The sequence below is a fragment of the Megascapheus bottae genome, chromosome X (assembly GCF_031878675.1).
Source record: "Megascapheus bottae isolate mThoBot1 chromosome X, mThoBot2.hap1, whole genome shotgun sequence".
In the NCBI taxonomy this organism is placed as follows: Eukaryota; Metazoa; Chordata; class Mammalia; order Rodentia; family Geomyidae; genus Megascapheus; species Megascapheus bottae.
Genome location: NC_143547.1, coordinates 99,661,022 through 99,733,110, shown reverse-complemented (window position 1 = coordinate 99,733,110; position 72,089 = coordinate 99,661,022). Strand labels below are relative to the sequence as shown.

Genomic DNA, 72,089 nt, shown 5'->3' with positions numbered 1-72,089 from the left:
AATCTTAAAACATAATGCAAACAGAGAAACATGAGAAAATATTAGGCAAAATTTATGAATTTATATAAATTTGAGTTCATTCCAGGAGGCATTTAAAAATTATAGAAGTTATGGAGATTGGGATATATTTCATTAAGATTAATAAATTATTTTTTTCTAGACAGTGTGGCATTTTATAGGAGTGACTTTAAGGGAAAAAATAATAATGTAGAATCACTGCATTGATGTCTCTAATCACATATTTTCACTCTAAAAGCCATCTTAATAAGATTCATGCTAATTTTTCTTTAAAATATCTTCCCGAATACCTACCTTTGTATTTATCACATTTTTATCAATTGTAGTTGTTATCACTGTGCCAAAAGAGATCAATAAGAGGAGAATCTATTTAAAAAACTGTTTTTTATATACAAATATGTCTCTCAAATATGAGGTGGTTTCTAGGAACTATCTCCAAGGTAATTCAGGCCAGTTTCTGCAAAACGTAAAATTTCATTGTATTGATTTTTCTGGTAGATCACCTCAGCCCACTATTTTCTATTTTGGTCTAATGGATTAAAGTAAGAACTCAGATCTCTAATCAAAGAATGAACATCTTAGCTTACCATACAGCTTTTCAGAGACTAAATTGTGAAAAGCATTTTTCCTGAAATCCATTTATAAATATAGGTATATAATTATATTCTACTGGGTTTTAAAAATCATACTTTGCACCAGTGCTTATTAATCCACATAATCTGGATTTAAGTAATTTTGAATTGAAAAGCTGTCAAATGAATTATTAAAAGTATCAGACAATATACTATTAGTCATTTTAAAGCTATAAAAGTAAGTTATCAGGATCCACTTCAATCTCCACATGACAATAAAGGATTATTATGTGAAGTAACCTATTTATGAAAAGGAAACAGTGTGCTGCTTTCAGACGCCATCACTTTCTTTAATAAGGAATTGAAAAGCTGGACTACTTTATATGCAGATCACCCTCCCAGTTGCATAAGGATTTACAATAGACAAAACAAAACTACTTTTTGTTGTAAAGAAGGGCTGTTTGTTTAAATCACACAATAATGTTTGCATCTAAAAATTATTTACAGGCAATAAGGCTTCATATCTGTTATGCAGACTTGATTAATTACAATCCTCTTAATGCTAAAACCAAAATGAAAGACTTGCTCAAACTGACTAGGAGATCTTCAAGTAAAACATGCCTGAAGAAGGCAGAAGGAAATGTTTACTGTCTTAGTTTGGATAATTATTAACTAATTTGGAGATGCAAATAGTACATGATTTGATAGCACCCCATTAATGCTTGAATTAAATTTAAGGAACATGTTGCTTTGTCAGAAAATGCAAAATTTGAGAAGAATTTTGAGTCTATTTATCAACCCTAAATGAAATAAAAGGTTACACATAGTATACATTTTTATCTCTGCTGCCTTGAATTTACAGAGAACGTATTTGGGAAGTTTAAATCTCACCTTTGAAGTCTTCCTTCAAGGTATGCAATGGCTCTTATGTCTTGGTTAAATGAGGTGTGTGGCGGCCTCTACTGGTGTATGTTTATAGAAAATGTTTCCATAGGCAGAAAAAATATTAATTTCAATTAAAAAGTTAGAAATACAGACTCTCATTTAAATATACAAAAATATCTAATTTAATGCAGAAAAAATATATTACAAGTTGTATAATGCACTCTTAATTAGGAAAATAATCTAAAACACTGACCATGTTAGTGTAAAATGATGATGTACTGAAGGGCATTAATTGTTCAATTCACTCTGATATTGGATTAAATATATTTTATTAAGGAATTACTAAGCCGAACTGAGATGACTTATTACCTCTAATCCACTGTTAAATCCCCTTGCTTAACTTAAATAAAATCACTTAAAAACATACCCAGAGAAAAGGAAATATTTTACAGTTAAGTTTATAAAGTCCTAAACTAGAATCATTTGATGACAGGCTGGTTTCTATAACCCAAGCAAACTGTATAATGACTTAATATAGCTGACATATCAATCTATTTTACAGCGTTTCCAATTTTAAAAATACAACACATTAAAATATGTTCAGTTTATCAAAGCTAACAGCAACATTTAAGTAATGTACTTAAAGTGCGAAGGCACTTTAACACAAAGAAGTGATGTCCGGTGGCTATACTTGGAACTGAAGCTGGAAATACCATATATCACTATTTACAAAAGAAAGTGTAGACTCAAAAGATCTTTGGAGATCTTCCACAAAATATACTACCGTTTGCATTTGGAAAGTCTGCCTATTCTTCCTTCATTCACTATTATCTCTTTTCACTCCCACACTGGGGAAAAAAAATAAAGAAGAAAAGAGAAACAGAACCTTCAACAACATACGTGAAAACAAATGCATTTTAGAAACTTCCATGTCATTGATGGTTCCTAAGAAGAGAAGGACAAAACAAAGTGAGGGTGGAAGAGAAACTGAGAAATAATTTAAAGGAAAACCTGCAAAAGCAGTATCAGTGTTTTCACCCTAACTCCCAAACATTTTCCATGTCCCGGGTTAGCCCTGGGAAAGGGAGAACACAAACACGAAAGCAAACGCAGTGCTTCCCGCAGTTTAGAGGGGCATCCTTTGCTGCCATAGGGTTGTGAATGATTTCCCTTCACAGCTGACTGATTGCAGTTTGTTTTTCCAGAACTTCGAGGTAGTCTGGTTCTGATTGCGGCTTAGCTTGCAGTAAAGGGTGGTCAGGCTTTGACTGCCCCACAAAGCATTTCCTGGGAGTTCCATATAAAACGGTTTTATTGATTCTGTCTTGGTTTTGGCGTCGAGATTCATAGGAAGGGGCGAACTGCCTTTTAGGTAAGGTACAAAAGTTATAGTGGACTAGGCCTGCACTGGGGAGTTCTTTGACTCGCTCAGCAATATTTTGATACAGCAACTCTGGCTCTCTTTGTGTGGCCTGCTTATCCAGCAACTCAGTGGCACTTATTGTGTAAGCAAGCGTGGCAGGCTCTTCTTTTTTCTCCTCCAGGTTGCCATAGCTGAAGTCTTGCAGGTTTCTATAGTAGGCTACTGGGTCTCCCTCCTTCTGCATGTAAATGGGGTTTTGACACATCTGACCCACAGGTGGGGGGATGTAGTTATAGACATGGCCATCGGTTTTATCATTAGTGTCAGTGTTATAAGAGCCATATTGCAATTGGAAGGAACTTACATCTAAGTTGTTGGCACTCCTGGGAACACTTGGCACTCCCTTTCGACGTTTCAGAACAAAGACAAATAGACCAGCCCCAAAACAGACAGATAGGATAAAAACAACAAGCAGTCCCAAAATTAAGACAGAAAGTGGAACTTCAGTGTGTAGTTCAGGATAGGAACTAGGAGAAACACTAAGTGATCTAGGTATGTCTGTGTTATGATTCATTGAGAGAATGGTTCCATCTGACAAATTGGGACTATTTGGACAAAGAGCCTCCCTTCCCAGAAATTTTAGTATCTCCCCAGCATGCTTAGCGGGAGACTCACAAGTCACTTCATTGATGATGACAGGGGAGTTGGCATGCTCTGTCCAGTCCTTCAGTGCCATGATGTCACAGGTGCAGTCCCATGGATTCTCTTGAAGATCTATCTGGATAAAAGCCGGAAGTTGATCCAGAACCCCCTTCACAGGCAGGTGAGAGAAATGGTTGTTTCTTAGATTCAGCCTGGTGAGTGCTGTGCCCCCGAATATGTTATCAGGTAAGGACCGCAGCAAGTTGTTATTCAGAAACAGAAGCTGTAAGTTAATCAAAGCATCAAAGGTCAGCGGCTTAATTTCCTTAATGACATTATACTCTAAATAAAGATACTGCAAGCTCTGCAGTCCATCAAACATTGAAGGATACAGCACTTCAAGGTAATTGCCATTCAGATATAGTCTGCGCAAACTAGTCAGGTTTGTAAAAGCACCTTCTTGAATGACTGCAATCCTGTTGTTTCCTAAATGTAACAGATCCAAAGAACTGTATTCTAAGAGGTCATTCTTATAGACAGTTTGGAGATAATTCCCTGTTAAGTAGAGTTTCTTTGGACTGGTAGGTTTAGGCTGCAGGTCAGAAATATTTGTGAACTTCCTTTCTTGGCAATTGACGTTCAGACCATTGTCTGAGCTCTGAGAGGTGCAGACACAGCTGGTGGGGCAGGTGATGGGTACAGGGGACTTCGTTTGGTACACCATGATCGGTCCAAAGCTCTGCCTGTCTTTCGACACAGTCACTCTAGGAGTTGGACGATTTCTCATTTTGGGTGGTCGGCTCGCTTTTGGAGCCCTGGTTGGGTTGAGAGCCGGATTCATTGTGGGTGACAGCCTTTGGACATGTGTGTCACTGTGACTGCCTCTCTGATTGGAGTCACTGGCACTTTTTCTAGGACAGAGGTCTTGCCTGGTTAATTGGGTTACGTCTTTCCCGTGCAACCTGAAGGGAGTTTCACAGACAATCTCGCCCACAAAGACAGTAATGGTGTCCAACCAAGCCTTGAGAGGAAGCAAGTCACAAGTGCAATTCCATGGGTTTTCCTCAAGCTGAATCTCCATGATGCCTCCAATGTGTTCAAGGACTCCAGCAAAAGGCATTACTTTCAACCTATTCCCTCTTAGGTCTAAGTGGGTCAGCAGGACAAAGCGAAACACATTGCTTGGCAGTGACAGGAGAAGGTTGTCATTCAGGATGAGCACTTTAAGCTTATTCAGCTTGCTGAATGCCCCTGCCTCGATGGCACTGATGTAATTGTAGTCAGCCTGGAGGTACTCCAGGCTCTCCAGGCCCAGGAAAGTGTCCTCCCTCAAAACCTCGAGCTTGTTGTTATTGAGGTGTAGTCTCTTCAGGGTTTTTAGGCCACTGAATGCTCCTGTTCGGATTTCCTGCAGCCCATTGTTTCCTAGGTGGAGAGTCACTGCGTTGGAGTAGTTGACGAATTCGTTTGGGTACAGTCTGGTGAGGAGGTTTCCATTGAGAAAAAGCTGATAGATTCGATACTGGGGTGGCTGAAGCAAGCTGACAGTTGTAAATCCTTTGTTTTCACAGTTAATATTCAGTACGTTTTCTTTCTCTTCACACAGGCAGCGGATCTTGCAAATGTCTTTGGCAGTTTTGCGACTCTCCGTCTGTAAGATCCCGGCCACTGTTAACACACTGAGGAACCAAACGCCGCTCAGCATCTTTAGGCACCTTCGATGTCAGCTCAGGTACCTATAGGCAAACCTTGAGTGGAGGACAGAAGGAGGAATCGGGATGCGAGCAGGACGCCGGGGGGGGGGAGGGGGGGGCGGGGAGAGACAAGGAAGCCCAATTAACAAGGCAGAAGCAAAGAGGGAAGTGGGAGGGAGGGAAGGAAGGAGGGAGCATGAGAGGGGTGGGTAGCGCGCAGAATGAAATCATTGCATTTTTCCAAGCGGCTTCTTCTCTCCTGTCCCCCTCCCCGCTAGGCCACCCCCACACGCGTCCCACAAAACACATGCTTTGTACCTGATTTCCCATGGGGTCACAGCCAGCCATGGTGTCATTAGTAATTGTCCTAGTAATTCCACCCCGACCTCTCCTCAGCCCCCGGGGTGTCTCTGAGACATTTCTGGCGGCTCTTCCGTGTAAGGCTAAAAGCAGAAACTGCTTTACTTTTCCCCCGTGCTTAGGCAAAAAGCGGTGGGAGAAACAGGGATGAGAATGCAAAGGGGTCCAAGCGTCTGGAGTGGAAATGGGACAGAAAAGATACGTCGGAGTTGGGGGGTACTCACACATCAGGAGAAGAAGGGACTCTTCTCCTCTGCCTCCTCGGCGATCCACCAGTAGTTTAGCATCTTTGGGAAGAAAGGAAGAGCAAGGTAAAAAAAAAAAAGAAAATAAAAAAGACGCCACTTCCAGGGGGTGGACGGCGGGGGAGGGTTTGCTCGGCTTTGGTTGCTGGATTGAATTTGAGAAGTGGGGGTGGAGGATGCGCCAAGAAATTAAAAATACGCCAAGCGTGGAAGAAGAAGAGGAGTGGGATTCTGGAGCTGAGGGAATCTGCGCTGCCCAGATTAGGGGTGCGATTGTGTAGAGGTCGGGGCACCTTGCAGACTCGGTCCGCAGGCGGCTTCCACCAGCAGAGCTAGGGCGCGCGCTTCCAAGCCAGAGGCGGTGGCAGCAGTGCGTCTAGCAGTTCGAATTTGATCTTCTTTGCAGGCTCCCCGGGACAGGGCTAGGGTGACGTCACGGGGGGGTGGAGGCACAGGAAGGAGGGCGCGCGGTGGGGGAGGGTGGGGCAGTTGCTTCCCTTCCCTACGAAAGGCTTCGCCAAGCTCAATTCGCAGCTGTGTCAGTTGCTTCTCAACTACTCCTCCTCCAACCCGGCTGGTGGCAGGAAAATCACAGCCGGCTCAGGGGTTTCTCAAGCAAGCGCCGCGCTAAGGTGCTGGCCTGGTCAGAACTCTTCCACCAGTCCAAGCCAGTGGTCTTTTGCACCTGTGCAACGGTCACCTACACATTGCATTAGCACAATGACCTGGCCGTTCTACAAGGTTGTCTTGCAACATTCTCAAGCATGTGTCCTTACCCACTAGAATCCTGTGGGGTGTGTGGGGGGGGGAGGGGTGTATTTGCTACAGGACTGATGTGGCCAGAGAGCCTCTTAGCTGAGATTCTCTTCGTGCAGAGTCAGGTGTTCATGACACCAGTTATTGTGTAGGAGGGCGAACAGTTCTCCCACAAGATGTATGCTATGTATGCTGAGCTGTTTCAGTTTTGTGAGAATTGATTTGTGAGTGGTAACCTGCAAAACAGATATGATGAGTGCCCCCTGAAAGCTACTTCACCATTAGCCTTTACACCAAAATTAAACAAAAATGAAATACTCCCCCCTTGAGGTTTTCACTTAGGCAGATAATGAGGTTTCAATGTGTGTTTCCTGCCTTACAGAAAGGAGAACTGTGAGTGTGAGAAAGATACTGCCAAGCTGACTTTCACCACGACTAGGGTTCCTGGCTAGATGGCCGAGGCCTCCAGGCTGTATGGGGCAAATGGAGGCAAGTGGAAAGAGGAGTGCAGTGCCAGAACACCGACTCCTAAAAAAGCAAGCAGAAATAAAAGAAATCATGAGCTGAGACCTACCATCCCTACTTTCTGAGGTCTGCTTTCACCTAATGTCATCACCTTCCCGACCTTCTGGTTTTATTTCTTAGCCCTCTCAGCCCTGACATACACTTTGGGCTCAGATAACTTTCCCACACCATCACTGGTGGCCAGGTGTCAATTTTCTCTTCATTGTTTTTTTTAATCCTTAAATATCTTACAGCTCCCTGGATCCAAGGCTCCCTTAGTCTTGTTAAATGGAATGGACATAGACTGCATTTGGTGGAGAGTGGAAGATAAGTCAGGCTAAGGAATAGAATGAGCTAGGAAAAGAATTGACCTGTTTATGCTTCTTCCCAGAAAAACACTTAGACTCTAATCCCCTGACTTTAATGCCCCAGGCAGGCTGCAGAACTACAGCACACAGGGTTACATTGACTAGACAACTGCAGTTTAGGGAATCATATGTGGGAACACAGCCATAGGAGAATGGAAACTTCCCCTAGTCTCTCTTAGTCTTTTCTCATAAGCCCAGGACATAGAATTCTAGGGTTTATATTAGTTCCTTCTTCCCCTGAAAATGTTGAGTTGTTTTAAAACTTTACCAATAAGGCAACCTGTGGCTCTGACTATTTTCCATGCATTTTTTTCCTGATTTTCTCCTGTTCACCCTCCTCCCTGTAAGACACGGTTTATATGATGTTTCAGGAGCCCCCTTCACCTGAGTAATTCTTCCTTTTTTTCAGTAACATTCTATCCTTTGCAAGCTTCCATTTTTTTAAATCATTTTCTGTTTTGTAGGACAGCTTTGAAATGGGCAGTGGTGACAGACACGTGCCCAAGTAGATGGCCTACTGTACTGTAGCTTATCAATACTAGATGTAAGAGAATGTGACATTTTGAGCATAATTAGGCTTACTTTCATAAGAAATTTCTAAATAGCATCGAAAAGTACATTGTTACCAGAGGTATGATTTAGTTATTCAGTCATTCAATGAACATTTGCTAAACAAGTTAATATTTTACTAAACTAGAAAGCAAAAGAACAGTTCATGAAGACCTTAGAAATGAGGTTTATATTACAGATGATGACATTTGTCAAACAAGGGAAGTACTGATTTCCTGAAATTCAAGAAACTGTAATGAGAAACAACAACATAGGGGTTGTGAATTGCAGGTTTTCAAAGAGGTGATCATTGATTCATGTGAATTATGCAAATGTCTAAGCAAACTTAAAAAATGATACTATTGTACATGAGAGCAGGCTTTAAAATTTAGGTGAAATATCTGAGTACTAATTCTCAAATACTATTGGCTGTATTTGTCTGCAATTTTTTTTCATGCTTAAACACACACATAATCTTTCCAGAAATGAAAGAGGAGGGGAAGAGACATGAGAATTTGGTGTTCTTGAAATTTTGGACAGTTAATAAAATAAAGGAATTGCGTTGTAAGGTGGAGGGGGGGGGGCGTGATGGCGAGGTGGCAGGACCGGTCTGCCTATTGGAATTCTTCCCCGTCTCCTCCATGTCTGAACGACCTCAGCTACTTTCTAAAGCGTAATTACTGGGATCAAATCACTTTCAAGCCCGATGAATAGTTTTAAGTAAGTTTCTTTGGGCCGCGTGTCACAGGAGAAGAGCAGGCGTTTAAGAAGGTGAAAAGGTTCAGGGTGAAGTGGGAAGCCAAGAGTGGCAGGGGCGGGAGCTAAAATAAGGAAAATGCTCACTTTCCTCCCCAAGGCGAGGGAGGATTAAATGCGGACGCCGTCACCTCAGCCTCCCTCGCCTCTGTGTAGGATCATATCGCTCAGGGCTTCAAAGAACGATGGTACCAGTGAGAGAACATCCATCCCAGCCCCTTCCATCAGTCTGCGTTGGGTTAGGACCCACTCCCCAGGCTGAAGAGGGAGGCATTACGGTGTGGGAAGCCCCCATGTGCCCCTCTCTCTCATCATCTTAGCCACCGCAGGCGAATCCCGTTTGCGAAGGACTATTTTGGGAGATCAGGGGTGTCCAGGAAATGGGGAAGTGGACGGTAGCCCAGTCCTGCCTTCGGCCCCTTAGGCACAGGATACTTGATGCCCGGCCAATGACCCCACAGCCGAGGCGGCCACGCTTTGTGCTGTCGCCGTGGGGCTTGGGCACCGCGGGCAGATGGAGCTGAAGGCGACTGGTGGCTCTTGCGTGGGCCGCCCCGAACCGAACCCCGCTGGCCCTGCGGCCGCGCGAAAAGAGGGTCCCGACCACGCCCGCTGTGAAGGTCCAGAGAGGAGGTTGTCCTAACGTGGATGGATCACAGAGGGCCGCTGCCTAGGAGCTGCCCTCCGGGGGTTGGGAGTCGCGCTCCTGTTGGCTTCCCTGTGGCCCGCTGGAAGCTGAAAAGAGCCAGCTGCCTGGCCGCGTCGCCACGGCTTCCCCCGTGTTCAGAACTTACCGGCAGAGCTGGCCGCCTGGATGAACTCGCTGAGGCTCCCGCAGCATCTGCGACACAGTCGGACCAGAGCTATGTTACCGCGGGCAGCGCAGGCGGCGCCCCCAGGGCAAGCAGATCCCCACTGGAGAGCTTTGCCACCGGGCAGCGTTGCTGGCAGGAAGGGGGGTGGGGGGAGTCGAGGGGAGGAGGAAAGAAGAATGCGAGGGAGGGGAGGAAAAGGTGGGAGGGAACGAGGGGGAGGGAAAAAGAGAGAGGGCTGGAGGCCCCTCTCCTGCACTTACCAATCATCCCGCAGATCAAAAGTCCCCGATGGGCGCGCGGGTGGGGGACCTAGCAGCCCACAAAGGAGCCGCCGCTCCATTTCTCTGAGCAGCGCGGCTGAAGGAAGCTCACGCCTCTGGGCCCCTTTCGTCTGGAACTCTGCCCAGCGCTTGCAGCTTCTACCACGGGATGCAGCTCAGACCTGGCAAACCAAATAAGGAGGATGGCATTCGGTCTGTACCAAATCCGAGGGGAAACAGCCCACCCAGTGAAAGTTCGGCACAAGTGAAAGAGCAGCCAGTAGTGGGAGTTGAATAGCCACAAGGGCCAAGGCATCCCCAACTGGTAAGCGCCCAATCACTGGAGTTCTCAGCAGACATTTCCAGACCCCCTACAGGGATGGTAAACAAGCACTTTCCATAATACAGATCTCAGAGAGACTTGTGCAAATGTGTTAACAAAGCAAATCTAAGGCGCCCAGTCCCCTCTTTTACTCAAATGATTTTTCTGCTTCCCAACCTTGCCTAGGTCTCCCACACCTTTCCTTTTGCTTTCCCCTCCTCTGATTTCTTGTTTGTCTTCTTAGTAGCCCAGGATGTTATTCTAGTAAAGCAAAACCTTCATTGACTCAACATGGTTCAGGGACATACTGCGGGTTTTCCCTAAAAACATTGAGTTTTCCCTGAAGACCACCGTTTCTGTGGCCTCTCCTCCACTCTCCCAGAAAATTCAGTAAAAAGTAACAATTTTGTTCATGTAAGCCGGGAATACGAAGTTAATGAGGTAGTGCCAAGAATTCCACCTCCCTCAATCCTGGAGGAAGTCATTGCAGCCCATAATAAAAGTCTGTTAATGCCCCGCCCCCCTACTCCCCAATTCTTTACAATACCCAGAAGCTTGGAAAGTGAAGAGCAAAAAAGAACGTAGGAGACAGGTGCAAAATTAGAGCAAACATTACTTTTATTTCTTCTGAATCTACATTAGAATTCGTCTCTTTTTCAAGGTTATTTCCCATACATAAGAACCAGGTTCTCAAAGCACTAACTGCCATATCATTTCTGTCTTTTTCTTTAAGAATCTTCTGTATCCCTTCTTCCCTTCTCTTTTTGGTTTTCTTTTCATCTTGCTTTTCTAAGGAGACTATGCGTGGCCTGTTGAAAGAATACTGCTGATAATCTTATATTGTGAACATATGGCGTTTAATTTAGTCCAAAGAATTGTCTAATTTTATCCATTGCCTTTAAGAACATTATTTTTCCTCTTCATTCTTGAGAGTTTTTGAAATTTCTCTGTTATTCAAATAAGCCATTTGGAAAAGTGTGCTTCTAACATATGCACATGGACAAGCTATTTGCAGCTACATATTCAAAACCATTGTGCTTCTTTGAGAATATTCTTTTTTATGTACAACACTCAATGTGCTGTTTGCTATACACCATTACAGTAGGTCTGTACACATCATGACATTTACTGAGGGAAGTCAATATTATTACCTCTCTGTCTTTGACTCATTTCTGCCTGTGTCATCTGTCCTTGCAGTTATTTAATGGGTGCTATAAACAACTACAAAACAAAGAGCAAAGGGACCATTCAAATGTAGCAATGATGAGACTATGCTCTGAAGAAAGGAGACAGTTTACTAAGAAAAATGTTAGCATTTTTGCAGCCAAAGAACATATGCGCACACACACATACACACACACACAAAGTGTATTATAAGCTAGATGAAGACCATATCAATGATAAAAGTTGATAATTTGTTTGAATCCAGTAAGCTATCCAATAGATGGCATGCATCAATTGTGATTAGCCTTGTAAGCAAGTCTGACATGCTTACCAGCCTTCAGAGAATATTTAGCAGCATGTCTTTCCACATTGATCCACGATGATAGTAAGATAAAATTAAAAAGAACAGGCATTTTGCCAGCACAAAATTTTCAAGTAGGTGGGTAGATTTTTTTAAGGGTGCACTGAGTGCATACAGACACACAAAAAATTGATGAGCAATACAAAACTTTCTGTGAGGGCTGTTACATAGATAATTACAGTAGAAGAGAGCTTGAAGGGTGTGAAAACTTTAAACATACCAGTTAATTTGAAAGCTGCTTTATGCTGACTTTTCTAGAAGCTTTTGTGTAAAGGGAAAGTTTACAAATGTAAGTGAATAATGGAGCTACACATGTGAAGTTGCTTTTGTTAACCAATAAACATCACATTAGTAAATCTGATATAAAAGCATAGTATATAACATGCCTATGGTTTCATAACTGTATATGGATTTCATCTATAATGAATGAAAATGGATGCATATGTTGCCAAGAAGATGAAAATGGTACCCAACTACTCTATGTTGCTTAGTTTAGCTGAGAAAGTTGTAACAATTTTTACACCTATCTATCTAGAGCCAGAATTCCTTTTTTTTTTTTTGCCAGTCCTGGGCTTGAGCACAGGGCCTGAGCATTGTCGTTGGACTTTCTCAAGGCTAGAGCTCTACCACTTGAGCCTCAGCACCACTTCCGGCTTTTTTCTATGTATGTGGTACCGAGGAATCGAACCCGGGTCTTCATGCATGCTAGGCAAGCACTTTAACCACGAGGCCAAACTCCCGGCCCTAGAGCCAGAATTCTTAAAACAGACAAAAAAACAGAAGGTTATGAATTCAATAATTCTCAATAAGTCAATATTTCGTGGGGAAATATGTTCCTTTTACTCAAAGAATATTATCCCTTTGAATCAAAAAAGTTTATAAAAGAATTCCATAGGATAGATTCCTAAATAAAGGAAGAGACACAAAGAGGACATGCCCTAAATACCAGTAATTACAGTTTACGGTTATTGTAGAGTTGGTTCCTGATGCTATTGAAAGTGTAGGTATTTTTAAATTCAATTAAATTATTTTGGTTTACTCTGGCAGGCATTTTGGTTTTGCTGGAATAGTGTGCAAAACTTAAAGCAGTTTGGCTTTTAATCAAATATATTACATATCCAAGCCATTGTAACCCAAAGACTTGGATTCAAACCTAATGCCAGAATTTCTTCCTTATGGATCTACAACAGACTCTGGGCCCCTTTCACTTTCTCCAGCTGTAAAAATGGCTGCTAATACTGAGTCAGGAAAGACACAGGTATGTAGAATTCTTGAATATTTTAAGGTGATACATATATTTGCAGGGAAATCTTGAACTGATAGAGTCCTATACTTTCTGAAGTAATTAAATGTCACAAAATGTAGTGGTATTAATCAGAAAAATATAGCTTTTCTTTTTAGTTGGATAGTAGAGGACTAGAAAATTTATGCCAGTTGTCATTATCCAATATCAAACATTCAAGAAAAAGTTCATTTCACTTGTGAATTGTAAACCTAAAAGGATGATGATGGTAGTCTTTTTTTTTTTTGCCAGTCCTGGGCTTGAGCTCAGGGCCTGAGCACTGTCCTTGGACTTTCTCAAGGCTAGAACTCTACCATTTGAGCCTCAGCACCACTCTGGCTTTTTCTATATATATGTGGTATCAAGGAATCGAACCCGGGTCTTCGTGCATGCTAGGCAAGCACTTTAACCACTAGGCCAAACTCCAGGCCCGATGGTAGTCTTGATAAAGGAAAGGAATGCAAAATGGGGACTATTCAGAAGGAAAAGGTGGGAGGGGGAGAGAGCAAAAGGCTATATATAACAACAGCATAGTCTAACCAACCAAATGTTGTTTGAAAAAGAAAACAGGGTAGGAAGGAATGGGATTATGGTCAGGGGAGATTTTTTAAAAGGGTTCTGTGTACATATATAGAAATACATGAAACTCCATCATATTAAAACTATATGCTAATTGAAATGGAAAGAAAAAGAAAAATATTCAAAACACTCCACTACTTTTTTCAAATAGTTGAATATATATATATGATATTTTAGACCACATGATTACTGTTATTTATTTATTTTTATTGTTGAGGAGATGTATAGAGGGGTTACAGTTACATTCATCGGGTAGTGGGTACATTACTTCTTGAACACTGATACCCCTTCTCATGCTTTTCCCTCACTTGCTCTCTCCCCATCCCCTCAGAATCATCTTGATTTTCCTCTTCCCTTCCTTATTTCAAATAAACAAAGAAATGTATATACAATATACCAAGTACCAAAGTCAGATACAGTGACAACATGATATAAATCATAAGGGGAAAAAGAGTAAAGAAATAACTTCACATAGTACATTGGATGCTGACCTCTGTGTAGCAGTATCCCTGGTAATATGTATGTGTATATGTGTAAAAGATGTATATGTAAATACCTACATAAAATATGTATATATATGAGTATGTAAGTATGCACTTAATTTTGTTCAGTGGCATGTAAGGACAGATGACAGAAAGATTGCATGTGCTCTAATTATTCGCCTTCTTATGTACTACACTCTGAAGAAGTTTTTTTGCTCTGAATTACATCACGCAGGCAGATGATGCATACCATTGCTGCTCCTTGGAGAGAAATTTATTTTAGAGTGTGACCATGGGCGTAGTCATACATTGAAGCAAAAGTTTTGGGAAATATTACAGTATCTTGCTAGGCTGCACAAGCCAGAAATATTCTATTGTAGTTGCCCTCTGAAATTGTTGGCTTTGGACTATTACACTGATTTCAAGAGTAGCTGGTAGAGTCTATCTCATAGTAGATTAGGCAGGAAAAGAAGGAAAATGGAATAGAGAAGAGAAAAGTGACAAGAGACAGAGAGGAAAAAAGAAATAGAAAGAAATGTACATACTGAAGACAATTATGTCAAGTGCAACCTAGAATTGCCCCTGCTTTCCGATAGCTCCAGATCTTTCACCTCTTTGTTGGCTGAGTCTAGTCATTCATCCATAAGAAACATGATTAAGCTTAATGGACTTGGAAATAAATATACATGGCAAGAACTACAGATTATACAGATAAGAATAACGACAGCATCAGGAGGTATTTCATTTATCCTGACACACTCTATCCTATTTATCTAACTACGATTGGAAGTTTTATTTTAGTTTGGACCTACAATCTAATATGTTTGGAAGAAACCAAATCTATTGGATTTGACACTGTACTTTATTGGACTGGTATAATGCAGTTGAGCCTCTGTACCAAGTTCTGTTGCTTTTATTTATGTATTTATGTTTGCCTAGTATAAATATATGGTAAACTGTGTGCTGTGGTGGAGAGTTTAGTGCTGAATCTGCTGGAACATTCAAAGTGTCTGCTTGCATGATGCCTAGTTCTAAAGAGTTACAGCCGTAAGAGCAGCTCCTATGGATTTGCATTAAGTATCTCTGATTTTTTTTTTAGAGGACCCAGACTACTAACACTAAAAAAAATGGCTGTGATGACACATGGCAGATCTACCCTGAAGATGTTATGTGCCCAAAATGAAGCAGGATTTAGCAGAGAAGAAATGAACTGAGTGAAATCTAGCAGGTAAATAAAAATCACTTCCAAGTGGTAGCAGATTGATTGCAATGAAAGGAGAATAGGCTTTCTTTCATCCTGAATCCTGATAACTTATTTATTCAGATGTGATATTATTTGCTTTTACTTCCTTCCATTTTTTCATGTCCTAAGCAGTTTCTATATGACATTACATTGATGCCTAGTACAAAAACTCTATTCACCAATGTATTATAGATGGAATCACCTTTAAGGGAAAAAACAAAAATAGAACCAGGTAAACTGAGGGATTAGGTGGTATTCGGAGAGATGAGGGGAAATCATGAAATGCATGAGTTTGATCAAAAGGCAATGATACTCATAAGCTGACATGTTGAATTAAAACTCCTTACAACCACTTAAAAAGTAAAAAAAACTAAAAGGAACAAGAAGACATGGAAAAGGAAATACAAAAGCATTATGGAAAAAGGACAAATGACTTTTGAATCATGCATGGTCTATCAGCGAAGATAAATAAAGACAAAAAGCTTGAAGTCTGTGACTGCTCATAATCTTTATATTCTGGATAATCTCTTTTAAAAATATCTTTCAGTGTACCTGGATTGGAGGGATTATATGAAGTGTCTGAAAAACATTGCTTTGGGCAACCCCAGGAAGCTCTCACAATACTGAAGGGATAGTCATAACACACCATGATTTCAGCATAACAGTATGATGATCATTTAATTACCTGTTTATAGTTCAAGTTGTCACAGGTCAAGAAATGGCACTGCTTTGCATTGTTTGATCATATTAAATTGTTTTGTTTAATATATTTGTAAAATAGAAACCTGAATAAGGAGATTTATGCATGACTGACTGCTAAATAAAGAAAGCTGACTATTGTTTTCTACAAGGAATGGTAATTGTCAAATGAATGACTTGTTGTTGTGATTATAATTTTAAAATATAATCACTTGACCTAGGGTAACTCCTATCTGTTGAATGAAAATAGATGTTGTGTAACAATTTTGGATTAACCCATATTCCTGCTATAAAGTTGCAATTGGTTGGAATTCAAAAATCAAATACAATTATTTACTCAAGGTTATGAACAGTTCTGCTGTGATTTACAAAGACAACATTTTAGTGTGTTGAATTCTAATATAATTGTTCATTTGCTACCTTTGTTGTGGTCATTAGCCAAATTCATTCATAAGCTGTAGTGATGGTATTGATCATAGGCCACCTTGCTTCATCAAGCTGTGCTTCCTCATTGAGTTTTAAATGAGAATTTTGGCTAAAATAGGGCCTTTGAACATTGATGAGCATACAATTAAATATTTTAACTTTTGTTGCATTTTAGTTCTAATAGGCAATAATAAATAAAATGTAAAAACAACTATGATATGTGAATATGAACAATAGCTATATAGAAAGATTTTGCAATAAAAGAACTAGGGCTAGTGGTTTATCTTTTTCTGAAACTAATCTTCCGGCTGCAAAATTTCAGTGATTATTTTTGGTATATATATATTGAGTGAAAACTCTTGACAGCTTAAGAATTTGTATTTTCTGTGTGTACCAGTTAACCTTTCTGCCCTCTTTTCCTTCCTTGTCTGCTTCCTTTTAAAGTGAATTTGGAACTCATCTATCCATAAGGAGATGTTTTCTCAATGAAATCTATAAACACTACATGTAATTATATCTGAACAAATACTTGAGATAAGTCAATATCAAGTGGGTTTCTACAAAAAAGGTACAATTGTGATGTATTTATTATCTTTTTGTTAGTCGTGGGCCTTGAACTCTGGGCCCGGGCCTTGTTCTTGAACACTTCAACTTAAGGCTAGTGTTTACCACTTTAAGCCACAGCGCCACTTCCGGATTTCTGGTGGTTAATTGGATATAAGAGTCTCAGACACTTCGGTGCTTGGGCTTCCTATGAAGATCTCAGCCTCTTGAATAGCTAGGATGACAATCATGAGCCACCTGCGCCCAGCAAATTTTTATGAAACTGATTTACGGTGTTTGTTAGGAAACAGTTCACATTGGAGTTTGAATATACTTATTAAATTATTGTCCCACAGATGCTAAAAGTCAAATTTAATGGAATATGAAGTAGCTTATTTTAATTCTACTATTATCAATTATGGGATCTAGTGATTAATCTTTAGGGTAGTGCAGGAAGGCCAAAGTTCATAAGATAATTTTTTCTTTTTTTTTTTTTTTGCTTCACTTCAAATTCTTGAATAAAGTTACATAAAGCTCTCAGAATAGGCTTTAGAAGCATGAGAGCTGAGGACACTATCAAGAAGTTCTTTTGACTTATAAGTGTCAACTTCAAGAAAATTCCTGGTATAAACTCTTGAAGATAAAATAGAAGACCTAATTAACATTTAGAAGAGGAAGATATATATCCATTTCAAGTAAGCTGACCTGAATTTCAGCAGTAGGATATCTTTTGGACACATTTGTAACTCATTTTAATTGCTAATAAGTACTGTGTGTACACACCCAATGGAGAATTAGACTTAAACACTCAGACATACAAAGGTGAATTAACTTAAAATTTAAAAAGACAGTTTTGTGAAAAGACATTTTATTTCTATAATCTGATCCTTAAATAAATATGGGTGATTGACAGGCATCACTCAAGAAAGTTGAAACCACTAATGGCATTTTCATGTCTCATTTACGTTATTACACATAGTTTTCGAGAGGAATCTGGTGATTTAATTTGTATAAGTACATGTAGTAAAACATTCCTGGGCTTTAGAACCCAACAGAATTAGGTTTGAATTCTGTTTTGAAAAGGAAAGAACATGAATTTTGACACACACATGATTTTAACTCTAATTATGGATTTCACCTTTTTATAAAAAATGGATTATTATACTGACCTAATGAAAAGTATCATAGAGTTCCATAAAACAGATATATAGTGTTTCTCATTGTGCCTGGCATTTAGTATTCAAAGAAGAAATCATATTCTCTTACTCTCTTCCCATTGTCCTTGTCTTTCATTTCTGCCTCTACTTTCTCCTTGTTTTCTTTCTCCCTACCCCTTTCTCTCTTCCTGTCCCCTCCCTTCCTTCTTTAAGAGGGGTGTGTTCTCTCTCTCTCTCTCTCTCTCTCTCTCTCTCTCTCTCTCTCTCTCTCTCTCTCTCTCTCTCTCTCTCTCTCCCTCTCTCTCTCTCACTTGAGAGAACAATCTGAACAAGCTTATCTCAGTGACTTTCCTGTTTTCTTTTCAGAACTACCCATTCTCAAAAATGTGGCTAGACCTAGCAAAGACATGGTTGCTAAAGTCAATTTGGAAGTCTTCACTGGGAAGTATAATCATTGTCCTGGACCAAACCAAATTATCAAATCCAGTTTTAGCAGTAATGAAGCTCATATTTTCTCTGTTACATTAATTTCCATCTCAGTTACTTGTAAAGTAGTAAATTCAAAAAGTGAGCATGTCCATCTCCAAATATCTAACAATAGGCAATCAATAAGCTATAATTATTGTTACAATGGAAAGTTGACTATACCGGCCCATGCTTTCTGTAATAAATTTATCTACTCAATATACAAAATATCTATAACCTAATGAAATCCTTTGAAGATACTGCTTTAGCCTCTCACCCTTTACTAACCAGGAGGAAAAAAGTCATTAGCATCTTTTATGTGAGTAGCATGATCTACTTCTTAGTTACTGAAAATTGAAATTCTTTTAAATATCTCAAATCACAGGGAAATGATGGGTTTAGCACTTCCCTGAGGTCATATCTGCTTTGTCATACTTTGTATGCCATTTCTAAATTCAGAAAAAGAGTCTAATACATTTAAAATGACCAAAATTAGATATATTATGAAGTAATAATCTATATTAAAACCAGGTTATTCTCTTGTAACTTTTTGGTTTGTTAGAATCTCTCTCTCTCTCTCTCTCTCTCTCTCTCTCTCTCTCTCTCTCTCTCTCTCTCTCTCTCTCTCTCTCTCGCTGTGTGTGTGTGTGTGTGCATGTGTTTGTGTGTGTGTGTGACAGAGAGAGTGAGAGAGAGAGGGAGGGAGGGAAAAATAGAAATAGAGTTTTACATGAATAGAGTCAGTGGCAGAATATAAATGTACAGGCTCAAGTATAAATATTTTCAGCATATTTTTTCTCCAGAGATAATCCAAAAGGTGTTTTAAAATTATTTTATTTTTGTTATTTTAGAATTGAAAGAGTAAAGAAGTAAAGAAGCAGATAAGAGAAACAAAGAAAATCATACCAAATCCCTTTTCCAAAATGACTGGTAGAAGACCTAGTAGAAATATGAACAATATCGTTAATTTAGAAATAAACATATATAGACAAGGGTAAACTTGCTTTTGTATTCTCTCCCTACTTCCAACAACTTCACCTTGGTAAGCACATTAGTGTGTATAGTTCCTGTCCCTTTTGTTTATCTTTGCATACACGTCAGTGGCAACTTACAAGCTTGTTTTGTGACACAACGTATGTATTGTTTTAGCTTGAGATTTCTCATAGCTCTTTTCATGTTGATGCATAGATATCTGACTCATTCTGCATGAATCCTGCATAGTAACTATATAAATACATTAAAATATGCTCATCAATTCCTCTATTAGACTTCTAAATAATTTCTACTATTTTTTACTAATACTACCTATATACTTCTTTTCTTTTTGTTTTGAGTGGAGTTTCTTTTTGTAGCCAAGGCTGGCCTTGAACTTGCAAATCTCTTGCATCAGCCTCTTGAGAGATGGGATTTTAGACATGTGCCACCACATCTGGCTGACATTTTCGTGATAAACAGCTTTTCTTGTATTATTATCTTCGTCGTTCTAAGTGGATACATTTTCTTCTATATTGATGACTCTAGTTTTAACCCTATATTGTTTAATACATTTATTTTATTTTATTTTTACTGCATTTTATTGTTGGGGTAATGTATAGAGGGGTTACAGTTACATTCATCATATAGTGGATGCATTACTTCTTGAAAATTGATTCCTCTTCTCATGCTTTTCCTCCTTAAAATTGTTACATTGTATCCCTGAAAGGTATTTAGAATATATTGGTGTCACAAACAAGGCCACACTAGAGTTACCAGCAAAACTGTATTCATTGCAATATTATTTACCATAGCTAAGATATTCCATCAAGCCATATGCACTTCAGTAGATAAATGATCAAGAAAATGTTGTATATAAACACAAGGAAATTCTATGCTTTCATCAGAAAGAATGACATTGCCTCATTCCTAAGCAAGTAGAAAGACTTGACAAAAATATAAATTGAAGCCAGACCCGAAGAAACATAGGCTGCATGGTTTCCCTCATATGAAATAACTAGAATATATCTAGGCTATTCTTAGCCCAGGATTACAATAGCTTCATAGCTATGTGCATATGACCATACAAAATGATGCTCACAAAATGCACTCCAAGAAATGGAAACATAGGTATTGAATTTTTTTTACTATTTATAATTGTCTTTTTGCTTGATTTTTTAATTTATCTTTGGTTTATTCCCTGTGGTTAGTGTGTTTGATTTCTATGTCCTTTGTCTTGTATATAAGTATATCTGATCTGGGGAAGGGAAGGGGAATGACAGGAATGGTGGGACAAAGGGTGCACCAACATGGTGATGACACAGAGCAGACAGTACTTTGGAACTGAATTTCACAAATTGGGGAGGGAGGGTGTTGGGGCAGAGGGAAGTGGGAGAAAATGAGTGAGGGGGTGACAGTGTTCAAAAGAAAGTACTCATAACTGTAACCCCTCTATACAGTACCTGGACAATAACATTTAAATTAAAAAAAAACACATTGGTCTTAGTGCAGGAATTATTTTATTGGAATTAATCAATGCATATGAAGTTAGTGATAATTGCATATTGTACAGTGATAGTCACATAATGTTAATAAATAAATAAAATAGAGTCACATAATGTTGTTAAATAAATAAAAAAAAATGAGTGACTATTTCCTTAAGGTGAATTCTCTGCCAAGAATCTTTGTACTTTGCACAAGTAGTATTCTGGCAATTTTCCCCACTAGCTTGCTAAAAATAACCAGATATCCTGTAATATGGCTTAGACTTAAAGTTGAATTTTAATACATGATTTGTTTACCATGAAACCAAACCCCACATACATGTATTTTCATGAATTTTAGATTCATAGGTAATAGACGTAACTATCATTTATAAATGTTTTTAGAAAACTGCCTTTAAAATAAGCAAAAGCCACTGATCCCAATATTGCTAGTGGACTTTCAGTGTTTGTTCTTTCTTGCATGTTTAGTCAAAGCCCAATTTCTTTTTATCAGTCCGGGGTCTGGAACTCAGGGCCTGAGCACTGTCCTTGGGTTTTTTCAACCATAGAGCTCTACCACTTGAGACATAGCACCACTTCCAGTTTTTTTTCTATGTATATGGTTCTGAGGAATCGAACTCGGGTCTTCATACATGCTAGGCAAGCACTCTACCATAAGGCCAAACTCCTGGCCCAAAGCTCAATTTGTATTCAATGCATTGCATCCCAGTCTATGATTTCCAAGATTTAATTTTTTCACAGTTGAGTATGACTATGTGATTAGCACCTTTCCAGTAGGAGTAGGTGTGTAATTTTGGAGTTCTGTATATCTTTTTAAAAGGGGAGATGAGTACATTTATTTTGATCCTCATCTTATTCAAGCAGTTATCTTGAACCATAAACATAAGGATTATCTTATCTTCCAGGATACAAAGACAGATTTCTTTTTGTACCAGTACTGGGTCTTGAAACCTGGGCCTCATACTCTTGCTTAGGTTTTTCACTCAAGGTTGTAATTCTGCCAATTGAACCACATGTCCACTCAGAGAAAACAGATTCTTACAAGGTGCTTGAATCGTTCAATTACCAACATCTAGTTATCCTTTCTTTTTATTCGAAAAACATTTATATTCACATGACATCAATATTGTTTAGGGGTCCCAATTTGCTTCCTTAGTTCATTAAAGAATTAAAAGTCAGGAAATATTTTTTAGGCAAAGCAAATAAGTTTATTTGAAAGTGAGAGGAAAACCATAAAAAGAAATAGAGATTTTCCATCTGAGAGGAGCTCCATAGAGAAGCCCCCTGGTTTTTGCATTGATTGCTTTATGGCTTGTGCTTATACTGCCCTGGCTCTTGTCATTGTTTGAACAGGCACTCAGGGAATTGTGGGAATAAAAAATTTGAGCAAGAACCCAAGACCATATAGAAACAAGAAGCACTATGAAGTTGGGTGCTGGTGGCTCATGCCTGTAATTGTAGCTACTCAGGAAGCTGAGATCTGAGGACTATGGTTAAATACAACCCAAACAGGAAAATCCATAAGACTCATCTCCAATTAATTACAAAAAGCCAGAAATGGAACTGTGCCTCAGTTGTAAAGCACTAGACATGAACAAACAAAGCTCAGGACAGTGCCTAGGCCCTGAGTTCAATCTTCAGGACCCGCACCAGAAAACAAGAAGCATCAGGAGGTAGGGTGATAGCCTTGAGCTGAAGAGTTGAGGGACAGCACCAAGTCCTAGAGTTCAAGCCCCATGACTGATACAGAAGCATCATGATGGGACACATTTTACCAACCATGTGCTATGTCTGCTACTGTTTATCCCTTGCTACATAACAACATGAACTAAAAAAGATACACTTAGTAAAAGCAATCTCATCTTAGGAATCTTGCTTCTTGAGAATAAATATCTATACAACGTGGCCCAGGAACTAGATAATGCCTGTGTAAACCTCACCAAGTAACTTTCAGGACTTATTTTTACTTCTGTAACACAACAGGATAAAGCTAAGACCATATAAAATCTTTGTTTGCTAAAGAATTCTGTGACCATATTTAAGGGCAAGCTGAGAGCATGATGGGGGAGGGGGGAATGAAACCTGTCTGCAGTTTGGCAAAAATCTCATTTACTGGATTTTTTTGTGATCACTTGAATGTGGACTTAAGCTGAAATTTATCTTTGTATTATCTAAAAATAATCCCTGAAGAAATTCTGCAGGGTAATTTTTAGCTTATTTTAGGAACCAACTGCTTTCTAATTGAAAATTGGCAGCTCCTATTTGTATAGAAACAGTTAATGCACTAATTTTAAGTGACTTTTAAAAATCCATTTGCAAAATAGTTTGGCAATAACTTAAGTTACGAATGTTATTCATATTGTGGTAAGGTGGTCCAAGACAGAAACTCAATATTTTTGACTCCTTGATGACTGGCTGCCAAGGTAACACTACTTTCAAAAATGGCAGGAAATTTGCTTGCTGTGGCTGCTGGAAGAGTGAAAGTGTATGTTCCTTCAGGAAAATTAGTCTTTCTATTTGTCCTGCAAGGTATTATTAGTTTGCTTTATTGACATGCAGAAGTATGTTAAGCATTTATTCCTTGTCTTCTGTAGTAGGAAGTTAAGAGTGAATAATTCAGGGTGGAGTACTAATTCATTAATTATACAGAAGTTTACCTTTGGTGTGGTATCGTGGGAGGCAGGGAGAGAAAGTAATCCCTGTGTATATCTAAGGTTTCTCTGTCAACTATCCTGCCCAGAGACATTAGAAAAACAGAGCTGGGATTAGGGAGACAGGATTGGTGGGAGAACAAACCTTTGTCATGTAGAGGAAATACAGTACAGAGTGAAGAAGGAAATAAGGTTGACATTTGCTTTTCCTCTTCCGCTTTGGATAGTTCATTTTATGGGAAAACTCTAATAGAGGAGTAGATTATTCCTGGGTTCAAAGACATAATGCAGATGGGGATTTCCAGGAATGGGTCAGGATTTTCTGTTTACTTTAGTGTCCTTACGTGACGTTTTCAGACCTGTCTTCAGGTACATGATGGGACGCTCATTTTTACAAGGTTAATGATATGGAAATGTCATAATAAAGTGGTTTGAGGTGGTCTTTTTCCAATATATGAACAATGATTGATATCTTGCTGTACAACTCTACTACACATTACATCTGACTTTAGTCACCAGAGTTTGCCACTATATTTTTTTCCCAATGCCTATTCTAGCCTTCCTCATTAGAAGATCCTGGGAGAAAAGAAGGAGGAACTCTACTTTGGAATTCAGAAAGTTTTTTTTTTCTGTGTTGTACTGGATGAGTTTAAACTTGAGATGCTTCTGTTTCCACATTTTCAGATTGATAGGATTCTTGACCTCAGACCCCATTCCAGAAAATAGATTTTGAAAGCCAAAATGGCTTGGTTTGATGGTGACTCAATAGAATACATCATGAGTGGTCAGGAAATACTGGAAACAGCAGTTTAAAGACCAAAAGTCGCAAAGAGCATGCAAGTCAATTTTATACACTCCCGCAATTATTTGAAAAGCACAGGTAAAGTTTGTATTACATCTGATCAAGATTCCTAAGATAACACTATTTTTATTTTGTTTTTTCATATATGTTTATTGTAATTAATAGAAGGGTTACATTATATTCACCAGGTAGATGGTGCATTAATTCCAAATACTGATATCGTTTCTCATGTCTTGGTCCCCATTTCCCTCTTGTTTTTTTATTGTTCTAAGTAGATTTACAAAGCAGTTGCCATTCAACAAAGTAGTACAGTGAAAATTGATCAGTGTCACCCATTTCATCATCCTGAAATTGCTATTATTTAGATATTCAAGGATGCTAATTCCTACAAGGCTAAAAATGGGTTACTGGGTTTGCCCAGTGCTACTACTGCCATGTATAATGAATGTCTATTTTAGTTTAGTCTCTATGCAAGACAGTTGGTATATATGATCTCCTTTTTATTCTTAGTTACATATCTGATAGGCAGCATTATTTTCATTACCGAATATGAAAATTATTTAGAGATCTCTTGTTGGTTATTTATGTCATTTTTATTGTGATGAGAACACACATGAGAAATGTATTTCAAGCATAAAAACCAATTCATAGTGGGATTCCTTGTGGTTAGTATAAATGGATGACATATGCATAGTCAGATGATATTACAAGTTTCAGTAATTACTGATCAATTGGGTTAATCTCCAAGAAGAATATGTGAATATTTCAAGAGTTTCAGCATATTCAAAGAATTATTATGGATAAACTACATACATAAAAGAGAGTCCTTACAGCTTAAAATTAAACTGAACATCTTAGTTTCTGTCTTTGGTCTTGACTGAAATCATGATGCAAAATAACAATGAGGATATTGTGTTCAATTTTCTAGCACTAAATGACTAAAAGACAATGATATTTATTAATGAGCCTCATAATTCAAATTTTATTGCTATGCTCTACAACAAGCAGAATGAGGGTTTGTTGCTAATAAAGTATACTGTATACAGATTTACTAATGAAAAATTCAGCAAAAATAAAGTCAGAGAAAATCTTAATGAAGACCAATATTGCAATTGTTGATTGTGCTTTTTTTTTCAAATTTATATTCAAAAATTACTACTGCTTTACTTACTATGGAGGGTTTAATACTTTTTCTTACTTTTCTCCCATAACCAACCAGACAGTTAAAGATTACAAGCAGAAATGCACTCAACTGTAAATGGAAATTCTTGGCAGTTAATTTGTATTGGCTTTTTCTAAAATTAGAAGGAGTTTTTATAGCCATTCACAAAACAGAATTGGTTGGCTGCAAAAGAGAGTCATGTGAATTAAATGAGCTGTTTTAGTAATCTTTTCATTACTTTTCTCCACATACAATGGTTCAGAATTGAGCCAGTCATTTGGTATGGTTTGGGGAGGGATTTACTGTAACCCCTCTGACAATCTTTTGCCCTTAGTACTTAGTGCACTTAAAATTTATTAGAAATTCTGCCATTAAATTCCTTCTTCTGAAGCTTCTGGAATTAGGTGTCTGATGCAAGGCAAATTGTAACCTACCAAAGTGATGTTGATACAAACATCAACATCAAAATTTTGTTGAGAGAGATTGGTTAGGCTGACTAGAGATTAGACACAGGCAGGGCTTAAGCTAATAGTGAGAATAAGAATTGGGGGTGAGGTCAGATGCTCCTCAGTGAAAGATAGGATCAAGAAAATATGGTATATGTATACAATAGAATTTTAATCATCCATTATGAAGAATGACACTGTGCTGTTTGTAAAGAAATTTAAACATTTAAAAAATTGTATTAAGTGAAGTGAGTCATGTCAAGAGAGACAAAGGTTGCAGTTTTCCCTAATATATGGGAGCTAGAAATAAATAGTCTATAAACCTATAAGTCAACATGTTGAGTGGGATTCAAGTTGTAACAAATGTATTAGCTGAAATATCGTAGTTTCAAAGGAGAAGTTAATGTAATTCCTTAGAAAGGTGTACTCAAAAACCATCAAAATTAACAGAAGAAAACCAGGGTACTTGCAAGAGGGAGGGTGGGGCCAAGAAAGAAGTGTAGAGAAAGGAAGGGCAGAAGAGGGAGAATGCAGACAAGAATGCAATATATATTCTACCATATCAAGAAAAATAAGAGAATGAGTTGGTCAGAAGAGAATGAGAATGAATGAGAATATTGAAAGGGGGGGACATGAATCAAGATGCAACATATTCATAAAACTCCTTATTTATTTATTTATTTATTTATTTTTGCCAGTCCTCGGCTTGAGCTCAGGGCCTGAGCACTGTCCTTGGACTTTCTCAAGGCTACATAGAGCTCGACCACTTGAGCCTCAGCACCACTTCTAGCTTTTTGCTACATATGTATGTACATATGTGGTACCGAGGAATTGAACCCGGGTCTTCATGCATGCTAGGCAAGCACTTTAACCACTAGGCCAAACTCCCAGCCCCATAAAATGCCTTTTTAAAATTGCAGCTCCTTTGTAAAACTACTTAAAGACAAGACAAAAAGAGTTGGGACACATTTGGAGTTCAGGGCTTCGTGTACTATACATCTTGGGTCTAATATCACAAAGAAAATAACAATATCAAATGATTTTCAGATGGAGAGTTGGTACATAACCAAAGAGTGTACTTGACAGAAATAGAATCAAAATCTTGCTTCTAATGGCAAATTTAAACAATTTGGCATATAGAGACAGCATTCCAAAGAAAATACTAGGCAGGAACAGTGTTCAAGAAGTGGTTTCACTAACCATGAGGCAGGACTATTCAGAGTCCAGGTACAAAAAAACTTCAATATAGCTTGTTCCTTCTCCAGGAGCTACAGGACAGTTCTCTTCCCCAGTTTTCTGGAGGAAAGCTGGATTGCTGTCCTTTGTAGAGCCTCATGACCATTGTATACCCTATTTTCTGGGAATTACAGAATGAGAATGATTTAGGGGAATGCTCATAAACTACTTAGTAATAATTAATCAAAATACTTTGGGGTGTAGCCTGAGGGTAGAGCAAATGCTTAGTATAAGTGAGGTCTTGGTTTGTAAACCGTATCTTTTTTTTTTTGAACAAATAATTTTTAATAGGGTATTGGCTTTTTACAAATGCACTGAAGGATCATGCAATGCTGCCTGCATTAGACGCAATCCTGGGCCACAGGTCTGCACATTCCTTTGCAACAGGTCCCGTGATGGCAGAACCTTTCATCTCCCCTTTATTGTTTACTATGACACCTGCATTATCTTCAAAATAAAGGAATACACCATCTTTTCTCCTGTATGACTTTCGTGGTTGAATTACCACTGCAGGATGTACCTTCTTCCTTAGCTCTGGTTTGCCTTTCTTGACTGTAGCCATCACCATGTCACCTACACCAGCAGCAGGAAGTCTGTTCAGTCGTCCCTTGATCCCCTTCACAGAAATGATATATAGGTTTTTGGCTCCGGTGTTATCTGCACAGTTGATCACAGCTCCTACGGGAAGACCCAGCGAAATCCGAAATTTCGCCCCAGAAGACCCACCACGTCTCTGTTCTTAGAATCCCCGATCCTACCATCTCAACGTTCCCACTCCACCACCCGCCACATTCGGGACCCTTCCAGTATCCTTGCTGTGCTCATTGCTCTCCTTCTCAGGCCCAAAGGAGAGAAAAGAGCCCCAGGTGCCCAGAGCCGAAACTCCCTGAGAGGGAGGGAGCCACCGAGCTTCAGATGGCGGAGGATTGTCTCGTTCATATCTTAAGTATGTTACTTGCACCTAGTCCTAGTTAAATAGGAAGTGATTATCAATGTCTCTGCTTACTGTCTTGACTTTATTCATCTTCAATTCATATGGCTACATAAATTTCAACAAATATTTGTGTCTTCTAGAAGAATTGATGTGTGCTCAGCATGGGGAAAATACACAATAAAAAAACACAGGAAGGGGCCAGAGTTTGGCCTAGTGGTTAAAGTGCTTGCCTAGCATGCACAAAGACTCAGGTTCGATTCCTCGGTACCACATACGTAACAAAAAGCCAGAAGTGGTGCTGTGGCTCAAGTGGCAGAGCTCTAGCCTTGAGAAAATCCAGGGACAGTGCTCAAGCCCTGAGCCCAAGCCCAGGACTGGGAAAAAAAAACAAACAGGAAAAAGTAAGTTTATCGAGGCCCAGTTAGTTCTGAAGACAGAAAATACACCCACAAATATTTAAATAACATTTGAAGGCAGTGTGTAAGTAGATGACAAAAAAGTGTAGCAGCCAATTAAGTATTGTTTGGTTTGGAATTATCCCAAAAGGTGTCATGTGAAGAAAGAATTACTGGGCTTTAGAGTATTAGTGTATAGGATTAGCATGGATAGAGGATATAATAGAATCTATGTAGTTATTATGAGAAAAGTAGATATAGGAATATATATAGTCTATCATGTAAAAGTCATTGTATATTTTTTTTAGTACTGAGGATTGAATACAGGGCCAGAAGCATGCAGGAAAAGACACTGTACTACTGAAATAAAGCAGATCCAAAATACTCTTGAGTACCTCACAATTGGGAACTCATTTAATACTCATAACTATAAGAGTTGGTGAAAGGAGATCACCACATTATTCAGGCAGAAAAGAGTTTATTTGGAAGAGCCAATCTGCTGGACTGCACTCTAAAGTAGGGGGCAGCCTGTATCAGCTCAAATTAATTGTGGAGACTGATTATATTAGGGAAGGGTTAGAAGGACATGTGGCTGTGGCAGATACAGAAGTGATCTCAGAACCTGGGGGCTTTTTGCTAACTCACAGCCAGGTGATTGACAGTCAAGTGATTGAGAGGTACAGGTAATTACTGGTTTGGGGCGGGTTGATTTCTGGTAAGGGTATGTGCTCTCCTTCACAACCAAAAGTGGGGAAGTAGATGATTCTCCTGCGCAGACTTAACAATAACCCTCTTGTGAGTCATACTAAATCATGAGAAAATTAACTCAAAGATAAGTGATGGAATTTGTATTAGTTCATACAGCCATGTATGATGGCCCTCGATAACATGATTCTACAATTGCCATATCCAATATGGTAAGCTGTATGGGCTATTCACTCATAAGTGTATCAAAATTGCATAGAATTAAAACTGAGTTCCTCAGTTACACTAGATATATTTTCATTGCTTGAAGACCACATGTGGCTAGTGGCTACCATGTGTAGCATACATATAGAAATATAGAAATTTCTGATCTCATTTCTATGCTTTTCATTCTTCCTCTTTTATACCTCTTCTTGGGATAGTGACTTGCAGCAACAGGTGCAGGGTGATTTACTTATTTATTAATTCTTGTGTAGACTAAAACAAAGAATAGAAGATATTAATTCAAACCTCATTCCTGCTCCAATACCCCTCCAAACAACCTCACCCCGCAAAATAACAACAAAACTCCTGAAGGTTTTTCCTCAGTCAGTGCCAGGCAGGAAATTGAACTTAATTCTGCTAATGCTTTATTCCTGAACTGAAAATTTTCACAAAATTAGCAACTTAAAATAACATGCATTTATTGTCTCAGAGGTTATATACAATGAGGTGTTATCCAGCTGAAAATCTTCTGAACTCATTGGTTCATGGAACACTTCAGTGTCATGGGACTATAGAATAGAGGTCTACAACATTTAATTTTCTTTTCATTCTCTATAGCCTGGTCCTCCCTCTTAACCTGACAGTCTGCTCCTTCAAGGTCAGAATATATGACTTTGCTTTGCTTCTCTCTGAACTGTAATCCCAGGTTTAAAAGTCTCTAAGTCAAATTCACCCATAAAAATCATTTTCCCTTTTGATTAATGTAAAGTCAACCGACTAGGGACATAACTACTTCTGCAAAAATTTCTTCATCTTCCCCATTTAACATACAATATTCATGTGAGCCATACACAATCACTTTCACAAGTACTGACCATACTAAAAGAGAAAGAATGACACTAATTTAAACATCAAGGGAAAGTTTTAGACTTTTATTGGCTGTACTTCCACAGGTTTTGAAAGATAGATATGCTTGCGTTATGGATTAACTTGGGGAAGTTGGGCTTTCAAGAGACAATTTATTTCATCCAAGTTATTTGAGCTTGGATTAATACATCAAATCAACTGAAAAATCGTAGTTATTCCATCAGCCATCTTATCTATAATATATAGTCTTAGGGACAGTAGAAAGCTTTTCTACCAAAATATATTTAAAAACAATAACCCTATACATAATAATTTTTCAGTTTCTAAATTAATAAATGCTTATTACAACTAAATAAAATAAAATAAGTTGCAGTTAGGTTTATAAGTCAGTGGTAAAGCAATTTCATTGCATTTGAAATGCGTGTATTCCCTAGCATAACAATAAAAAAGGTGAGATAATAGAGAACACATTGACAATACAGTAAAATATAAGATTTACCCTCCCCCCTATGAATTTCCTCTTTCTCAATTTTCAGAGGTGTACTGCTTTCTGAATTTTACTAAGTATATATTAGCATACACACATATTTCATTTTTATTGTTCTGTTTATTTTTGTAGTGAATTTAATCATGGATGTAAAAATTGAGAATGATACATCTAAAGGAAAAAAAGCTATCGTAAAGAATAAACATCCAGTTACAATTCCTTATCTTATCCCTGTAATAAATTGCTGTTTGGTCTAGCCCTGGTTTTAGTTTTCTTAGAACTAAGAACAACCCATCTCTAAACTCACATGAGTCTTTAATCTTTGTTTTATGTCAAGAGTTATTTTCAGAGTATAATCACAGCTCTGGTGGTTTAAAGCATCAAGAAATTTCGATATCAAAAGGATTTGACTTTGTTCTTTTGAGAAAGAGAGACAAAAATGTCTGCTTGAAATAATCAAATGGCAGCAGAGTTGGCCCTTACTAATCCCAGCTTTCTCCATGGATTAAGGGGAATGAAGAAATGTTCAAGGAGAAAAAAACCACAACATTTTTCTGAATTCTTCTACTTGTGGCCTTTTCAAGACGCTTGCCCTGTTTTAGTGTACCACCACTAGCTGTAGCAAGAACACTTACTCTTACACAGGTAAAATTGGAAGCCTAAGCCATATGTTTCTGTACATATCAGCTTTTCTCTTAGTACCAATCTAGCACATTGAATTCTAATTATTACTTTTTGTTTTATTAACGTATATTTGAAGACATCCTTGTATGTCAAAGGGATGTAATTCATAATTAAGCTGTGACAGTTGTTAAGCTGGTCTGTCCCATGCAAATGGGGCATATGATTGCTCTACTTACGATCAATTACTACTAACAAATGATAATAAGTATACTGCATTCTGAGGACGTACAAACACTGTAGTAAGCACTTTACTAATCGTACCTCATTTGATCTTCACAGTCAAACACCCCCAGGATCAGGGATTAGAAACAGAAGACATAGGAAGGTGAAGCCATGTACTTTTCCAGGGCTAAATTCCCATATGCACAGGCTGTTACCTGGGCAGAAGGAGGGTGAATGGTTCTATCACTTAGCTTAAAAATATGGGGAATTTGGGACTCTCCTAGCAGAAGTTTACAATAGCTCAGAACCTAGGAACCTAAGGTCATAGGATGAGACTAAATGAAAGGATCTCTAGGATATGGAAACAAGAGCTATATCTTGTGTGATTGCTGTTCTTAATGTACTATGCTATTTCTCTTTTCTTTTTTGCCCTTATGGTAAATCTCATAGTGTTACTGTATCTGACTTTGTTACCTGATATATTTTATATATATTTATTTGTTTATTTGAAATAGGAAAGGGAGGGGGGAAACAAAATAATTGGGAAGAGGTGAGGGGAAGGAAACAGGGACAAAAACATGAGAAGGGGTGTGAATGTGTGAGAAGTAATGCAGCTACTACCTGACAAATGTAACTGTAAACCCTCTATACATTATCCTGACAATAAAAAATAAAAAGTATGGGGAAACTGGAATGATAGAATTAATGGTGACAAAGATGAGTTTCATAGGTGATATGGCGATAGCTTCAGCTGGATAATTTAGGAGACATTTTCTAAGTAGACCAGGATAGTATGCATTATTTTTGTTGCACTGATCAATGATTCTTTTCTGTATGACAGCTGGGTTTGGTGGAGATGATACCCACTCCTTTACCATAGGCTGCGCTCACATACCTAGGGATTTCATTTCGAACATGTCAGGTCTGCAGCACAATGTGATGACAGATAACCTAACTATATCAGCACTTTTCCAATGCCATGTTCTGTACTTCAAGAACTGTTCCTTAGAAGCAAGCCAGGCCCGGTAATTCATGACTGTTTTGTGGTCAGAATTCCAGTCACTCACTTTCCATATTTCTTACCTCAGCAGTAACTGATGCCCTGTGCATTCCTTGTCATTTCTAATATATAAGGAGCACAAGGACAGGGACTATCTACGTTGGCATCTAGCCAAGTGACTACCACATTACTAAGATCACACAGATGGCTCAACAAGAATGTATTTCCTTTTTGTTTTAGTTTTCCACTGCTACTATAAATATTTGCTATAAACTGTGGGCCTAAAAGTCAAACAAACTTATGGGAAGTCAGAATTCTGAAATGGGTCCTGGAGGGGTAAAATCTATGGGTAGATTTTATTCTTTTTGAAAGTGCTAGGACATGACCCACTTTTTGTCTTTTCCAGTTGATATCTCTAAAGCCACCTGCATTAAGTGGCATGTGGTCTGTTTCTGTATCTTCAGACCCAACAATGGCTACTTAAATTTCTCTCTCACGGAATCATAAACTCTATTTTCAGTGTCATGTCTCATTCCCTCATTCTCACTTTCTTTCTCCCTTGAGTGAGTATGAGGATATTTCATAAAGTGTATAGTATTCAAATTTTTCTAAAGCATTTCCACTTCCTTTATATAAACATTGTGATGATAAAATGATAATTGGAGATAAGATTCTCACAGAATTTTCTGCCTGGGCTGGACCCAAATTGCAATCCTCTGATCTCAGCGTACTGAGTAGTTAGGATTCTAGGTGTGAGCCACCGGTGCTTGGCTTGCATTTCATATTTGTAAGTTCACGGTCTGTTAAGAAATATGTATACATACAACTCTATACTATATTTTAAGCAATCTCTATTAATAAATACAAGGACACATAGGATTTCTTTTTGCCTTTTCTATCCCCTTAGGGCAAAGAAAAGAGATTTATTATTCGGCAGCCATTGAAGATATTTAAATATATATTCACCTATTTAAATAAAACGAAAATACGGGAAGCAGGAAGCTCCTGGTATGCATATGTAAAACATTTATAAGTCTCAGGAATGCTCAGAGGTAGCACCACAGGTTGTGTGATATCCATGGTCTCAGGGCTGGTAAGGTAGGAGCTTGTTACCATAAGAGTCATTAACATCTGGAAGATGGTCTGCATTTTCCTGCTTCTAAGAGGGCTGTAAAGTAGGACCCTTTGTGTTCGAAGGTTCTTCAATCAAGAAGACTTTACATTAAAAGTGATATGAGTTATTAGAAAATCAAGCAAGAAATTGTGGCCTACACATCTTGAAGATGGCACGATAAAGTGATAAACTAAAACCTGTCTGACAAGGAAATGGGACCCTAGAGATACAAACCAATGAAGAAGTAAAAAGTAAAAAAGAATGAGGAAATAAATATGTGGCATTAAATCTTTGATGGTTGCCATCATAACATTAAAGGAAATACAAAGCCGAAAGCAGTCATTAACGAATCGAATTTTCCCACTTAAATCAAAGATCAACTCCATAACTAGAAAAAGTGTGCAATAGAGTTGAGATGGGTTGAAGTGTTGTCTTCATGTGACTCCCTTATGCTCTCTTTCTTTGGATATATTTATTTTCTAATAAAATTTCCTATTCTCTTTACTTACATGTTATGTTTATATCTGGCCTGAATTTTTCTCTTGCCAGATGCAAGGACTGAAGTTATTTAGTTACCTTAAACGTTTTGCTAACTTGAATACTTTACAAACATTTAGGCAATGCTTGAATATATACTTCTGCATAGTCATTGTCCCAGACATATAGGGTATTAATTATGTTAAAATGATTTAAATTAATAGTTATTTCATGAAAGTATAATCATCAAAAACATATATTGAGGGGCCGGGAGTTTGTCCTAGTGGTTAAAGTGCTTGCCTAGCATGCATGAAGACCCGGGTTCGATTCCTCGGCACCACATACATAGAAAAAAGCCAGAAGTGGTGCTGAGGCTCAAGAGGTAGAGCTCTAGCCTTGAGAAAATCCAAGGACAGTGCTCAGGCCCTGAGCTCAAGCCCAGGACTGGCCAAAATAAATAAATAAATAAATAAATAAATAAAACATATATTGACAGATATTTAAATGAACTCCTAGTTACAGTACAGATTAAAATATGAAAACCATCCTGATAAAGTATAAAATCCTTTAAGTCAACTTTCTGAATAAAAATTATTAATATTGCAACTATTACTGTTAAACAATAATATTCATAAAACTATTTAGTATAGAAAATTCAATACTGTTAAATGATAGTATTCATATAACTATTTAGTATAGAAAATTCAATTTTAGTTGTTTACAGTATATTTTAACCTTAAAATATACTTTAGGTAATTCTCAAATTACAGCCAACATAGTTAGCACATACAAACCTTTCATATTTCTCATATTTCATATATATATAAAACATCTTAATAAATTAGGCACCATTTTGCTTAGCTTTCTAATTTTTATTCCAGCCTGTCCTCCCATAATTTTTTGTCTGTACTGAGGTTTGACTGTAAGTTTTCATGTCACTGGAGAGGCACTCAAATGCTTGTATTAAAATTTCATCCCTCTTCCTGTTTTTTTTCCTTAATTTTTATTGAGAAGGCAGAAAATGATGAGCAGGTGGGTTACAATAACGCAAGTTAGGTAATGAGTACATTTGTTTTAAAACATTTTTACCCCATCCTCATTTGCTCCTCTTCAGCCATTCCTATTCCCCTCCCTGCCAGGTTGTTAATGTTCATATCTAACATAGTCTTAACTGAGCACAATGTTGCATTAGTTCATCCTTTCCCTGCTGTTTCTGTGATTCCTTTTCCCTTCCACATATCGAATAATCTTATATATAAGACACAAGGTACAGAAAACTAAAAGAAAGAAATAAGCAAAAAACAACACCAATCCTAAATACAAGATGTAATAAGGAGCTCTCATTTCCATATCCTGGAGTTCATGTGGATATGCTTCACTACATATTGTCCTATGCGTTGAACAATTGGGTTATTGAGATCATCTGTTATGAATATCATAGATATATACTAATTAGGACAAATGAGGGAAATCATTGAGCTTACGTTCCTTTGGGTCTGGCTTATTTCACTTAATATGATTTTTTTCCAAGTATGTCCATTTCCTTACAAATGGGGCGATGTTGTTGTTTCTGGCAGAAGCATAGAATTCCATTGTGTATAAGTACCACATCATGTTGATCCAATCTTCTACTGAGGGACATCTGGGTTGGTTCCATATTTTAGCTATGGTAAATAATGCTGCAATGAACACTGATGTGGTTCAGTCCTCTTTCTTCTGGTTAGTTTTGAGATAGGGTTACATCCTTTGGCTGGCACAGCAATCTTCCTATTCATTTCCTGCCATAGGTGGATAGAAGGCATGAGCCTTGTATATGGCTTTGTCTTATATTTTACTGAAGGCTCAGTATGAAAGCAATCATACTGTGTCACTACACAAAACAAATTTAAAACACCACACTTATTGTTAAATTCATATGTTACAGTAGATCAAATAGCCAAATTCCAAGATCTCCTTTGCAAATCTCCAATTAGGCCATTACAGTGGTTGGTTGAAGTTGGTTCATGTTTTAGTTTTTGTAATATGAACCAGAGATTAAATTCTTGAATTTAATCTTGTGTCATGATAGGATCTTGAAAAAACCAGTTTTCTTAGAAATGGCTGCAGGAGAGAAAGATAAAGAGGAGAGAGAGAAAGAGAGAGAGAGAGAGAGAGAGAGAGAGAGAGGGAGGGAGGGGGAGAGAGAGGGGGGCAGAGAGACAAAGACAGAGAGAGAGATAGAAATTTCTCAAAATTGATTTTCCAGGAAGAATTATCCTAGAGATATTTACCTACACTTACTCATATACACACACAAAATACACACACAGAGGCAACAAAGGGAAATATTTTACCTTAGGCTTGCCCATATCAAAATATTCACAAGCTCAAGAAAATGTAAAAATTTAATTTAGCATATCAGTGAGTTATTTCTTGGAATTCCAGGAGAGATTGAGTTCTGCCCAATGCTTTTTTGTTAGGGCTAACTGTCAGAGACCAAGGAGTTAAATGGAACAAAGCAAAGACCCTCTAGCCTTGAGCAAACCGCACCTGGTTGAGTCATCTGCACAAAATACTTCTCGGAATAACCGCAGGTTGTGTCGCTTGGGTTAGCACAATGGCCAAAAGAATAGCCTGACCCTCCCCTAACCTTGAGATTTCCCGTTCTTGTTATCGCAAAAACTCTCCATCCCCCCCTCTATACTCCCTTCCTTACACTCAGGGTATATAAACCCTGCTTTACTTTTAATAAATGAGACCTTGACGCGACTCAGATTGTCTCTTTCTTTATGCGCCTGGTCTCCTTCCTCTCTTTCCCCCATTGGTTTTCTTCTCTTAGGAGGTGCCTCCTCGGGCTTTACGAATAACTGAACCCGCGGGACGGAAGAGCTAACTTTGACTTGCTAACTGAAGTAAGAGTTTATCTCCAATTGGTACTGTTGCTGTCTTGGAAAAGATCTATCATTTTTCTGCTGTACTCTGGTGGTCAGAATTTGGTCACACAAGTCACGTCTACACATAGGGGAAGATTGGAATATATAATCTTTACCTGTGCCCTGAATAAAACAATAAAACAATGTGGTAAATAAATAGTACCTTTCTCTGACATACTTTTACTTTCTTTTTAATTGTATTTTATTGAAAGGGTGATGTATAGAGCAGATATAGTTACATTCATCAGGTAGTAGGTACATTACTTCTGTTTTTTTAAATTATATTTTTATTGTCAGGTGATATAAAAAGGGATTACGGTTACATTTATTAGGTAGTGGGTACATTACTTCTTGAATATTGAAACCTCTTCTCATATTTTTCTTCAACTTTCCCTCCCCCACTCCTTTCCAATCATTTTGTTTTTCTGTTTCTCTTACTATATGAAGACAGTGTTTTGATTTTAAGCTGGCAGAGAACATATTCTGAACGTTATTTTACAGAAGTGGATGGTAAGGACCAGCTAGAGGAAGCAATGCACAAAATTTTGATACTAGGCAAGTACCTGAATGCCTTGTGTCTACATTTTTATTTTTATTTTATTTTTTTTTGGCCAGTCCTGGGCTTGAGCTCAGGGCCTGAGCACTGTCCTTGGACTTTCTCAAGGCTAGAGCTCTACCACTTGAGCCTCAGCACCACTTCCAGCTTTTTTCTATGTATGTGGTACCAAGGAATCGAACCCGGGTCTTCGTGCATGCTAGGCAAGCACTTTAACCACTAGGCCAAACTCCCGGCCCGTGTCTACATTTTTAGCATCATGTAATCCAATGTACAGTACAGTGGTAGCTCATTTAATTCTCAAAACAACTCTGTGTGTGTTTATGTTCATGTTCTTTTTCTTCCTAGACACTCATACTAGGCAGTTCCCTAAAATCTCAATGATCAAAACTGAATCATATGACAATGCATAAACAAAAGATTTACTAAGAGGAACGAGGATACTTTTTGGTTGTGATGTCAGCCAAAAGTTACCACTTAACCAAGAAGGAGGATATCACCTTCATCAGGAGCCTTGATTGTGCTAGCCAGGAATGAAGAATCGATAAGGTCGTTTTTTAGGAAAGCAACACTGCTTACAATAGTCAGATAAAAGGTGAATTAAACTCCAATTAGAAACAAAATGTTGAAATGAAAATAAAATTCTATTAGGATTTGTACCAGCTAATTTAGTGAACATTAACTAAAAAGCTGCAAATTTTCTAGGCATCTTTAATTAATGTCTTTTTAATGGCTTGCAGTATAACTCTAGGCAAGTTAACTTAAGCACTTGACATTTTTTTCTCTGAATATGACAATTCAGTAATAAGACTTCCTAATACAAGAATTAAGAACTGTCATTCTATCCTCTGATTTAGCTCATTTTGGATGTTGATAGATTGCCTAGTTTACTTCTCTTACCACTAAGTTCTAACAGGGCAGAAAGAAACATTTCAATAGCCTCTGAAAGCATTGAGGAAGCCTTCTACTCTCTTATATTAAAGGATCAGAGTTTGGCAGCTACACCACTGATATAGGCTGCAACATTTATATATTCTTTGTTTTGTCCATGTTCGAAACTCAATCTTTTCTCTTCCTACTTTATATTACAGTAGCAGTACAAAATCTTTCCAGATACTTGTGACTATTAATAATTTGTGTAATGAGGGGAGTATATACCTATGAAATTTCTTAATTTTGTAGGCTTTTCTTTCCACTAAACAGAAAAATAGGCATTTTCTGCATTCAATATTTATTGTAGTTCAATTGATATTACTTAGCATCATTTCCAGTTTCTAAACTGTTACATTTTCTGAAAATCTTTACAGACTTTATCTCCTATATATGAGTCTCACCCTGGAGCCAATCCTGCATCTTCACTTTCGCCTGTTAGTGTTAGCAGATTCCTTTTCCTCTCTAGGTCCATCTGCCTTGCTCATAGGTAACCAATAAAGCACAATAATGGAATTCTGTCTTTGGGAATGACAACCGAAAAGACGCACTTAGTTTCAAATACTGCAAGCCCTTCTATTTTGTACCTTGTGAATATAATACACTTATTATAGCAATGTTCAATTACTCTACTTTGAAATTGCTTTCCCAACTATTTTTCCAAGAATAAATGAAGGCAATCTCATTATTTTCTATATAGATTTTATTTTTGACTCAAAGGGGAATATACAGTTGGTACTTTTTTCCATTAGACATAGCTCATGCTACTAACATTTGCCTTTTGAAAATTTACTCTAAACGTAAAAATAAGTCAAGCAAATTTTGAGCAAATAATTTTGGGAGCTTTTTCAACAGACTACCATGTTAAGAGAGTATTAGGGACTGAAATTTACTCATTGTGAAAAGTTCATTTCCAAGCCACCTGCATCCTACAAACCATTCCTTAATCACTGCCAGAAATTATCATTCTCTCTTTAGCCCAGTGAATTACTTATAAGGCATTTAATTATTTGCATGCAAAGATTAATGAAAAAGCAGGGTATTGCCAGTTGACCTAAACCTGCAGCTTGTATGCTATTCAGCTCTAGTTTTATATTAAACTGCAGCTGCAAAGACAGAACTCACAGGAAATACACACATTTCTTCATTCTGGAAGCTGTTTTATACAATTGAATTTTATAAATAACTACAAGTGATTCTTATCTTTCAAATCTCAACATAAAAGCACCTCTGCATTACCTAGAGAAGTGTATACTCCCTCAAGAAGTGCTGGGAGGGAGAGGTGCGAAGAAACTATTTAGGTTCACTCTTCCGAATCTTGAACACTGAACTGCATTGGATTTCTAATCCAATATATTCAGGGGTCATGAGAATATTACTAAACTCCTTATTGGAAAGAAATTGATAACCTCGCTGTTGCTTCAACTCTACATTGCCAAGATAAACTATTTATTAGGGGTGTATGTGAAAAACGTGGACTGCATTCATTGTTACAAAAAGATTTTACAGAGTTCTTGAGAAAATTGCTATTCAAGCTCAATTTTGAGTGAGAATAGTATTTTCTTCTTTACTGAATGTTTTAAACATACATGTCTTTTTGGTGACAAAGCTGGTACAGGAGCAGCCGTTTCTTCTTGCTGCTTTCAAGAATAGATTGGTTTTCTGAGGACAGAGGATACTCACATTGCATACCACTTGCTCCTGACCTGTCTGTTGGACATGTTTATTGTGAGTGGGATGTAAACTGTTTAGTAATTTATCACACACTCTCCAGGTTGAAGTCCAGTTGTCAGTTTCTCAAACTCTACTTAGTCTGTGAAGTAGCCTATAATATTTTGTGGCCAGAATAATATTTTTGCAACATTTCAACTCTTAAATGTTCTTAAAACCATTCATATGTCTTGCTGGGGTTCCAGTGATTCCATTCACAAACCTGTGTCCAAAAGAGCCCAAGAAATATTTTTCTCTACAAAGAAATGAGAGGATTTAAGTGTACTGTATTTTTGGATAGCAATTTTTGTTTTGCTCTGCTATTTTTCCATCTTATTCATTTTTATCGTTTGATGCTTTTTATAAGATTAAGATTTATCTCATAATTCTTCAGGGCCTACCATTTATGCCAAGGCCTTGTCCAGGCAAGCTGCCTGCCTCATTTGGAAAGGTGTTTCCAGGAGTGTAATATCTGGATCTCAAGCCCTCAGCACATTGGGAAGAACATTGGAGGAGAATAAGAGAAAGTGTCAGATTGGCTTGGCTATTCAAAATTCACTATATTACATAACCATCATAATTATTCCTCTGTACCTCAGCCCTTGTCTTGAGCTATTTGCTTGGAGCTCCTATATGATTGGAAAACAAATTTCTATTCCCTTTTTCACTTGGGCTGGGCTTTTCAATCTAGTTTTCTCAATCAATCCTGACTCATCTGTTTTCTACCATCTAGTTTCTTTATAATCATTGGTACACTATTTGTTGCTTTTCTGATTTCTCTGGCCATATAGTAGTGTCCCCATCCCTCCACAAAACATTTTCAATAATTTCAAGATGATTTTGGCAGGGAAGAAAACTAAATATGTGTGCTTAATTTCACTTGCAAAAATTTAAACCTAACCTCTTCTTTATTTATTCAAAATAATATGTTAATAGGAATATACCTCTTTCCTTATATTTGCAAACAGAAAGTCAATTTTGTGACCTATTCTGGTTCCAGAAGTTTCCTAAATACTTCATATCAGTTGACTTATTGCTATTAAATCAGTGGGTATTATTGTGGGTATTATTTGAGATATCTTCCTTTGTCATACCAAATACTGATTTCCATGTCCCATGATTTTAGTAGTTTTATTTCTTTTTTAATATATTTTTATTGTAATTAATAAAAGGGTTACATGATATTTGCCAGATAGAAAGTGCATTAATTCACATATATTGATACCCTTTCACATCTTGGTCCCCATTACCCGCACCTCCCCCCCGTCTTGGTTATCCCCCCTTCCCTATCCAATTTCAAATATCCAAATACAAATAACTCCAATATATCAGATAACAAAATGAGATACTGTAACATATGAGATAACCAAGGGACAGCAAAAGAGATGAGAGATAACAGTACATTAAGGACAACAATCACTCATTATATGGATTTTGTTTCTATATCCTGGAGGTCCTTTCATTTAGCATCATACTATATGGCCTTATGTATCAAGGTTTTGCTCTATTGCAGATCTCTGCTAGGAGAGCCCAAGGTTTCTACTGATTATGACAAATGAGGGAAACTATTGAGCCTTAGTTCCTCTGAGTCTGGCTTACTTCACTTAATATGATCTTTTCTAAGTCTTTCCATTTGCAAACTCGCTCAACCACTATGGAAAGCAGTATGGCAGTGCCTCAAAAGACTAAACATAGAGCTCCCCTATGACCTAGCAATTCCAGTACTTGGCATTTACCCAATCATCCAGAAACAAAGACGTACTAAATCCACCAGCACAACAATGTCATTGTAGCACTGTTTACCATAGCAAAGATATGGAACCAACCTAGATGTCCCTCAGTTGATGAGTGGATCAACAAGATGTGGTATTTGTACACAATGGAATTCTATGCTGCTGTCAGAAAGAATGACATTGCCCCATTTGTTAAGATTTTGTTCCTTTTCCTTTAAAAAAATTTACAACATACGTTAGAAAACACATTTGATTTGTATTTATAAGTAATGTTAGGACATTTGGGTAAAAGCACTGGAGGGAGATGGCTGGATCATAAGGGAGCTCTATGCTTAGTCTTTTTAGGAACCATCATACTGCTTTACAAACCAACCAAGTGTAGTAGCATTGACTTTTGTCCCGATCCCTGCCAACATTTGCTTTGATTAGATTTCTTGATAATGGACATTCTAACTGGGGTGAAGTGGAACTCACAGTTGTTGATGCATTTCTTTTATGGCTACAGATGTTGAGCATTTCTTCATGTGTCTTTTGGCTATTTTTATTTCCTTTTCACAGAAGTCTCTAATTCTTTTTTTTAAAATATTTTTATTGTAATTAATAAAAGTGTTACATGATATTTGCCAGATAGAAGGTGCATTAATTCACATACATTGATACCCTTAGCCCAGCTTTTAATGGATGTTTGTTTCTTTGAGGATTTGTTTTTAAGAGGCTCAATTTTTTGAATTGTAAATATATATTGAGATACGAGGCCCTGTCTGTTGTGTGGCCAGTGAAGATCTTCTCCCACAGGCTTTCTATTGAAGTTGCTAGCTATGTCCATTACCATACAAAAGCTCTGAAGTTCAATTCAGTCTCATTTGCCCAAAGTTTCTTTAACTAGTTGTGTTTCCGTGCCTTTATTAAGATAGTTTCCGTCTATGCCAAGGGAACCTCATGTATCTCCTATTCCTTCCTGTAAAGTTTTCAGGGTGGCTGCTTTTACCTTAAGGTCTTTGATCCATTTAGAATTAATTCTGGTCCAGGGTGATATATAAGGATTCAGCTTTAATTTTCTAGAGGTGCTTAACCAATTCTGCCAGCCCCACTTGTTGAAGAGGCTGTTTTTCTTCCATCTCATTCTTTTGGTTCCCTTGTTGAAGCTTAGGTGGCCATAGGTCTTTGGGTTGATTTCTGGATCTTCAGTTCTATTCCATTGGTCCTCAGGCCTGTTCTTGTGCCAGTACCAAGCTGTTTTGATTACTGTAACTTTTTATAGAGTCTAAAGTTTTGTTTTGACATTCCTCCTGCGATGTTCTTTCTTTCTGCTAAGAATTGTTTTTGCCACATGGGGTCTTTTATTATTCCATATGAATTTTTATCCTTAAAGAATGACATTGGGATATTGATGGATATTGTATTGAATTTGTAGATAGCCTTTGGCAAGCTTGTCATTTTCACGATGTTAATTTTTCCAATCCAGGAGCATGGGAGATTTTTCCACTTCCTCAGATCTGCTTTAAATTCCTTTTTCTGGTTTGTAAAGTTTTCATTGTAAAGATCCTTTCATTCCTTGGTTAATTCTTATTTTGTTCATTTTTTGAGGCTATTGTGAATGGAGGTGCTTTCCTGATTTCAGCCTCAATCTTATAGTTGGCATATAGAGAAGCCATTGATTTCTGAAGGTGTATTTTATACTCTGCTACTTTGCCAAAGTTTCAACTACTAGCACAACTTTGTTAACTGCAGCATTATTTACCATAGCTAAGATAGGGAACCAACCTAGATGCCCCTCAGTAGATGAATGGATCAAATAAATGTGTTATTTTTATACAATGGAATTCTATGCTTTCATCAGAAAGGAAATGAAAAGACGTGGTCCCAAGTTGGTCATTTTTCAAAAATCATTCCTTGGCCAGGAGTTTGGCCTAGTGTTAGCGTGTTTCCTAGCATGCACGAAGGCCCAGGTTCAATTCCTCCATACCACATATATAGAAAAAGAGAGAAGTGGTGCTATGGCTCAAGGGGCAGACCACTATCCTTGATAAAGCTCAAAGACAGTGCCCACACCCTGAGTTCAAGCCCACAGCTGGCAAAAATAAATAAATAAATAATAAATAAATAAATAAATAAAACTCCTTTATTGTAATTGTCATGCATATGTGTAAATGTGGAAGTGTGTAAAAATGAATGTGCATGTTAGTAAGCATGTATGTTCCTATCTACAGTCCATCTTTTACTTCTAGATTTTAGAAATTACCCCAAACTTCATATTTGCCTTTTTGAACTTATCTTATCTGGAATGACATTATGATGTCCACTCCAGTTCCATCTAATTCCTGCAAATGGCATTCAATTTTCATGTATGGCTGAGTAATGCTCCATGATATACATGTACCAAATTTTATCTGTCTAGTCACTACTTCAGCAACACAGCTGATTCCACAGTCTGGCTTTTGTAAACAAGCTGGATGTGAGTCTGGATGTAAAGTTATTGCTAGTATGTTGATCTGCATACCTCCAGGTATATGTCCAAGAGCTGTATGGTGAGGCCATAAGGTGAATCTACTTTGAAGATTTCCATAGTGTATATACAGGTTTACATTAGTATATGAGGGTTTTTTCCCCTAGTGTCTTTAACAGTGTATTATCATTTCTTGATTATTGTCATTATGCCTAGGGTGACATGGAAGCTCAATGTAGTTTTGACTTTTATTTCCTTTGTGACTAATATTGAAATATTCCTTTTGCATTTCTTTGTCATCTATAGTTAGGCAGAGCATTATTTGTTCAATTCATTTGAACAATTATTGACTCAACTGTAGTAAGTTCAATTGATGTCTAAATTGAATTAATTTTTGTTTTTTAGCTTTGGAGATCTTTGTATGCTCTGGATATTAATTTTTATGCCATTCTGTAGGCAGTCTCAAGATTGCGGTAACTGGGTTTTGTTGCAAAGAAATATTTAATATGATGCAGTCCCATTTGTCATTTTCTAATACTGTCAGTTGCCCTCTTTTGTATCTGAGTGGTTTTCTTGCTGTTGGGTTGCTTGAACTCCATATATGTGGAGTTCTTAAATTTTCCCTTATATTTTCTTCAGTAGTTTCATACTTTCATTATATGTTTATATCTGTAAACAATGTAAAATTGAATTTTATATATGGCCAGGTTTAAGGTCCAATTTAATATAGATAACTAGTTTTCCTAATCCCAAGTATTGAATTAATTATCTTCAAGTCTGTTTTTTGTTGTGGATGCCTTTGGCAAAAATCATTTGACCTCAAATATTTCTGGACTTTCTCTCTTACTTCATCGGTTATTGTGTCTATTTCTATGTGAGTACCCTCTTGTTTTGAGTATCCTCACTATATAATATACTTTGATATTTGGGAGTCTAATGCATCTGGATTTTAGTTTTGGCTCAAGACTGTTTTGGTTTTCAAAGTCTTCAGTGTTTCCATGAAATTTTTATTACTTTTATTATTTTCTGCATAACAAGGAGACTCCAAAGCAGGCAAAAGAAAGAAACAAAAGAATCCAGTTAGGACAGAAACAGTGTAAATGTATTTCTTTGCTGGTGACATTATCTCATACTGAGGAAATGTAATGTCTACATAAAAAAAACAGCTACGGGTAATAAATAATTTGGTGAAATTACAGTATATAAAATATATAGATTGAGGTTTATTTATCTGTTCATATCTATGGGAGATTGGCTCCTGGATACTTCCATTCCCACTATGAATACCAAAATTTTAGGCTATTCACTCAAGTTCCTTTAATAAAATGTTGTCTTATTATTATTATTATTATTATCCTAAATTATTAGAATTCGTAGATATGAATCTGCCCAAGTGAAAGGCCAGTTATATATGACAACTTTTTAAAATCACTATGTTTATGCAGTTGTTTCTTAATCAAAATATTCATAAAAATACTTTCACAAAGTGAGAACATAATTTTAAAACGAATAGTCACATTTATACCTTCCAAAATTATCACATAAAATCAGTAGATTTATACTAATAGTGAACTACAAGGTAATTAAATTAAGAAAATTATAACAGAAACAATTTAACAAAAAGTACTTAGATATTCATTTAACCTAAAAGGTGAAAGGTCTGTATCCTGAAAACCCTGAAGAAAATAATTGAAGAAGACACAGATAAATGGAAGGATGTGTCACAAACTGAAAGAACCTTTCTAGTTAGAAAGTTATGCATTTGTTTTCATGTGTGGTAATATGTAATTAGTGTAGAACATTTTTAATTTCATGGATATTATGAGTTAAGAGGGAGAAAATGCAAGTACCATATGTCAATTTAGAGAACAGTTATAGAAAAATAATAGTATATGTGATATGAGGAATGAAAGTAACCTCTAAGTGTCCTAGGAATGACTAAGTTCTTAGAAATACTGCTACATTCCATTGCTTCAACCATGCAAATATTTTAGTCTTTTTTTGTGGTGTCGGGTTGGAAATAAGGGCTTTACACGTGCTTGGTAAGCACTATCTACAATCGAGTGCTTCCCCCATCTCCAGAAAGAAATTTTAAACTTTTATCTCTCTCTTTTGTCACATTATTAACTTATTTATCAAATGAAGCAACACATTTAAAATCTGTTGCTTATCTTCTACATGTTAGTTAATAAGGGTTAAAAGGATAAGTAGACATGCTCTCTTTCTTCAGTACACGTTCTGAAAGTATCTCCAGGACACAAAATTGGCTACTTCTATCAATGCTTTCTTTTAAAAATAGCCTGTTAATCATTCTAGCCACCAATTTAACTATATATTTTTAAAATCCATTAAAATATTGAATTATTCTTCACTGTGTGTTTACTTTTTGTACTTTAAAATAGTAATTTTGATGTAAGTTAATTCAGTGATGCTTTTCATTCCATCAAAGGTCAATTATCAGCTCAGATTAAACAGAGTGTTGTCTTTGCACTTATGGCAGCAGCTTTTATAGATAAGGATGCCAGAGTCCCAGCCATCAGGTGAATCTGTGCCCTATAAATAGCAAAGATAATAAGGCACTTTGGCTTTCTGCTAGTAAAACCTTATACAGGGTCTCAGTGACTTAAATTATAGGCATTTAGAATGTCAAGAAGGGGAAAAATTGCATTCTGGTACAATAGCATAGTTTGCCTCTCTGTAATAGTTATGAGTTTTCTTCCTTGCCTAAAATAACATAATTTTATGAGCTTATAATACCTGCTGGAAATTAAGAGGAACACTGTATTTTGCAGCTCATTATGTGTTGATTATATAAGTATTTCTGGGTAAAGCATCTTTTAAATTTTCTTCCAAAAGCAAAACTGATTTTTCTCCATTTATTTTGTTATTATATTCTCAAGTATGTGTTTGTAAAGCACATAATTACTTGTAGATATTATCATGAGTATTCATTTTCATATCTATTAATCTTAGGTGTGAAAAGATTTCCAAAGAAGCAATAAAGATTTCTATGTAGTTTCAGCTAGAATTAGCATTTATGAATATTTTAGTTGATTGTTCTATAGTTGCATTTCATTATTCCCACATTATTTCCTCTATCAAATCTTAATTTAAATATATATTACTATGAATTAATTTGGTTTTCAGTGGAGAACACTTTAAGCAATTGCTATAGCTGTGTTGTATTTCCAGATGGAATATGAAGTCATGATGGGATCCATGATAGATGCTTCTTGTTTTAAGCACCAATTATCCCCCCAAATAAAATATTCAGGCTGGAGAGGGTTGAAGGAAAGGGGCTAGCATTTATTTTTTCGTAAATAAGTGCCAACAAATTAACCTACTTACATCAGTTTGGGCCTCATTAGGTAGCAGAGCTACACCAAGTGATGAAACTGAGCGGTATTACATGGATTACTGGACCACTAGATATTGGCTTTCACCACCTTTAGGAATTTGGTCTGTAGGCTTCTCTTCTCACTCTTTTCATTTCATTGTATTTGGAATACAGTAGCCAACATAAGCCTGTTAAAATGGAAATTCAGTCCTGTCACTTCTCTTTGTAAAACCTTCTGGTGACTCCCATTTCATTTAGACAAAAAAGTACTTAAATCTATCAGGTCACATATAGTTGGTGTCTGCCCTTGATTTTCTGAGTTCACCTTCTACTATTCTTTCCTCTCTCACATGCCACCTCAACCATAATGGTTGTCTTATGGTTTATCAAACATTTCAGGAAACACCTGCTTCAGACCTTGAATTTGGTGCTTATACTCCCTAGAGAGCTCTTCTTTGCACAGCATATGGTTTCTTCCCTCATTTTCCTTATTCAAATGTCACCTCCTTACCGCAGCATTCCCCCTAGGCATATACCTCATGTTGTAACTTGTTTCTATCTCTTCAAATCCCTTTTATTGCATGTGTGCTTTGCTCCTTCACACTTTAAATTCTATATACCTATAATCAGTTATATAATTATTTTGCTAGCATTTATGGCAAAGATTATATGACTAAATCATACATACACACACCACAGCTTTACACAAAAAGACTACCCAACAGATATTAGCAAATTATAACTAATAAGCTATGTATGAAATTGAGAAATGCCTTTTGCCTAAATTAAAAGCAGAATTTATCCAACACTGACATGGAGGTAAGTGACAAATTTTCCACACTTTAATTTATACTCTTAAGACCTTAATCTTATGATGACAGTAAGAATCAAAGACAAAACAAAAAAACACATAGTAGACATTGCCAAAGAGGACTCCTAAGCGTTTTTTTTTTTGGGGGGGAAGGATATAGTAATTAGCATGGTGTAAACTACAGAGTTTGATAGAGGAGTACAAATAACTCCAGACAATATCAGATCAAAAAGTTATCTGCATTATTTTCTTCAATTTAATCACACAAATTATGCTTCCTTGGCAGCTGCTCCTCATCATTGGGTTAGCACAAGTTTGGAGCATCTTCTGATATGTATAAGAAATATTTTAGGCATCTTAGATCATTTTGCTTTCTCTGCTGGTCTCTTCTCTTGTCCATTTCTAAGACCAAAGAGATTTGTTGCATCAGTTCTCTGATATTACCTTTGTTCAAGTTCATTATTAAGCATTTCTGTTGAACTATTGTTAATAACATCTTATCTCTCCATTTTTAATGTAACATTTTCACTTTTGCAAGTTATTCAAATTTTCATATCATGCACTGAGCACTTACTGTACTTCATATTGTAGGTGATTCACCTTGTTATTAATTCTCAAGTGACATTTTGAGCATACATCTGGTAATAGTTCATGTTTCAAATGTAAGATAATGTTAAAAAAATTAGCCAGCTGTAGGTTTTGTTAAATAGGGGCAAGGTTAAATCATATAATTTTATACCAACTCATATCATAATCTTTATAAATCAGGTTGTTTTGCAATATATTGTTTTGGAAGCTTGGTGTACAAAGACTTGCATACTCTAACCCTATCTTACTTCTTCATCTTTATCTCCCAGTTAATGGTTCCTGAATGCTTTACCACTAACATTCTAGGCATAAAAGTCCCTGATATTATTTGCCTTTTTAAATCTACACCTACAATAAATGTCATCTTTTCCCATGTATTAAAATTTTTATAATTTGGGCCGGGAGTTTGGCCTAGTGGTTAAAGTGCTTGCCTAGCATGCACGAAGACCCGGGTTCAATTCCTTGGTACCACATACATAGAAAAAAGCCAGAAGTGGTGCTGAGGCTCAAGTGGTAGAGCTCTAGCCTTGAGAAAGTCCAAGGACAGTGCTCAGGCCCTGAGCTCAAGCCCAGGACTGGCAAAAAAAAAAGATTAAAATTTTTATAATTTATCTGGCAGTAATTAAGTTTAGTTCCATTATGAAAATACCACAAGTGCCACTTTGGCCAGTTTCATGACCTTTTATTCTTACAATACTCAACACATATGTTGATTATAATACTTTTACAGTACATTGTTCTATCTTATGTTTGTTAATCTACTGTTTGTACTTTATAGGTTAAACTTCATTAAATGTATGTATGTGTGTGATGAAAGTAAGACAAATAATGGTTTTTGTACTTACACATATATTGTGCTTAATGTAAACATATTCACTCTATAGTGTGTGTGTGTGTGTGTGTGTGTGTGTGTGTGTGTGTCTTTCACACTATCTACAATTACAGGCATTTACTGGGGATCTTAGAATTTATCTCTTGTGGATAAACAACTAATACAATGAATTTATCTAGGTCTTTCTCTCCTGCTAAGCTGCCGAGTTAACTGGGAATGTTTGAAGCCCAATGACATAGCGAACAATTTTTGTGTGAATAAATGAAAGTAGACCAGACCTACTCAATGCCAGATATTCTATATTTGCTGAAAGGACATGCATTTTCTTATGAATGAGCTTCTTGGTACTGCATCCTGGTTAGCTATTTGAGTGAATACATAAGAAATTATAGCGAAACTGACAGAGAAATGATCTAATTAATTGCTCTTAACGGGAACAATGAAGCAACTTGTAGTCAGAATGACTGAGTGTTGGACTGTGCTTTTGCTGCTTCCCATATATATGTAGCCTGAAATAAATGAACTGGATATTTAGCTACCATAGGCACATCCTTGGTAAACGGTAAAAATGCACATTTAGTCCCTATCTCCTATTAAGGGATTTCTATCGCATTTTTTCTAATTTCCTACTTCAAGAATATAAAATTCTGAAGTTTAATTAAACAAAAAAAAAACTCATTAGGGGATTCTGTATTTTACAAGAATAAGTACATAGAAGAAGATCCAGTAGAACCAAAATCATGACGGATGACTTGTACTGTCCAGACTTTCATTTAATTTGATTGAAAATACAAAATACTTGAATTCAGAAAGCATTCTATCTCTAATAATTGTTTTTCTTCTAATATCAAACCATCTGGCCTGAGATTTTTTTTAACTGTGTGACTTTGATTTTCATAAACATGACATTTTATGAATGCAAAAACATGAAAGTATGCATCAGTGCCAACATATCTGAAATGTTTTCTATCAAACTGTGACCTTTTCTATTTGTGGTAATAGCTGACTCTTTCCTCCTCATGTTCATAAAACACAACAATAAAATTAAGTGACATAATCTCAAATGTAAAAGTATGCTTGGTAAAATTGTTTAAACCCAGATGTTTATTCAGAGATGTAACATTTAGGTATAGCTGCTGATTGAAAATGGAGCTGTAGGTTGCTAGAGGATTTCGTTCAAATTACCTTTCAGTTAAGTGAGGCAATAGAACAGATTTAATGTGCTCACATAAAGAAGAGTCTGATGAGGTCCCCTGAGGAGTTATACTATAGTTCTTAGAATATTTACTGGGCATTTACTCACTCTTGGGAGTTAACAGTACATAGTAAGGACATCAAGATGGTGTGCACATGGTTTGAGAGCATATTCTGAGAAATTTCTTCCATCATTTTTATGAAATCATTTGAAAGATCTGAATATGTCTTATTCAAACTCCTTACACCTCCAAGTACAGTGTAATTAGGGAAGTCAGGAGTAGAAGGAACATCATATATGGGAATGTGTATATTCCCCTTCACATCTTCGCATCTACAGAAATCAGATATAAAGGTCCTAAGTTACCTTTGCAGTAACCACTTGAAAACAAAGTTTCATGGTATAAAATACCACCTTTCCTTTAAAAGGATAAAAACATTTTACCTGGTTAATTTACTAGCTATGTCCTTTGCCATACAAAAGCTCTGCAGTTTAATGCAGTGCCACTTATCCAGCCTTTCTCTGATTTGTTGTGATTCTTGGTCCTTATTAAGAAAATTTCAACCTGTGCCAAGGAGGCCTAGTGTATCTCCTATTCCTTCTTGTAAAGTTTTCAGTGTGTCAGCTTTTAACCTCCAGGTCTTTGATCCATTTGGAGTTAATTCTAGTGCAGGGTGACAAAGAAGGATCCAACTTTAATTTTCTGCAGGTGCTTAACCAGTTCTGCCAGCATCACTTGTTGAAGAGGCTGTCTTTCTTCCATTCTATTTTTTTGGCTCCTTTGTCAAAGATTAGGTGGCTATAGGTCTGTGGTTTAGTATCTGGGTCTTCAGTTCTATTCCATTGGTCTTCAGGCCTGTTCTTGTGCCAGTACCAAGCTGTTTTGATAATTATAGCTCTGTAATAGAGTCTAAAGTTTGGTATTGAAATTCCTCCTGCGCTGTTCTTTCTGCTAAGAAGTGTTTTTGCTATACGGGGTCTTTTATTATTCCATATGAATTTTTGGATTACCTCTTCTATTTCTTTAAAGAATGACTTTGGGATATTGATGGGTATTGTGTTGAATTTGTAGATAGCCCTTGGCAAGATTGTCATTTTCACGATGTTGATTCTTCCAATCCTGGAGAATGGGAGGTTTTTCCATTTCCTTAGTCCTGCTTTAATTTCCTTTTTCAGGGTTTTACCGTTTTCATCGAAAAGGTCCTTTACATACTTAGTTAAGCTAATTTCCTAGGTACTTTATTTTCTTTGAGGCTATTGGGAAAGGAGTTGCTTTCCTGATTGTTTCCTCACTCCTCTCACTGTTGGTGTAGAGGAAGGCAGTTGATTTTTGAGGGTTAATTTTAAAGCCTACTACACTTTGAAAGTTTTGAATCAGCTCGAGGAGCTTGGGAGTAGAGTCTATAGGATTCTTTAATTACAGAATCATGTCATCTGCAAAGAGGGATGGTTTTACTTCCTCTTTCCCTACTTTGATCCCCTTTATGCTTGCCTTATTGCACTGGCTAGGAATTCTAATACTATGTTAAAGAGGAGTGGAGAGAGTGGGCATCCTTGTCTCGTTCCTGATTTTAGAGGGAATGGCTTTAGCTTTTCTCCATTAAGTATAATACTAGCTGTGGTTTTGTCATACACAGCCTTTATTATATTGATTAATGTTCCATGGATTCCTAGTTTCTCCAGAGCTTTTAACAGAAAGGGGTGTTGGATCTTGTCAAATGCCTTTTCCACATCTATTGAGACAATCATGTGATTTTTGTCCTTGCTCCTGTTGATGTGTTGAATTATATTAATTGAATTGCGTATGTTGAACCAGCTTTGCCTCCCTGTGACGAATCATGTTTGATCATAGTGTATAATTTTTTTGATGAGTTGTTGTAGATGGTTGGCCAGTATTTTGTTGAGAAGTTTTGTATCGGTTTGCATCAAAGAAATAGGTCTATAGTTCTCTTTCTTCAATGAACCTCTGTCTGGTTTGGGGATGAGGGTTATACTAGCTTCATAGAATGAGTTTGGTAAAGAACCTTCATTTTTAATTTCGTTGAAGAGCTTGAGGAGTATTGGTGTGAGCTCTGCTTTGAAGACCTTATAGAATTCAGCTGTGAATCCATCTGGCCCTGGGCTTTTCTTAGGTGGAAGTTCTCTAACTGCCATTTCTATTTCAGAGCTTGAAATAGGCCTCTTGAGTTGTGTTAGTTCTTCTTGGTTCAGTGTGGGTATGTTAATCTTGGCTAGGAATTCATCTATTTCTTCTAGATTCTCAAATTTGTTGGCATAAAGGTTTGAGAAGTATTCGCTCATGATACTCTGGATCTTGGTAATTTCTGTCGTGATATTACCATTTTTGTCTGTGATTTTATTTCAGTATGCTCTCTTCTTTTTTTGGTAAAGTTTGCTAAGGGTTTTTTCAATTTTGTTAATTCTTTCAAAGAACCAACTCCTTGATGTGTTGATTCTTTCTATATTTTTTTTGGATTCTAAATCATTTAATTCTGCTTTGATTTTAATAATTTGCTTCCTTCTACTGCGATTAGGGTTGGTTTGTTGCTCTTTTTCTAGGAGCTAAAGGTGGCACATTAACTTTTGGTTTGCGATTTTTCCAACTTGTTGTTATAGGCACTCAGAGCTATACATTTTCCTCTGAGTACTGCCTTTGCCGTGTCCCAAAGGAGCTGGTATTTTGTGTGCTCCTTACTGTTAAATTTCATAAACTCTTGGATTTCTGTTCTGATCTCTTCGATGATCCATTTGTGATTCAACAATGTGTTGTTCAATCTCCATAAGTTACAGGGTTTATGTTGGTGGAGATGTGTGTTCAGTTCCAATTTGATGCCCTTGTAGTCTGAAAGAGTGCAGGGAATAATTTCTGTGTTTCTGAATCTGTCTAGGTTTGTTTTATGGCCTAAGATGTGGTCTGTTTTGGAAAATGTTCCATGTGCTGCTGAAAAAAATGTATTGTGTTGTTGCTGGGTGGAATATTCTGCAGATGTCTGTTAGATCTAGTTGGTCTATATGGTTGTTCAACTCTAAGGTTTCTCTTGAGTTTTTGCCTTGTTGATCTGTCCATAGGTGAGAGTAGTGTGTTAAAGTCACCAACAATCACTGTGTTTCGATCTATGTATGGTTTCAATGAAAGAAAAGTAAACTTTGTACATAATCATTCCATGTTTCTTATTTTCCTCTTCTTTCCCTAAAATTATTTTTACTATAGAGAGCCCAAACTTCTACACACAATAGGACAAAAATATCCTGGATATTATGACATTTGAAAAAAAATTTTTTCATTGATTTTGGTATCCATTAAATTTTTATGAATATATACTGGCACTCTGAAGTTCAGAAGTGAATGTAAATGAAATTCTCTCTCACTAAAGATGAAAGTAGGCATTACTACCATTACCACCCTGATGATACCACACTTTTCACAATCATTGGAGAAATATTCCTGTACTTCCTGGACCTCATGTTACACTTCTTTGTGATAGGATAGACCATTCTTGTCACACATTGTTAGTTTCATTCAGCATTTGAAAGTTGAAGCTGACAGAAGTAGGGAAATATTTTTTATGACAAAGGCCATTTTGATCTTTTTAAATTTTATTTTCTTGTCAGCATAATGTATAGAGGGAGTAGAGTTACATTCATCGGGTAGTGGGTGTAATATTTCTCCCACATTGATACCCCTTCTTATGCTTTTGTGCCTGTTTCCCTTCCCCAACTCCGTCTCAGTCACCTTGTTTTCCTCCTTCCTTTCCCTATTTCAAATAAACAAATAAACGAATATACAATATAGCAGGTAACAAAGTCAGATATAGTAACCATATGAGATTAACCATAAAAGGAAAAAAAGAGAGAAGAAATAACTTTGAATAATATATTAAGAATAGCAGTTACAAAGATAAAACTCTGGTTTCCATATCCTAGAGTTCATTTCATTTAGTCTCATCCTATATGACCATATATACATAGTTTTGAGCTATTGCGATCCTCTGTTAGTAGAAACTTAGATGTGTGCTAATTATTTATTACAAATGAAATAAACGATGGAGCCTGTGCTGCTTTGGGACTGGCTTACTTGACTGAATATGATTTTTTCCAAGTCTTTCCATTTCCTTAAGAATGGGGCGATGTCATTCTTTCTGATGGCAGCATAGAATTCCATTGTGTATAAATACCACACTTTCTTGATCCATTCATCTGTTGAGGGGCATCTGGGTTGGTCTGGGTTGGTCTTATCTATGGTAAATAATGCTACAGTGAACATGGTTGTGCTAGTAGCTTTACTGTGTCCTTGTTTCTGAACAGTTGGGTAAATGCCAAGGAGTGCGATTGATATCTTTGATACTGAAAACATCACTGGGAGTTTGGCTTAGCAGTAAAGTGCTTGCCTAGCATGCTCAAAGCCCCAGATTCAATCCCTTAGTACCACATATCTAGAAAAATCCAGATATGGCCAAGTGGTTGACCTCTATCTTTGAGAAAGCTCAAGGACCATGTCCAGGCCCTCAGTTCAAGCCCCAAGATTGGAAAAAATACATAATTTAGTAGCTATACAGATTTCTCAAATCAGGTAGATGAACACAAGGAGCCAGCAAGAAGCAAATGGAAAGCTTGTGATATCATGTACCAAATGAATTCTTGGACTTTATATGGCCCACAGGCAAGAAGTTTCTTATCCCTGAAAGGTTGTTCTACTTATTTGTGAACTGTGATTGAGTGCTATATTATTATCTGTCCCAAATATGTATTAATGAAATTTTGGAGCACTTTGACATTGAAAAGGCATCCAAGAATGGGATTTTATGGTTTACAGAAGTTTAGATCTATAATATATTAAGGTATGTCTTTTATTACAGATAATTTAAGAAGTATAATTCCCCTGTGGAAACAAAATTAAGTGATGTGATTTATTCAGTTAAGTTCTGTTGCCTAACCATGTTCCAAAATTATGTTCTGAGCTCATGAGAGGCATAGTATCCTAAGAACTCCCTAAGTATTATGAATACCTACCACTAGAGAGCACTGACTATATGCCAAACGTTGTATGAGGCAGTATATACCCATTATCTCTTCTTCTTAAAAGACTGTACATTATCCTTTTGCAGATGAGGAGACTGAAACTTACATTAAATCTATGTGTGTCAATGTCAACTAAAAGGTAAGTGCTACAACCAAGTTTTACATACAGGTTTGCAAAGATTTTGGCTTTTACCTTGTAAGCCATACAGACATTATCCAAATCACTCTTAAGCCATACAGTCAGATAGGTTCTATTATTAATCCTATTTTATTGGCAGAGAAACTAAATCCCAAAGAAACTAAATGACTTGCCTATAACTTTTTAGCTAATGAGTGACAGAGCACAATTTAATTTGTTGCTTTCCAACTCACATATTTTCCCACTGTGTTACAGTGCTTAAAATGTTCAAGTGAGAAATGTGAGCAAGATAATAGAATATTGTTCTCTAGGTATTGAAGCATATTGGTTTCATGGGAAAGGTCACAAGGCTGGGGGAATTCGGAAGTCTAATCTGGGATTTGTGCCAAAGTCTGAGTCCTGTTTTCTTGGCACATACTTAGATTGGGCATATATCAGTGTGTCACCAGTGTGGACTATAGCTCAAGCTGTCTGCTTAACTTATTTTCAGTGGCCAAGTCTCAATGGAATTCTTTAAGGTTTTTCTGAACTCTCAGTCCAGGCCCATGTCAATGATCTTCCCTTTGTCTGGAATTATCTTTTCTGTCTTTCTCTTAATTTGACTAATCCATACTTATATTTTAAATGCTAAGCTTAAGTTTCACTCCTTCAGATAACCTTTTAGTAACCCTAAGAGAGCCATTTTCCCCATTCCACAACTTCCTAGCATTCTAAAATTCTTTGCAGCTTTTCATAAAATTATAGAGCTGATCCTCTAATTCTTAGTTTCACTTTGTCTTAGGATATAAGCTTTGAGAGAGTAGAGCCTTTGTTTTTCTCAGTGCTTGCATCTCCAGTTCCTAGCCCCAGGGCAGGCATTCAAGACACTTGATTAATACTTCTGTTTTCAAATGAAAGAATAGATTCATGGATGCAAATGTTGGATTATTAAGCAATTATGCCTCTATTTCCTGTATTCAATTAGAGCAATGTTTCCCTAACTTTTTAGTCATGATAATCGCCCAGAGAGATTTCTAACAATATAGGTTATTAAGTAGGAAAACTTGAGGATTTTTGAGAGGGCTAGAAGTCCTTATTTCTTTACTTGGAGATGCATGGGGTAAGGCAAGTTTAGAAAATGCAGTATTGATTTCAACTGTTTGTGTCTTTTTGAAGATTTTTATTCAACAATCTAGTCTGTAACGTGGCTAATTCTGTTCTTAAACATAATTCTCTAGTATTAGTAACTTAAATGTCTTACATTGGGAATGTTATATAAAAAGTTGAACTTGCAATGCTGATCAAAGCATCCTATGGTCAACTTGCCTATAATGGGTCATCAAGGATCAAAGGGTAAAATCTCCTGGCATAAGATTACTTCCATGATCTAACCTGAAGTGTTTTTCTTTTTGTGTCTATTCAACATGCTCTCTGTTCATGTATACCACAGTACCTATTCTTGATCTTAATCTCACAGTCTGAATATTTAATTTTTTTCTGTATGCTAAAATGTCTTTCCTGCATTTCTATATTTTGAAATAATCTATTTTAGATCTAGCTGTGTGCTGGTGATGACCTCTTCTCTAAGTTTAAGCCTCCCTCTTTTGTGACTCATCTCATATTCAACTTTGTAGTAAGCATTTTTTGTATCTTCATGTTATCCGCCCTTTTATGAGTTACAATGTGGAACAGTATACATACTTGTGACTTTGAACTCCTCTGAAGCATATATATTTTTTTGCCTAGGTAGATGATAGAATTAAGGCATTTTTTCACTGGATCTCCAACAATGTTAAGAAATAGCACTAAACATTCTTTCCATTTCCAAATATTTGCTGGTCTTCATCTATTATTTTTAAGAATAAGTATGTTTCTTCTTTTCTAAGGTGATCCTTTCCACAGTAGTTAACATCTTGATAAATGTATAAATGAGCTTATCAAGCTATTCTAACTTGTTTTGTACAATAGAAATGGCTTAACATAAATATTGAAATTTATTTCTCACTCAGGCTATCTGAAAAATCTTTATCATAAGCAGCTTCTGTTCTTGACCACTCAAGTTCCCATAGTAATGGATGCCTCATGTTAATTTTTTTTAAATCTGAATTTTTTTATTGTAATTAGTAAAAGGGTTACATGATATTTGCCAGATAGAAGGTGCATTAATTCACATACATTGATACCCTTTCACATGTCTTGGTACCCGTTTCCCTCCCCCCCCACCTCATGTTAATTTGTACTACTCAAATCACTCAGAAAGAGAAAGTATAGTGAATTTTGCACTGATTCTTAAAGCTTCTATTATGAAGTGAAGCTTGCATAATATCTGAACCTATATTCTCACATGACATTGGCTAAAACAAGACACACAGTAATACTCAATTTAAAAAGAGGCAAGAAACATCAGCGTGTCTTCTACCACAAAAACTAGAATATATGTAAAAATCTCTAAGGATTATCAAAATGTATGGAAACACAATGGCATTTTTGTGCTTCAATTTAGTCACTGATTCCTGCTTGAAGGTCATCACAGGCTTCCCTTTCTTTGGCTCATTTAAAGAATGAGCCCATTGGAAAAAAATTCAAGTAATCTATGACCCCAAGTGAAAGTAAGACTACTATAGACTGACTTTTCCTTCAGGATCAAGTCTTGAAACTTGTACAGAATTAGGAGACTGACAGAGTCAGAGTAAGACAAGTTTGCAAAGTGTCTGACTTTAGAGGACACTTAATTACATTTAATAATTTGCAATTTAGTGTTTGATGTTCCATGAAGATAACATCTGCTTCCCTCTAAAGGAAGATATAGGTAACAATACTTCTAAAAATATTCTTTAAAGTCATCCAAGTGTACTAATAACTCAGCCTTTTATTGTGGCTATCATTTAGGTTCAAGTTCCCAATTTTAGCCTGAATTGTTATTGAATGTTTGATAAGTTACTCAACCTTCCTCCGTATCTTTTGTCTGCCTGAAGAAGGAAATAATTCTTGTTTTTGATGTTCTTTGGAATTTCAAAGAAAACAGCTAGATAGTAAGCATACACTGGGAAAAAGAATTGATTTGGGTATTAAATAGGCTTCAGCAAATGTGCATTAGCATGACCTTAAAAATTGACTTTTGAAATATAAGAAAAAGTAATTTTTTGTAGTCAAATAAGCAACAGTTTGAGTATTCACTGTCACTAATCTGTAAACTTAGAAAGGTACAGTCACCCCTTTAAAACATTTACTTTATAGGACTGTTGTAATAAGGGATGAAATATAAAATATATCTACATAATTTGTGACTCAGTATAAATTGTCAACAGAGGCAACTATTAAGATTAAAGAGAAACAATCTTTTGTTGTTGTTGTTTTGTTTTATTTTGTTTTTGTTGGTCTTGGGGCTTGGAGCTCTTTAGTTCAAGGCTACCACCCTACCCCTTGGGTCACAGTGTCACTTCCGGTTTTCTAGTGGTTAATTGCACGGTCTTCAGTGCCCTGGCTGGCTTTGAACCAAGATCCTTATTTCTCTGCCTCCTAAGTAGATAGATTAGTAGCTGTGCCCTGCTTTCTCAATCTCTTTGTCTTGCTAACATTATATTTCCAGAATACATTAAGATTCATTCTACACAGACAATTAAATGGACATTTTAAGGAAGTGAGCATATAAAATACAGGACGTGTACTTTCCATTTTCTTACACTTTGGGTTTGATAATGATGTCTAAAGATTTTGCTTGCTAATCTTTGTTTAGTTTCTCTTTTTGTTTGATTTTTCATTTTCATGATTTCATCAGCAAGTAGTTTCATAACTAGCATGACAATTATCTAGCGTAAGTAAATGTTGATTATGTAAAATGAATGAAATGCCTATTTTATAAAACTGTGACTTGGTATGTTATAGTTATATGTCATGTTGAAAATAGAATACATGATATTTGTATTAAGTGAAAGACTTATCACAAACATAATAAAAATTTATCTAATATAAAAAATATCAGACCTTTTCAGGAAGATTAAAATTTTAAAACACTGAAGGGTTCTTCAATAAATTATTTAAAACAAGAAAATAAAGATTAAAGAGGAAGTAAAGCAATGGATTATGTATAGAATTCTGAGACTTGTCAACTAACCTTTCATATGATTTACATTACTTATTTATATATTTTTGCATTATAAACTATTTACTATTAAATTTTTTGTGCAAAATGAATTGAATCTGGATTGCTTTTAGTAATATAGGCATTTGGCAAAATTAACTCTGGCTATCCATAAACATGGGAGGTGTTTCCCTAGCCAGATGTCTTCTTCAGTTTGTATTTTCAGTGAGTTATAGTTTTTATTTTGGTAGTATTTAACCTCCTTGGTTTGGTTTATTCCTAGATGGAATACTTTTTTTTTCTTTATCCTGGGAATTTTCTCATATATTGAGTCGAATGTTAGATTTTAAATTCTTATTTGTTTAGCTGTTCTTCTCATGAAAGTTATTTCGTAAGTTCGTATTTTTATGAAAGTTGTGTAGGATACCTTCGACTAGCTTCTGTAATGCTGTCTTATTAGTCATGAACTGCTTGAAACTTGCAGTTATTTTGGAGAATATTATTTATTCATTGATTTGGAAAGATAATACTAGTTTGGTAGTTAATAAAGTGAAAATGAACACAGAGAAGTTCTTTTTGGTCATGTCTGTTTGGGGTTATAAGTGACTTTTGAACTTTAATGTCTGTATTTTTCATAAGGTTTGATGAATTTTGTGCTGCATTCCAATGTCATTTGTTTGAATCTCTGTATCTCTTTTTAACCCATGAATTCTTAAGTTTGGTTTTGATTATTTACCAAAGGTCCTGTGTATTGTAGTTACACTTTTTCACTTAGCTGTTTTCTTTCCTTATCTTCAATGCTTGATATTCTTTTAAAAAATTTTTTTTGGCAGTCCTAGGGCTTGAGCTCAGGGCCTGAGCACTGTCCTGGGGCTTTCTCAAGGCTAGGGCTCTACCACTTGAGCCATAGCACCACTTCCAGCTTTTTTCTATGTATGTGGTACCAAGGAATTGAACCTGGATCTTTGTGCATGCTAGGCAAGCACTCTACTGCTAGGCCAAATTCCTGGCCGCTTGATATTCTTGTTGATACTGGATCTAGTCTATAAGTGATACTTTCTAGTGTGGTTATACTTGTTTTTGTTTTCATTTCTAGGATTTCTATTATTTTTAAAGATTCTCAATTTCCTTCTATGTTGTTTTTGTTCAGTTTTTAGATTCACTCAAAGAACCATAAAACTGAAATATGAGAGTGACCGATTGCCTTGATCATTTTTAAAACTAGATTTCTGAATTCTTTTTTTAATATATATATATATATTTATTGTAATTAATAGAAGGGTTACATGATATTTGCCAGATAGATGGTGCATTAATTCCCGTACATTGATACCCTTTCACATGTCTTGGTCCCCATTTCTCTCCCCTCTACCCCCATCCCTCATCTTGTTTTCCCCTGTTCCCTATCCAATTTCAAATAACCAAATACAAATATATCCAATATATCAGGTAACAAAGTGAGATACTCTAACAATATGAGATAACCAAGGGACAGCAAAAGAGATGAGAGATAACATAGTAACTTAAGAACAACAATCATTCATTATATGGCTTACGTTTCTATATCCTAGAGATCCTTTCATTTAGCGTTCTACTATATGGCCTTTTGTATGAGGATTTGCTCTATTGCAGATCTCTGCTAAGAGAGCCCAAGGTTTCTACTGATTATGACAAATGAGGGAAACCATTGAGCCTAAGTTCCTTTGAGTCTGGCTTACTTCACTTATTATGATCTTTCCATTTCCTAACAAACAGGTCAATGTCGTTTTTTCTGATAGCAGCATAGAATTCCATTGTGTACAAATACCACATCTTGTTGATCCACTCATCAACTGAGGGACATCTAGGTTGGTTCCATATCTTTGCTATGGTAAATAGTGCTGCTATAAACATCGTTGTGCTAGTGGATTTATTATGCCCTTATTTCTGGGTGATTGGGTAAATGCCAAGTAGTGGTATTGCTGGTTCATAGGGGAGCTCTATGTTTAGTCTTTTGAGGAACTGCCATACTGCTTTCCATAGTGGTTGAACGAGTTTGCACTCCCACGAACAGTGTACTAGTGACCCCTCCTGGCCACATCCCCTCGAGCATCTGTTGTTATTAGTTTTCTTGATCCTGGCCATTCTAACTGGAGTGAGCTGGAATCTTAGAGTTGTTTTGATTTGCATTTCTTTTATGACCAGAGATGTTGAGCATTCCTTCATGTGTCTATAGGCCATTTTTGTTTCTTCTTCAGAGAAGACTGTCTTTAAGTTCTTGGCCCATCTTTTAATGGGATGGTTGTTACTTTGGAGATTAGTTTTGGGGTGATCCAATTTTTTGAGCTGTTGATATATTTTAGATATGAGGCCTTTGTCTGTTATATGGTTGGTGAAGATCTTCTCCCACTCTGTAGGCTTCCTAATTAATTTACTAGCTATGTTCTTTGCCATACAAAAGCTCTGCAGTCCAGATTTCTGAATTCTTGTCCATTTTTAAACCATTTATTATCTTTATTGACAAGTTATACGGATTTATAAAAGTCCTATTTTCTTTCTCCTGTATATTTCCTTTCCTTTCTTTTCTTGTTCTTTTTATGCTGGTCCTGAATCTTGAACTCAGGGCCTGGGCACTGTCCTTAAACATTTGGGCTCAAAACTACCACTCAACCACTTTGAGCCATTGCTCTACTTCTACAGCCTTTCCTATTTAGACTGAGTTTCAACTGTGATCTTCAGATTTCAGCTTCTTGAAACCACGATCACAGGCATGAGACATTGAGACCTAGCTTCTTCTAAATACCTGTTTTGGTTTTCCATGTGGAGTACTAATCTGATAGTGTATACTTTTGATATTTTTTTAATTTTTCTTTTCTTTGGATTTTATGGGGGTCTTTCCAAGGGACGATTGCCTTTGGTTACTTAGAGAAAATATAACAATTTTAAAACAAAGCCAATAGCTTTAAATTTAGGTATCAAAACATTTTGAAATGATCATTGTAGTCCTCTAATAAAATTAGAAAAGGAAGTATGATTCTTATAGGAAAAATTAGGAGTTTATTATTATTAAATAAACATCACTAAACTTCAACGTATTAAAGTATTAATAAGTAATAAGACAAAGATGTAGAAAAACAAAAATAATGAAGAATATATAGGGACAAAGTGACCTGGAGTTTGACTTAGTGCTTGCCTAGCATACATGAAGACTGAGTTTGATTCCTTGGTATCACATACACAGAAAAAGCTGTAAGTGTCACTGTGGCTTAAGTGGTAGAGTGTTAGCCTTGAGAAAGCCAAGGATAGTGCTCAGACCCTGAGTTCAAGCCCAGGGCTGGCAAAAAATAATTATTTTGCTTCTATATTTCTGAGTTTATTTTGATAGTATCATTTTCTATGATTATATGCACATAGTTATTGAGCCCTTATGATCACAGGTAGGAGTTGTCTTTGTTGTTTGTAGGTTTGGATCCATGTTGCTTAAATGCTCGGGGTTGGATTGTAGTTGGATTCTTAAGATATCAGGGTGTGGCTGTCACCTAGATTCCCACTCTCAGTACTATTGGGAAACAGCTAGGTTTTTAAGGCTGGTCTTTACCTTAATTATAAATCAAAGTCAACATATGAATTCTCTAATCATGCCTTTTTTGAGTGGCTGGAATAACATTTTGCCAAACAAGCTTGGGGACTGCAGTCTTCTCCCCGTGTGGATTAGGAAGTACTGCGGGAGATGGTGGAAGGAACAGGTTGCTCTGTGTGCTAAACTAGGTAAGAGTAGTAGGAGAAAGCTCTTATCTGCAGCCTAAAATCTACAGGGAGCTTGGTTATGGGTGGGGATGTGACATATCTGGAATCTGTAGTGTTCCCTGATATGGAGGGTAGCTAACATCTGATTTCCTCTTTGTCCGGCCTGGGCATGCACTTGGATTTTATAACCTGTATTTTTTTCTTTTCCAATGAGGTTTTAGTTTTGATTTTGTAATCTCAACTTGCCTTGCTTCTGGTAAACCATGCTGGAATGCCCAACTTGTCCTTGTTCATTGCTGAGTGGTAGAGTTGTCTCCCACTGGGATGCTCTTTTATTTAGAAACTGAGAGGCTTGATATCAGATTCCTTTCCCACTTCTCTAGTAAGGGTTTCCATCCAGGTGCTCTGGCATCCTCTTTGCCACTTCCAAAAATGGTGTCCTTCTTGGATATGGGGCATGCTCCTTGTCCAGATACTGTTCTCTGGTGGGAGGTGGGATGTTATCTGTGAGGCACTCAAAGTTTCTGGTGATACTTCAGACTTTCTGTGTTGTGGCTAATTGTGTCTGGGTCCAACTGAGGCCAGCTCAGCTACTGGCTCCCCATCTTGTTTTTTCCTGTAGTGGCTATTCAAGTTCTATGGTGAAGGTATGTGCAAAGGTAAGGGCTCAGCTACCTCTGCTATGAGTGCTGGCCCTGCTGCCACAGACAGGTGCTCACTTCTGGTTTTGTATGCAAGCATTTTATAATAGTTTTTTTGGTGTATATCTTCATATAATTATAGCTAACTTGCTGTGACTTTCTACATGTGGAAAGCCTGATAGGACCCCCAAAACTGCTTTTTCAGAGAGATCTTAGTTTGTTCCCTGTTCATACTCCACCATCTTCCTTTCTATCATCTCAACCTTTTTTTAAAAAATCTGATTCACCTTTCCATGAATCCATGAACTAACATTTTGTCTGAATTTCCTGGTGACACAGGAACACAGTGAGCATCTTTAATCTTCTGTCTTCCAAGAGTCATAGACCCTTTGATTTTAAAGAGCTTAATTATAAGTGACTTTTATCCTTTATGCTTTTTCTCTCTTCTCTTGTGTTGCCCTTTGGTTAATCTCCTATTGTTACAGTATCCCACTTTGTTACCTAGTATATTATATAGATGTTTACTTGTTTATTTGAAATAGGAGGGGAAAAATGAGGGGAAGGGGTGGGGGAAGAGTAATGGGGATGAAAACATAAGAAGGGATATCAATGTGTGAGAAGTCATGCACCTACTATCTGGCAAATATAAATGTAACCCCTCTATAAAGTGAAAAAATTATTAAAAATATTTCAGAGTAATATTATAAATATTTTAAATTCATATATGTGTTCATATTTAACATACATAAGTTAACATATTTACATATTGGAAAGTTATTCTAAAAATTTCATTACACAACTGCTGGTGAGAATGCTGGAAAAAGAAAGCACTCATATTCTATTGGTAGAAGTGTAAACCGGTGCACATACAATGGAAATCAATATGAAGGTTCCTCAAAAATCTAAACATCGAGCTCTCTTATCAACTAGTACATGTTCATATATCTAAATAAATGTAAATGATATATACACCCTCATATTTATTTTTGTTCCCAATTGTCAAGTTATATAATCAGTAAAGTGTTCATCAGATGTAATGGCAAATAAAATCTACCAAATACTATTCAGCCATTAAAAATGAAATTAGTCTATTAACAGAAAGTGGAATCATCATTGTAAACAAAATAATCCTAGTTTAAAATGCAAATTCTGCAGGGCCTAGTTGTGGAGTGCTTGCCTAGCATACAGGAAGACTGGGGTTTGATCCCTCAGTACCATACATAGAAAAAGGCAGAAGTGGTACTGTGGCTCAATTGGTAGAGTGCTAGCATTGAGGAAAAAGCTCAAGGACAGTGCTCAGTCCCTGAGTTCAATCTGCAGAACTCACAGAAAACAAATGCAAATGCTGCTGCTTACTTGTAGAATCTAGACCTAAATAATGGTGGTAATATTAATAGTTGGACATTAATGTAAGTGGAGATCTGAAAGTGGTAAGAAGATGAATGTAAAACAGGAAGAGAAACAATACGCAGAGATGAGAAATCAAAGTATGTTAAACATGTTTTTCATAAATGCATGTCAAGAACCTATGAATTTTTAATGGAAAATTGGATGCTATAGGAAGTCCTCATTTGTCTTACAGTGACAAAGGTAAAATTAATGATCTGTTGAGATGCAGGACAGGATATCTAGTTTACTATTACTGCTCCTTCAAATACATATACAACTTAATGTTTTATCAATTAAGCTATGATTTGCTTTGAATATGAATACTTACCGAAGTTTTCATTGATGGTATGTGAAAACAGTAAAACTGAACTAACAAACATTTTTCTATCCTTAAATATTCAAAACTTTGTGAGCTAAATTTAACTTTCAATCCTAATAGGACTATCATTTTTTTGCTAGCCTATTAAGTAATTTATGGCATTAAGTATATGAAACTCAGAGCAATCACTTCAATTTCTTTTATAGGCCAATATTTTACCTAAACAAAGACAAATAATAACCAATTTAGCTATCTTTTAATCATGTTTAAGAATTAAACATAACTATAATGAAAATAAGTGAAATATGTTAGTATGACTCAACCAAAACAATGAAAAGGAAAATAATTTAATAATATTTACCAGGTACATGAAAGATTCTTTGGGGGCAAAGTAAGAGAAATGGCAATGAAATTTTAGTATATGTATACATTTGTTGACAATATTGATTATTCAGAAATGACATGGCTGGATCATCTGCCTTCCATAACACCTCTCAATTTTACTCTGCCAGTTTTTCAAATACAATTTTTATGTTTGGAAAGGATTGACCAGTATATCAATAATAAAGAAAATTCATCTAATAAAATTATTATAAAGTATCTTCAGAGCATCAGTTTACAAACTTTGTTTTTAAAGTTATAACCAATTTAATCTACAGAACCAAGTCTTGGTAATATGTATTAAATAAAGCTATACAATTATTCAGATTTGCAGGAGTAATATTCAGAGGAGGAAGTCAGATTCTTGGTTGCTGCACTTTTGCATATTTGAGGTCAGGGAAAACTAAGCACAATGTGTAATTGAGTTAGAGAAGTAGAAGTGGTACCAAGTGTCTACTTCCATGAATTACCTTTTATGTTCTTATGTCTGTGTATAGAATCATGTAGACCCTACATCATTCAACACTATATCCAAAACATCTGTTAATTCCTCTCATGGAATAGGTTCTAACTAGAAGAAATAGGTTCCTGGGGCATGCTTTTCAAAGTTATTTTTAGTGTCCACTTGATTCCCCATTATGTGATGGATAAGGTTTTTGGCTACATAGTTCCACTTCCATTATGCTCTGTCTAAGTTCATGAGGTTAAACAACCATGGACTGAACCATCTATAGAAATTAGCTTTCCCTTTGGAAGAAAAATGAACTAACATTTGCTAACGACTTATATATGTCTCCATAAGAATTAGCCTTCAAAATAAGCTACAATTGCAATGACTCTATAGGTATAGAAGCTATACTCTACTAGGCACCTTAATACACATCAGATATGCATATAATTCCTAGACGATACATGTTACTATGATCTCCCCTTTCCTTGTGACAAAATTGAGGCCGAGCTGGGCACGGTGTCTCAGGCCTGTAATCCTAGCTACTCACGAGGCTGAGACCTGAGGATCGCTGTTCAAAACCAGCCAGGGGACTGAAGACCCTTAGACTCTTATCACCAATTAATCACTAGAAAATAGGAAGAGGGGCTGTGGCTCCAGTGATAGGGCGGTACCCATGAGCTGAAGGTCTCAGGCACAGCGCCTAGACCCAGAGTTCAAGCTCTGTGACCCACAAAAAAAAATTGAGGCAGAGAGGTCATGTAACTGTCATCAGCAAGTTAGCAATTTCTTCAAATTGTAAATAAATGTAAAGTAAAGGCTCTGGAGTCTATTTTTTCACTATTTTATGCTTTCTTATTTACCTTTAAAATAAAAATTTTAAAGGGAATAAAAGGGAAACATTTATTTGAATGACCTCTGATGAGTTTTCAAAGAGTATTCCTATATGTAATATAAATTTATTGATTTTCTGAGCTAGCATTGTTAGTATTCAGCTCCATAGTCAGATACTGAAGTGTGCCCAAAGGTTAATTACTTTTATGCAATGGTGAATATATTCAGATTTGAACTGTTTTAATAGAAAATTTGAACATTCATATTTGTGCATGCAACACACATAGAAAAGTTCAAGGGATCTACTGTTTTTCTAAAAACATCAATATTTATGCTTGCTATAGAAATGTTTAATTGTAAGCATTCAGAATAATATAACAAAATTAAAATGGAATCTAAACTAGTTAGAATGATTCAGAATCAAATGCAGTTGATGTTACAGTTACCTGAAATTTATGGACAAAAGTACTCTCTGCTTTGTTCTAATGGGAGAAAATGTCATTCTTCTTTTTCTATCTCATCAAGCCATTATTTTGATTGTATTATCATGCCAGATAGGATTTCGTTGTTATCTCATACAAAGACCTATAAAACATGTGTTTATTTCTTCTGTTTTATGGTTGAAGTATGAAATCTTCCTCATAAGCTCATCTATGTGTGTTCCCCAGTTGATTGTACTAATTTGAAAGGTTTTGGAAACTTTAAGAGATGGATTCAAACTACAAGAAGTGGGCTAGTGGAATCTACCTTTGAATGTTATAAGTGGTCTTGAATTATTACCTATTTCTGTCCACCATGAGATGAATAAGGTTCTCTGTTACACACTCATATTTTCATGGTGTTCTTCCCAAGAATATAAAGCTGAATAATCCTAGACTGAACTTTCCTTTGTTGTTGTTGTTGTTGTTGGATAGGAACAGTTTTCTCCAGGCTAGTTAGTGCTCTACACTTTGAGGCACAGTGAACTTCTGGTTTTCTGGTGGTTAGAGATAAGAATCTCACAGACTTTCCTGTCCAGGCTGGCTTTGAACTACAGTTCTCAGATATCAGTTTCCTGAGTAACTAGGATTACAGGCATGAGCCACCAGGGCCCAGAAAACGATGGTTTCTTAAACTACATAAATAAATACATCTTGATTCTTTTTAATTTGTTCCAGGTATTTTTTACATTTAATAACAATATAAATATGTTCGGTTTTTTTATATTCAGCCTCTGATTCATATTAAGTCTCAACATTTAAAATAACATAATCACAAGATGCAAACTTTCCATAGTACCCAGGGCTCCCTCAATTGAATGGATCATTCTGCACAATGTCATGTTACTAGCAGAGAAAAAAACTACCACTATAGAAAGTCCATTTATGGATAATCAAAGATTATCCATAAATGTGAATCCTTATTATAATTGTTTTGTCTTGATTTTTTTCAAATATCATTTTCATAAACCTTCTTATCTTGGCTTTAGTTATGTATCTGTTACTTTTAACTTAATCTTGGGGATAAGCAATATTTTATTATAAACTGAAAAATTATAACTGTCCATAATTTGTGTTACAATGTCATGTAAGGAAATACAAATAAATGTGAAATGATTAAACCAAGAAAATCAACACATACATGAATATGTAAAATCTCAAATATTGTTTTTGTGGGAAGAATATTTTAAAATTATTTCCCAAGAAATTTCAGTACTACAATATATTATTATTACCTATAGTCAACATGTTGTGTCATGGAACTTACTGTTACTGGAGGAAAATGTACTATTTTCCTATTGCTTTACTTTCACTTTACATGACCCCAATTCTATGAAGTCAATTGTGTTACTGTTTACATGTAAGTGAAATCATAGGGTACTGTCTTTCTTTCTGCCTTATATCATCTAGTATAATGCCTCTTATTGGTTCATGCTGTCACAAATGACATTTTTCCCATGTATACATATTTATTTTCTTCACAAGGAAAGTTCTTTTACACCTTTCAAAATCTTTTAACTCTGGTGACATGGTTCTTAAAGTGGTCATTTAAAAATATCATAATGTGGAGTTGTAATAGTTATCATACATTTTTCAAAGTAGCTCATGACCATTTAACTTATACAAATAAAATTATAAAGATTATACACTTAATTAATTCTGCTATGGTAAAAGTAGAAACCATAGTAAAATGAGCATAATTTAAAGAAAAGCTTTTTAGCTACAATGAAGTATTTAGAACATAGGTAGACCTTCAAATATTTGGTCAGAAAAGCCTTGGATCTATTGATTGGAAATTTAATTCAATTAAGCATCAAAATACCATCTGGCCTTGGAGTTATGACTAAAAGGGTGGAGCAGTAGCCATGCAAGTAAGTCAAATAAATGCAAGGCCCTGAGTTCAAGACCCAGTACTTGCAGGATGGAATTAAGGATATAGTAGCGACAATATACATTACTCAGAAATGTTACTATTCTGTAAATATCAATCAAAATCATTTTGACATTATCTCTTAGACTTGATTTTTCACATTCTTTGACAGTCAAAAATCACACACATTAGACGAGCATTGATCACTAGACATGTTTTTTAGACTTTTTTTATTGTCAAGGTGATGTATTACACGGGTTACAGTTACAGTAGTCAGGTAGTGGATACATTATTTGTTGAATATTGATACGTCTTTCCATATTTTTCTCCCACCCTCTACTTAATTTTTTTTTCTTTTTTAAGGCTTAATAATATTTTATTGTGTATCTGCACCATATTTGATTGACACTAAGATTGATTTTATACTTAAATTTCTCTGAAACGTGCTGTAGTGAGTATGGAGATAGAAATGACCCTTGAAAAATATGCTGTAATTTATTTTGGATATATCCTCTGAGGTATTGATGGATCATATGGTAGTTCAAGGTTTTTGAGGCACTCATATATAGCATTCTATAATAGCTGAAATAATGAAAATTCCTACTTTCAATGGATGTTTTTGTGAGCATCCTCTCCAAGATATTTTATCACATGTATTTATATGTGATTAATGAATAATGAAATTGAGAGATTTCTTCATATATCTGTTGGGTCCTATATCTTTTTAGGAAATAACCATTTAGGACCTTCACCAATTAAAAAATACATCAGGATAATTTTTTCTTGATGAGAACTTTGACGTTAAGCTATAGATGCCTAATTTATTGTGACTTTCTTAGTAGAAATCTCTGTAAGACACTCATTTTCAAACTCATAAATATTCAAAAATTTTATTTCTGTTGATAATATGCTGAATTGGGAGTGATGTACAGCCTCCAAACATAGATTACCATGGTTCCCTTGGTCTTTGTTATTCCCATAGTGATTTTTTAGATTTGGAACCGAGATGTCAGCAGTTAGGTTTTATGAAGACTAAGGAAACAGTTGTTACCAGCTTTTAAATCACTTTGTATAAACTCTTTTGCTTCTGATAAGTGAAACAGTATTAGTTTTTATTTTAAATAACTAATCTTCAACTTATCAATATTTATCTGTATGAGTAATGGGTTTGCTTATTGATTAGACTAGACTGCCAACTTCTTGATGGTAATCGGTGTTTTCTTCATCACTAAAATATTGCCTTCTATGTGATAGGTGTTCAGTGCCAATGATCTGATTTAATGTGTATAGTAATAGTTACCCTTTAATTAATGTTGCTTATTTGTGGTATTATGCTAGACATGATCCTATAGAAATGTCAGGTATTTGCTACAATTGTTCTCATTCATAGACAAGGATAACAAGAGACATAACCTGCTAAA

The 72,089-nt window shown here is 36.4% G+C and overlaps 1 protein-coding gene and 1 pseudogene across 2 annotated transcripts; both read right to left on the bottom strand.

Annotated features, from left to right (window-relative positions):
- Positions 1–190: 190 nt before the first annotated feature.
- On the bottom strand, positions 191–5,928 carry Slitrk2 (SLIT and NTRK like family member 2). Of its 2 annotated transcripts, none has more exons than XM_090326072.1 (2): positions 5,759–5,928; positions 191–5,228 (listed from the first exon to the last, which is right to left on the bottom strand). In XM_090326072.1, the coding sequence occupies exon 2, from the start codon at positions 5,183–5,185 to the stop codon at positions 2,648–2,650; it is 2,538 nt and encodes an 845-aa protein (XP_090182198.1). In that variant the 5' UTR covers positions 5,186–5,228; positions 5,759–5,928; the 3' UTR covers positions 191–2,647. The 2 variants fall into 2 exon arrangements, with proteins under 2 accessions (XP_090182198.1, XP_090182199.1); XM_090326073.1 differs by having other exon boundaries at positions 191–5,216.
- A 21,633-nt stretch (positions 5,929–27,561) lies between these two features.
- LOC150041646 (large ribosomal subunit protein uL14 pseudogene) lies at positions 27,562–44,720 on the bottom strand (annotated as a pseudogene).
- Between the last annotated feature and the right edge of the window lie 27,369 nt (positions 44,721–72,089).

Bases quoted from the DNA above. Each gene is read 5' to 3' on its own strand.
- Slitrk2 (XM_090326072.1), bottom strand. From the start codon at position 5,185: ATGCTGAGCGGCGTTTGGTTCCTCAGTGTGTTAACAGTGGCCGGGATC.